Here is a 72,089-nt window from a genome sequence, read left to right as displayed (position 1 = left end):
CCTCACTTCAGGATATTTTAAGAAAGAGGACTGTGTTTTCAGACTGTAAATACGAGTGTGGCAGGTTGAACCAGGATACACCAAATATTTTTCTAACTGAAAGCGACCAATGTAGAATCTAGATGCCAACAAGATGACTAAACAGCCAGCCGTTTGTCTCGTATTTACTCATTTAGGGCTGATGGGAGTGGAAAGAAACAGCTGGTGTGAGCTATTTCTGAGCAACAAGATACAGCGTGCTGCAGTTGATTATTTTAAACCTAAGGTATATTATTGGCACGGGTCTTTTATCGAGTCCTCCTACCCTGGAAGCTTCTTGGTCAGTGTATATGCAGATAGACAAAGATGTTTTAACTGGAACTCATTGGTAAGATTTTTGTTTTGGTGGTCAGCACATTTTGTCTTTCAACCACAAACTATGTGTGATAAGACAGAAGTTTGTATTCAAAGTTAGAAGTTGCCTCTGGACAGGGTGGCTCATTTGATTGAGCATTGTCCCATGCATAGAGATGTCATGGGTTTGATTCCTGGTCAAGATACATGCTGGGTTTTCTGGCTCATTCCCCAGTAGGGGCATGCTGGAGGCAGCCTAATTATGTTTCATTGATTGATGTTTCTCTCTCTCTCTCTCTCTCTCAAAAAAAAAAAAAAAAAAATCAATAAGAACTTTTTTCTTTTTTAAGTTAGAATTTGCTTCAAAAGGAGCAATAAAAAAGAAAAAGAGCCCAGCTGGTGTGGCTCAGTGGTTGAGAGCTGACCTAGGAACCAGGAGGTCACAGTTCAATTCCAGTCAGGGAACATGCCTGAGCAGCCAATCAATGAATCTCTGTCATCATTGATGTTTCACTCTCTCTTTTCCTCTCTTAAATCAATAAAAATATATTATTTAAAGGAAAAGACAACAAAAAAGTCATATTTATCATAACTTTGGAATTACAGTAAAAGGTGATGAGAACTGTTCCTGCTCATAATAAAGCAATGCCTCTATTTTTCATGTGTGATGTAGAACTTAGGAGAGGCCTTGATTTTTTTTCCACAAGCAGTCGGTAACCACCTCACAAAAGCCTCCCAAGGCCTGAATTCCTGAGTACATTTACTTTTCCATTACTAACACTTCCAATACACCCTCCAAGGCCAACTTTGCTGTCTCCCCTCCTCCACCAGGGAAATAGCCCAACTGAGATTTTCTGGAGGAGGCCTTCAGGTAGTGGCCTATTTGTATTTCATTTAACATCTGAGGAAACTCAATCCAGAAGTGCAATTTTAAAGAGAGGTCTTCGTTTTTATAAAATTTTAGAGCCAAAAGCAAATTTTAGAGAGCCTCAAGATCAGTATCCTTTTTTCATAGGTATGTCCTCAACACCTAGCAAATGGCCTGGCACGTAATAAGTGCTCAATTGACGTTAGCTGTCCAATACTTGTGGCTTTCTTACAGATACACATAGCCTTTGTTTCTAATGTTGGTTCTTATTACTCAAGATTCTTGCTATAGACGTGGGAAAATATTGTGTGGGTACTGAGTGGAAGAGGCATTGAATTTTTTTTTTCCTAAATACTACTAGTTGTCTTATGTATTATTATGGTGGCTGTTCTGTTTTGATTGTTTTGTGTTAGCTGTATCTTTCTTAAAAAAAAAAAAAAAAAAAAAAAAAAAAACTAGCCTGGAAAAACACACTGGATGTATTTTCTTAACTGCTTTACATTCTGATACCAATTTCCCCCCATTGCCAATGTACACTCACACACACACACACACACACACACACTCACACACACACACACACACACACACACACACAGATTTGAGATTCCTACTAGGGAGTTCTTTCATGACCTCAATCATTTTCAGATTTTTGTTGTTGTTGTTTTTGTTGTTGTTAATCCTCACCTGAGAATATTTTTTCCATTGATTTTTAGAGAGAGTGGAAAAGAGAGGGAAAGACAGAGAGAAATATCGATGTGAGAAAAACATCGACTGGTTGCCTCCTGCACGTGCCCCAACCAGGGCCCGGACTGGGGAGGAGCCTGCAACCAACGTATATGCCCTTGATTAGAATCAAACCCAGTACCCTTTGGTCCACAGGCCAATGCTCTATCCACTGAGCCAAACCAGCAAGGGCTCAATTTCAGAAATCAATCATCTGCTATTATCATCTATCACATTCCCCACAAAAGGAAATGTTTCTTCCTAAGGCAAGTCTTAAAATCTGAAAAAGTTTCTATCTTTCTGTCCTTCCTCCCAACATGTCTTTAATGATGACATTTCAGTCTGGGGCTTGAAGCTATTATATTATAGTAAGAACTTTCTGACCACTTTTACATTACTACTGCGGAGAAAACTTAAGTGATTTGACCACTGTCTCATATTAGTTGCAGAAATATGATGAGGATAAAGGTTTTCTGACTCCCAGTTCAGTGTACTTTGTACCACATGCAGCTGTAGTGTTTTATCCCAGAGACCTTACATTTTCATAGGAAAAAAAAAAAAAAAAAGGCCAGCGGTGTCAACAACAATAATCACATTGTACAGTGATTTCTTGAATGTTATAAATACCCACTATATTGCTCAATGAAGTAAAATGCTACCAATTTAAATGACATAAACTTTGCCCAGAGCTGATTAGAAGGTACAACTGAGGCAACCTCAGATCAATGGAAAAACAAGCATGAGATTAATCAGAGGACCAAGGAAATACTATAATGATGATGACCTGAAAATTTCTGATGAGAAAGAACTTAATGAGCGTTTAAACAACTATGGTGTCTTAAAAAAGAAGGAGGAGGAGAAGGAGGAGAAAAAGGAGGAAGAGGAGGAGGAGGAGGAGGAGGAAGGGGAGGAGGAAAGGGAGGAGGAGGAGGAGGAGGAAAAGGAGGAGGAGGAGGAGAACAACTCCACTCTAGCCCCAAAGTATGCCTGCTTTCCCCAAAATAGCATCATTGTTTGCATTGTGACTGCTGTCAAAAATGTCCTTCCCTTTCTTCCCTTCTATTGTCTAAGTCCTATATTCATTTTGGGGTTGTATACATCCTGCCCCCGGAATTTCTTTTGAGCGTCTTTACCCCTATTTTTTTTTTCTTACTCTTAACCTTACTCAGTGGTTTGAGTTTGCTAAAAATCTTCTTTTTTTATTTTTATTTTGCATCATATTTCCACAATTTACTGAAAACCCCTGTGCCTTCCACTTAATTTATTTTTTTTTCAAATAATTCAATACAGTCAATACAATTCAATACATTTCAATACATTCTGATAACAAACTGACTCCAAGATCAGGGAGGAAAGGCACATGGGGGTTACAGTACAAGGTGTTGTGTATTCTGGGTATGTTTCGGACAGTGGGGCCTGCATTTATAGTCTGGTTTCCCCTTGGATCCCTCACCCCTTCATGTAGAAAGTCATCTACGACCAGGTGTACTCTGTCTTAAATTCTGGAATAATTCAGAAATTTCTTTTACCACCGGGGCAAAGAGCTATTATTATTCAGCATTATGGATGTCGATCAAAACTAGGAAACAATAAATTATTTAAAATTACAATATTTAATGAGTCTAAAATTGGAATACATGGCCAGGAATTGTATCTTTTCTTCGAATTTGTAAATGTATGTTTTAGAGAGAAAATGCATTATCTTTTTAAAAAAGAGTTTTGTTATTACAATAGAATGAACAAAATCTGGAACACTGACAACACCAAATGTTGGAAAGGATGTGGAGCAACAGGAACCCATTCATTGTTAGTGAAAATGCAAAATGGTACAGCCAATTTGAAAGACAGTCTGGTGGTTTCTTACAAATCTCGAAATACTCCAGCCATATAACCCACTCCTTAGTATTTACCCAAGGAAATTGAAAACATGTTACACAAAAACCTGAAAACCTGCACATGGATATTTATAACAGCTTTATCCATAATTGCCAACAACTTGGAATCAACCAAGATCTCCTTCAATGAGTGAATAGATAAACTGTAATATAGCCACACAATGGAATATTGTTCATGACTTTTTAAAAAAAATGAGCTATCAAGCCAGACAAAAACTCAGAGATCTTGAACATAATTACGAAGTGAAAGAAGCCATCTGACAAGGCTACATACTACATAGTGTGATTCCAACTCTCTATGACATTCTGGAAAAGGCAAAACTACGGAGATAGTAAAATGATTAGTGTTCCCAGGCATTGAAAAAGGGAGGGATGAATGGGCAGAGCACAGAGGATTTTAGGGCAGTGAAAATACTCTGTATGATACTATCATGATGGATACATGTCTTCATACATTTCTCCAAACACATAAAATGTACAACAACAAGAATGAACTATAATGTAAGGTATAGACTTTGGGTATTAGTGATGTGTCAGCATAGGTTCATCAGTTGTAACAGAAGGTACCACCCCCATAGGGGATGTTGGTAATGGGGAAGGCTGTGCATGTGTAAGTGGCAGGAGATATATGGAAAACCTCTACCTTTCCCTCAAACTTATTTTTCAAAAAGTCTCAGTTTTAAAAAAGACACAAAAACCTAAAAATTAGTGACAGTGATATGCCTGCTGAAGTATTTAGGGGGAAGTTTATTGATCTCCGCAACTAACTTTGACATGCATCAAATAAATATGATAGATTATTGGCATGAATATGAGAAAAGGATAAAACTCATTAATATTGACTAGGTTCAAAGAACATATTAAAATACATTAAAATGCATTCATCTCACCTACCTATCTATGCATAGTGCAGGAAGTTCTTGTCTAAATGTATGTGTGGGATGCATTGGAAATAGTGATTCATCAAAGCCTAAATAAAAGTACATCATGTAAAAAAAAAAAAGTCTGCTTTTTTGCTACTATACGTGTAATATATACTATTTATGGAAAAATTACATCATATAGGAAAAGTAGAAAAAAAAAGTTTTATAAATACGTATTTTATTTTCTCTAAGCATAATTTGTTTTCTTATTTGCTTCACAAAATTAAACTGCTTATTTTTTTAAAAATATGTATTTCTTTCTATTTACAAAAGCAATACATTTTCAGTGTAGTACTATTTGAGAGAATAAAAATACACACTAGGGACAAGTCAAAGCTATACCCCCACGACTCACATGAAAACAGTTATAAAATTATTTTTATATAACACCAGACAAAGCTATAAAAGTTATAACATGCACATCAGACTTGATGAAAAATAATTGAGAACTTTCTTGCTTTCAAGTGTCTTTGAACGTGGCCTGGTTAGACTCCTCCCTGAGAAATGCTAGACCTGTCACTGCTTTGTAATGGTAGCACGGGAGCTATGACCACACCACTACCGGGGAAGGCATCATTTCCTACCTACTGCCCAGAGCAATCTCCCTTTCTATAAACATCATTCTCTTTTAAGCAGTAGCTCCTTAGAGAACAATTTCAAGGTTTGATGGGTTTTGCTACTTTGCCATGGGTGGAGTACCTCCATTCTGGGGCACAATCTCCTGATTCATATGAAAAAGCTGTCAAGTTTGGGTAAGTTCCTGATTTCCACTGTCTTACCCCTTCAGTAGAATACTAATAGCATGCACCTAAAAATGTCGAGAAGGTGAAATGAGTCATTACATGTGAAGTCCTCGGAACAGCATTTGGCATACTGTAAACCTTGCATAAGCAGTAACTGCTGGACTGGGTTGCCCTTGACCTTGCAAGTGGATTTCTTATTTTAATCATTGTACCTTACTGATTTTTAGTTATTTGTGAACTTTGTAAGGGCTCACTCTTAGCATTTATCTCCAGACCTTTCCTAGAAAGAGAAAGAAACATCCTGTCTAGGGACCGGTGGGACCCGTGCAGACCTGGCCCCACTTTGTCTCCTTTACCTTATCTCTCAGTTCTGGCAGGCCGCATGAGCAATCCCATCACTGCCTGCTCCGCCTGACCAGGAAATCAAACTTTGCTCAAATCCCAAGCCTTCTTTCAACCCACCCCCACCCCTTTACTGATTTCACAAAGCACTTTCTGGCTACATCACTGATTTTTGGATGTTACTTTATTTTTTCAGAGTAGCACAACTTTAGAGCAAATATTTTATTTCATAATTATACATCAGAAACATTCTATCACTTTTAATTCAAATTTGAATTAAAAGTGATAGAATGTTTCTGATGTGTGTGTGTGTATATATATATATATACATATGTGTGTATATATATATATATAGTCCTACCCATTTAACAAAAGAAGAAAAAGATATGAAATTATAAAAATTGAAAAGATACAAAAGTGCAGTTATCACAGATAATATAATTATCTATTTAGAAAACACAAAGTAATCTACAAAATATAATTCATGAAAGTTTAGAATTATCACTGGCTATGAGGCCATATGTGTGTCTGTGTGTGTGTGTGTGTGTGTGTGTGTGTGTGTGTGTGTGATTCCAGAATAAAAATTACAGAAATAAAAAAATAAACAGTTGTATTTGTGCAATGATTGGTAGACCAAAGAAGCAGCATATTATAAAAAGAGCCCAGAATCTGAGCAGCACATGTTATTTTTTATAGGTATTTCTCCTTCCCTTATACAGCTGTCTTTTTTTCTCAGGTTGACAGTCATCATTGGAATTATGTTTTCTTCTAAAGCATATAACACAGAAAGTCTGTTTTTGCATATTTTGTTATTGTTGGTATTTTTTTAAGTGCCAAGTTTATCTTTGGCTGTATATATGAGGACATATATATATATATATCAGTAAGGTTGGGGAGTTACTGAGGGTGACTCAAAAAATTATAGTGAGGCTCAAATCGGTTTGGCCTAGTGGATAGAGCATTGGCCTACGGACTGAAAGGTTTGATTCGGTCAAGGGCATGTCCCTTCGTTGCAGACACATCCCCAGTGGGGGTGTGCAGGAGGCAGCTGATCAATGATTCTCTCTCATTGATGTTTCTAGTTCTCTATCCCTCTCCCTTTCTCTCTGTAAAAAAAATCAATAAAATATTTTTTAAATTATAGTGAGAATTAAAGTACATAAAATGAAAATAAACACAAAATATAAATACTAGAAACCATCGACCATACAAAGTAAAGCTACCATAGCATTTTGGTTTCTAGTTTGCTTGTTGCTACAATAAATTTACACCCTAAGGAAATAGATACATCTAGTTTTCTTATGCATTTAATGTAGGCTTATAAAGATGCTTTGGAAAAATACAAAATTATGTAATAAGAAAAGGTAAGATTACAATAATCCTACTTGTTTTTATTCTGCTTTGAATAAATATTATAATGTGAATATTTCCAAGATAATTATAGGTTATATAGTCATATAGGTTATTGTGCTACATAGCTTATACTCAAATAGGCTATCATACTTGTACTATTTCCTTGTTATTGAATACTTGGGCTATTTCTGTCAGAATACTGTGAACAGTAAGATTTTGCATTTGAATGTTTATCCAAATCTCAACATTCCCCCAATACACATTCCAATAAGTATGATTACTAGAATTAAGGTCTGAGTATGTATAGTTAGGCACTGATGAATATGACTTTTCCCAGATTCCTTCAGAGAAGGCTACAGAGATTCTGGCACAACAAAGAGCCCATCACACTTACAGATTTTATATATATATATATATATATATATATATATATATATATATATATTTTCAATGTGTGTGTTTGTGTGTGTTAGTTTATTTTTTTAAAATTGATATTTGCAAAAGAGAAAATTATGTTTTTTATTTGCCTTGTTTGATAACAGAGATGACTATTTTCAAAAGTGTGTTAATCACATGTACTTCCGTGAAATATTTCTTCTGGCATTTAACCAATTTTTTATAATAATATATGTAATTTTATAATATATCACAGGTACTTTAAAATATTTTTAAAATAAGATATGTGACCTGCAATAAAAGTATTGGACTGAGTTAGTATGCACAAAAGGGTTTAAGTGGGCCTTTTCTGTATTTCTAATTAGGCCTTTCTCTCAGTCCTCACAGTAGATCTTTCAAATTTTTTTTATACTTTCCTCAGGGATCCTACCCTGCTTCCCAATCTCCTCATTTCCAGTAGAGTTCCTCTGTAGGCTTCCAACAATTGGGTTTATCTGAAATATCTTCCTTTAACCTGGGCTGTATCAACCAATAATATTTTTCTAATATTTTTCTTTATCCTTAAAAGCATAAAATTTTGTTCAGGAGAATGTTTTAATAATTAGTTTCTCTTGGGATATGGTCACCTTTTTCAAACTACTTATTCAAGTCCTTTATCAGTAAAATAAAGTTTACTTTAATTGTATTATCATTTCAACTCATCTACAATCACTCTCTGATCTTCTGTGAAAATACCTATAATTCTGAGTCTGGATCTGTGTTCTTTGACCTCTATTGCCATCATCTTCATTTTATCATTTCCATCTTTTTAAAAATTTATTTTCCTTCCTTTTGTGAGCTTTCCTCACATATATCTTCCTCATCACTGATTTATCTTGGCCATACCCTCTTTGGTCAAACAAGATCCTGAACATTTATTTCACTCTCTACTGTTCATATTTGTTTTAATGTAACTGTTCATATTTTCTTTGCATATTCTACCTTGTTTCCTTTATTATCTAAGTGTGTGATTTTTTTTTCTTCTCATTCTGGCATTTTTTCCTCTCATGTTATTGCCCTAAAAAATTTTGCTCCAATTTCCTTAAAGAGTCTTTCACATCTTATTTTCTGATTTTATTTTAAAATTTCTCTTGATTCCTACATAAGAAAAACATTTTAGAGGTAGATCCTTCCTCTGAGTGCTCAGAATAACATAGTCTTTCCTATATTTTTATTGGTCCCAGGGTTTCTGATGTTAGGACTGTTTTTTGTTTTTTACTGATTTTGAAAGACAAAGAGATCTATCCAGTCATGGTATTTGCTAACAAATCTCTGTGCAAATTGCCCTTGGCTGCTCTCACTGCTCATTTGACTGTTAGTTCAATCTTATGTTCAGATTAATAGCTGGAGTGGGAAGGGAGGGTAGGTAAGGTGGATAATTTAAAAGTTTTTAGAGTGACCCCATTTCCAGGCTTAAATTCATCTGCTCTAACTCATCTGTCGTGAAAAGGGATTTTTCTCTGATCCCTAATACATGATTACCGCTCTGCCCAAAATCTCCAGTATGTAATCTTACCAGAGATCAGGGATCTTTCTCATCTCTGCATTGCCCTGTTACTTTCCTAGTTACCTTCCAAAATTCCTTTGTTATGGAGACGTAACTCCCAGGATTTCATGCTTACTGTTTTATGTAAGGAATATAGGAATGGTATGTGTCAATGGGTGTGTGTCTGTTAGGTAGGGTGTACAGAGAAGTATAAAGAAAAACACTCCCCTCTAAGAACTGGGAATTTGAAGAGTAACTGGCTAATTTTTTGTTGTTGTTGTTTAATTCATAATAATTTAAACAGAACTTGAATTCAGGTCTGTTTGACTACAATTTTCAGGCTCAATGCAGTAGGTCAGTTTCTAGAAGCTGACCCATTTTCCTGAAAAGGTGTCCAGAACCAGACACAAAACAGAAAGAAATGTTCCTGGCCTTCGAAGATGCAGACACCCACATACAAAATAACAGCACAACTCATATGGCTAATTCTAGAATAGAGATAAGATAAAGAATTAAGTTTTTTTGTTAATACAAGCATTAAAAATCCATTTCCGTAATATGGTAAACTCCTCTTTGTACACCATAAAGACATGGAGTATGAGGGGTAAACAAAAGTTGCAGTACGTTAGGTGTGGTCTGATTATGTCGAGACAGCAGGAGGATCCCTCCCTTTGGTCTGGACACTACAGTCCTGTTAATTCAGCCCCGGATCAAATTATTCCCTTGGCAGCCTCCATGCGCTGGTGACTCATATTGGGCTGGCAGTCAACTGAAGTCGCTAATCCCTCTCACACGTGCAGCTGTCTGGTTACATCTCCCCCATTCTGGCCTGGTGCAGAGCTTCTCAGAGCCTGAATGCTCTATTTTCATATTCCTTAAAATCGTCTCATTGACAAGTATAGAAATTTCGCACACTGCATAATCAGGATGACAGAGGGGTGAAACAAACATAAACTGTTATGAATTTGCCCTATAATGCTAACGACCTAAGTCAATTAAAAAGAGATGCAAAAAAAAAAAAAAATTAGAAATAATGTCAGTTTCCCCCCAACCTCTCACATCTAATAAATCAACAGTTTTCTCTGTTCTTCTCCTGAGTAAAAACATTAAACAAATTCTCTGCGCCCACATTTTCTCCAGAAAGGTCCCAAAGGAGGAACTTTGGGGAATTTCTAAACACAAGGCAGAGGGGTACTCTGGGCCCTAAAGACTGGTCACCTACTACTCCACCTCAAATGTAATGCCAGATATCTATATGTTCTCCTGGGAAAGATGCCCACTTCTCAAATGACTGGGCCCTGGTAAAGGGGACTAACATTTTCTTGAGCATCTGCCATATTTAGTTAGATTTAGGCACTGTATTTGCATATGCTATTTATTTCATTGTCATGACAACTTGGTAAGTTATGCAAGACTCTCTCTGCTTTGTAGTAGAACTAGTGGTACAGGGAGAATAAGAATATTGTCCCAAGTTGCACAGAAAGTAAACAGAGGAGCCAGGATTTGACCCTCAATGTGTCCAGATATAAGGCCTAGTTTAGTCAACCAGCATACAGCTACCTTTTTGCCAATGCATAGAAAGCAGCCAACTCTAGGAGAAAAGTCCTAGGATGTTAAAAGTGAAATGACACTCACTCTAAAGGGAAGATAAATGGGGTAGTGTACTTACTTTGATTTTAGTTTCTGAAACAATGCCAGGCTCATAATAGGAACTCAATTAGTCATTAAAGTTAATAAATACCCAGGAAATGGTCAGGTATTTTCCATTTTGCCTATCAAACTAGTTTCTTCCAATTAATCTGCAGAAATTAAGTTCTTACTATATGCCCAATGGAATATGATAGGGCATTGTGGTAATTTAAGATAATCTGAGTTGGGTGAAACCCAATATACATGCCTAATATTCTCCAATTTAACAAAAAAGCAAAATATATAATACTAATTGTCGATGGTATGGATATTTAAAGATAGAGCACTTGAAGGGTCTTGAGGGAATGGTATCATAGAGCACATTGTACTCACATGGTGTGAACCTTGAAGACTAGGTGAGTGCATTTCATAAAAGGAAACATTATGAAAAAGGAAGGCATGGGTTCAGAAAGGAGTGATAGGAAATTATTATGAATAAGAATTTTAGGGGGATATAGGCAGGTTTAGGAATTTTTTTTTTTTTAAATGAAAGAGATCCATGGAAAAAACACAGAGCTATAGACTGGGAGCAGTTACATTTCCATAAGACAAGGGAGAGCCAACAGTTACATTTATATAAGATAAGGAAATTGGGAGTAGCAAAAAGGTCTATATTTACAAAATAAAGAAGGAGGAAGCAAGCCCAGGGGGAATAGGAGGACCTTGAAAGAGGAGGGCCTCAGGAGTTACTATAGTAACCAATTCAAGAATGAATATTGACCAATCAAAGGAGATATCAGGACACAGGAACTACAACCTTTATAAACCATGGAAACAGGAAGTCAGTGTGACTCTTTTCCCCCTTCCCACATGGGAGTCTGTGTTGTGAGGTTCTTTCCCTTTTCCCACGTGAGAATCTGTTCTTGTTCTTCAATAAATTTCCACCTTTGCTATATCACCTTCCATCCGTGGATTCATTCTTTGACTGCAATGAACAAAGAATCCTGTCCAGGGGAACACCGCATGTTCCAGTCCAAAAACCCCATATCAATTATGATTTAAGGTAATGCTAGTTGCTATAACAAAATAAATAAATAAATAAATAAATAAATAAATAAATAAATAAATGTATAGAAGATCTTACTGGAAGCTTTTTAGAACCAGACCCAGAAATAGCACTCAGCATATTTCCACTCATAGTCCATTGACTAGAATGCAAATGTGTGATCCCACTTAACTGCAAGAAAGATGAGCAAATGTCCATCTGTGTACAGAGGAAGAAGTAGTTTTGGTGAATAGCTAGCTAGTCTCTGCAACATCAATGAACTAATTTGTAAAAATAAATAAATAAAAAGAGCTGAATGTTAAGAGGCTGGATCCCTGTGTACATTAGTTTTCTTAATTATAAAATGAAGTTAAAACCCTGAATAGCATATTTATAGGGTTGCTTTTATATAAGGAGCAAATGAGACAATGAATATAAAATTGCTTTGAAAACTCAAATGGTTTCCAGTTGTTTTCCTGATTTGGGGGTTGAATTCTCTTCTCATATGCAAGAAATTGTTACATTGTGGCTACACAAAGAAGATAGAGAATGCTGTAATAAATTCAAGAGTCAAGTGTAGCAAGGAATTTGCACTGGGGAAAAATAGGAAATATTTTTTAAGATGACTTCCCATGGATTCAAGAATCCATATGTTAGGTAATATTTAAATACTTGTTTAATTAATCAATATGGCCTAATTATTTTAGTACCAGGAAATGTATATCCAGGTCATATCCTATATAATAAAAGCCTAATATACAAATTGACCAAACAATAGACGACCAGTGGAACAACTGGCTGTTATGACACACACTGACCACCAGGGGCAGATGCTCAACACAGGAGCTGCCCCCAGGCCAGCCAAGGCAGGTGCCAACTTGCCCCCTAACCCCTGCCTGATTGCCCTGCAGGAAGGTGACCAGTGGTGGCGGCAGAAGGGGCGGGGCCAGCGAGTGGGCAGCACGAAGCAGGCAAAGGCAATGCCAGTGGGGGCCCCCCTTTGCCCCGCCAGTCACCCCACAGATCATCCCTGATTGCCAGTCAGGCCTAGGAACTGTACCTGTGCACAAATTTCATGCACCAGGTCTCTAGTATAAAATAAAATCCTGGGAGTGAAGATATAAGCAAAAAGGAGGAAGGATGAAAGAAAAATAATAAGATGAGGCAATGTGGAAAGATCAAGGAATGCTACTTTGCTACACACCTGTAACTTTTTTATGTAGTATAACATTTCATCATAGTAACAAAATTATGAGGTATTATTATATTGATTTTGTCAAGAAGTAAACAAAAGTCCATAGAAATTATGTCAGTTGAATGAGATTACATTGCTGCCAATAGGCAGAACCAGAATTTGAATTTGAATCTAAATCAAATATTTTTCCCCCTGCTCCTCACTGATACTATTAATTAGCAAGGTAGGAAAAAGATTGAAAAAATAACTTTTTTAAAAAAAGAATCTCTTTGCTAAAATCAGATCCAGAATCCTAGAGCAAAAAGGGTCACGAGATGCCAGCTAGTTAAAGGTCTTAAGTCTACAGATAAAAAAGTCAAGGACTAGGGAAGACAGGTACCATGTCCAGGGCCCTGCAACTATTAATGGCAGAGCCAAAGCTAGAAACTCCAGGTGCCTGATTTATGGTCCACTATAAGAGTTTAAACTAGAAAACTGCCTTCTTTGGTGAATTATGTCCTCTTCTATTTCGTATCTTTTGCCCATTTCTTATTGTGTGTACTTTATATATTTTAAGTACAAGTTCTTTGTCAGATATGAGGTTTGCAAATATTTTCTGCCAGTCTGAAACTTGTATTTTCATCTTCTGAATAACGTCTTTCTAAGGGAAAAATGTTTTGTTTTGTTTTACTTTTGAAATCCAAGTTGTTAACTTTTCTTTTTAAGGGCGATGATTTTGGTGTCAATCTAGGAACTCTTCAACTAAGCTCTAGGTCCTGCAGATTTTTTTCAAAGTAATTTTCTAGAAATTGTACAGCCTTATGTTTTCATTTAAATCTATGATTTATTTTGAATTTGATCATTTTTTAAAGTTTTTAGTAGGAACAGGTTTTTATAGAGATGGAAAAAAAAAGTATTTATAATGACTCTCCAAACCCATTATCTAGATTTAACATCATGTAATGAAAAAGGAAGGTGGGACAAATGGGGTAAATGTCTAAATTATCAGTTACCTAAAAGAGTGATCAATCAAATGCAATAATTGGAACTTGATTGGACCATAGTTTGAAAAGAATAACCATGAAACACAGTTTGAGACAACTAGGAAAAGCTGAATATGAATGAGAACAGGATTAGTGATATTAATAAAATAGTAAGTTTTATCGGTGTGATAATAATCTTGTCATTAGGAAGAAAAAATGTCCTTACTTTTTAGAAATACTAAGTCTTTTAGTAGTAAAATGTCATGATTTCTGCTATTTTTCAAAATTCAGCAAAAAAAAAAAAAAAAAAAAAAAAAAAAGATGAAGTAATATGATGAAATATTACCAGTTGTTCACTGGCTTGCTGATGGCACTGAGGCAGTTGTCTGAACATCTTGGTCTTCAAAGTACTACGTATGAGATAAAGGGCCAGTAACCAGATAAATTATGAAGCAGAGCTTAAGACAGACTTTTCTGAGAAAGTGAAAATGGAGGTAGCAGTGAAAGTTTGACTGGTTCATTTCATCTCATGGATATTTACTCAACAATTGAGCACTTAATGCATAGAAAATACTGTTGATTATTTTGGGAAATTCAAAGATTTGTAGAGCAATTCCTCCTTTCAAGGAAACAGAATGAGGTCCTTGAAAAGTTACTATGTGTGGTAGGAAGGATTTTGAGATGGGAGGTTGGGAAGGGTCAGAGGGCATCTAGGTCATCTAAATTGAATGTGCTCATTTACTCATTCATTCATTCATTCATTGACTGAATATTTGTTAAGCATGGGGATGCAGGATACCTTAATAAGGCCAATTAATAAAATGCATAAGGTGTTGGATCATCCCTAATTCAGGGCAGAGTTTTCTTCTATCTTAAATTGAGCCAGGCTTTATTTTCAGAATGACTTATGCATTTGTTTTCCTAAGGCTCCTATATGTAACAAGAGCAAAAACTAAGTGATGAAACCAACAGAAATTAATTTCCTCACAGTTTTGGAGGCTAGAAGTCTGAAATCAAGGCGCTGGCAGGACGAGGATCTTTCTAGTGGCTCTGCAGGAGGCTGTTCCATGCCTCTTTCAAGCTTCTCATGGTTGCTGGCAAGGCTTGGTGTTCTTTGTTTTGAGGAAAATCTCTGTCTCTGTTGTCACATGTCTATCTTTTCCATGTCCCTCTCCTATTCTTTTTATTTTTAGAGTTTAAAATATTACATGTCTCCTTTTCCTCTCACTTCTTTTTTAAATATATTTTTATTGATTCCAGAGAGGAAGGGAGAGGGAGAGAGATATAGAAACATCAATGATGAAAGAGAATCATGGATTGGCTACTTACCTGAATGCCCCCCCCACCCCACCCCCACTGGGGATAGAGCCTGCAAGCTAGGCATATGCTTTACCTGACAATGAATCGAACTGGTGACCTTTTGGTTTCTGGGTTAATGCTAAACCACTGAGCCACACAGGGTTGAGCCCTCTCCTCTTCTTATAAAGCTGCCAGTTATCTATACTAATAAAAGGGTAATATGCTATTAGACTGGGAGACCCTTTGGACAAAGCCATGGTGGCGGGTGCCCAAGGTAGAGGCCCTTAGGGGGGGATCAGGCTGGTGGGGGAGGGCAGTTGGGGGAGGGGAGTTGGGGTTAATCAGGCCACTGAGGGAGCAGTTGGGGTGAGCAGGCTGGGGGGCAATTGGGAGTGATCAGGCTAGAAGTGGGGACAGTTGTGGTTGATCAGGCTGGCAGGCAGAGTGGTTAGGGGCAATCAGGCAGGCAGGCAGGTGAGTGGTAAGGAGCCAGTGGTCCCTGATTGCAAGAGGGATGACCCTAGATTGGAGGGGTCCTAGATTGGAGAGGATGCAGTCCTGGCTAAGGGACAACCTCCTCTCACCCCCCTTCCCCCAGAAACAAATTTCATGCACTGGGCCACTAGTATTAAGTAAAAGGCCCGCTCTATTCCAGAATGACCCATCTTAACTTATTATATCTTCAATAACTTTATTTCCAAATAAGGTCACATGCTGAGGTGCTGAGGGTTAGGACTTCAACATATTTGGGGTTGGGGGGGACAATTCAACTCTAGGAGCCTGAGATCCTAAAATTAATTTCTTCTATAAACTGTGTGCCTGGGGTTTAGCTCACTTAGAGTTGAAGTTTTAAGGAGTAATCTTTTAGGATTTCATTTAACGACACATTTGTGCCTCTGTTTAGTGAATCAACCCCTCTTAGGTTTCTTGGCAAATGAGCTATTTTTACCTGCACAGAACTAAGAAGGAGCTGAGGGTATTTAAACATCAGACTGTCAACTGGTTGGAATTATGAATTCAGGTCCTTGTTTAACATCTTCCTGAACAGTTGTCCACCACTATCACAGAGCAGGAGTCCTGATTTCAGCTGAGCAGACACGTTCTGAACATTTGCTGTGCAGGGCCCCCCAGTCAGGCAGCTCAGGCCTCTTACCTAGAAGAGGCTCAATAAACATCTGTCAAAAGAGAATGCTGTGAAGAAGCAGGGATGATTCTGACCTTGGGATACTATGAAGTTTATTTCAATTATTCAGCTACATCCTGCACACCCCTGTGAGAAATGCTCACCTGTTGGAATTCAAATAATGGACTCGGAGACAGAAGTATGGCAAAAATGAGACTTTTAATATGCTCTCGCTCTTGAGAGCTGATGTCTGCCTGGTTGTTCAGGCACCTGGGGCAGCAAACACAGCCCATTTATTCAGTCCTTTCTCCAGTTCCTCACCAGCTGAACCATAGGATCACCTGCTTCTTCATACATCGCTTAGGTCTTGTCTCCCATTGGGCCATTTTTTTTTAATTGGGCTGTGGCCTTCTCTAGTTGCCTCCACCTCCCCCTGCCTAATTGAGGCAGGCGCCTTGGGGGTTCCTACCATAATGCTGGCTCATGTGCACAGTTCTCTGTTCCTAAATCCTCTTCCCTCCTCCCTACATTCCCTTTGCCCTGGGGAAATTCAGCAAATTCCATCAAAAGCCAACCATACTGGAGATGGATCATAAAAGTCCATTTTTTTACACTCCCTACTGGGGATTGAGCCCACAACCCAAGCACTTGACTCACTGGAAATCCCCCAGGACCTCTTGGTTTCAAGGGTCAATGCTCAATTACTAAGCCACACCAATCGGGCAAGTTAGGTACTATTCTTTCCTATCAAAGCTGGAGAAGTAATATAGCAGAGTAATTAGACCCTTCATCATAGGAATAAAGTCTAAACTTGCTAGATTTAAATCCTTGTCTACTGGGGCATGTTATTTAATCACTGTGCTCTATTCTAAAAAAAAAAAAAAAAAAAATCAGGTGAGAATAGCAACAAAATCTGTTTCATATAAATAGAAAAATTACAAAATAAAAGATACCTGCTTAGTGGAAATAAAAATACTAGCATATAGTTCTCTCAGCATATTTTATAGATAAGAATGCCACCAGGGCTTGCTATTTTTCTTATCTCTATCTTTCACATAGGGAGATAGACTTGGGCTAGACTGAGCTTGTGCAATTTTTACCAGTGGCACTGAGACTGGGCTGCAGGCAATGCCATTCTACAGCTTGCAGTCAGCACCTCCGCACCCACATCTAAACAGAGGTTAATCAATAAAGCTGTCAGCCATCGAAGAGCTGGCGCTATGCCCTCTAAACCTAAGGGCCAGGGAGGGGCACAGATGATAGCAGCTTGTCCCACGTCCTCACATGCTGGTGTCAACATAAAATACAGCTTTGTTTGGAGATTTCCATGACACTCTCTAAACAGGGTGGAGACACCCTAATTTAAAACCCTTTAAATCCTGGAGATTGAATTGCAAAATGGTCAAGAAAAAGGATATGGGAATTTCTCCTTTGCCTTTTGAGGTCTGAGCTCAGCGGGAGTTTTCAAGGGAGGAGGACAACTTCACTTTCCTTTCCTCTTGAGTTCCACAGACTCCGTCTGAGGACAGCTTGTTTTAAGTGTGGCTTGTCAGTAGAGGTTGGACACCCAGGGTGGCTTAAGTTACTAAACCGAATGTAGAATCCAGTCCTTCTCTTGAAGACATCCAGTGCTCGGGCTGCCCTGCTTGGGTAATTACTCTGGGTTTTGAAATCCACAGCTTTGTCCAAGAGCAATTTGATTCACAGACTCTCAACGTAGGCACTTACCTGTCAGTTCTTTCTCAGATGCATTTAGCAACAGCTGTGACTGGGGTTTGACACTGAAGCTTAATAATAAATTAAAGCACTGACTCCCTATTTTATAAGAACACACACACTTTTTTCCTCTTTGTTATTTTTTATGATGTGCATAGACTTGAGCCAAATGTTTCTGGACTTCAAGAGTGTTTCTTGTTTTTCTTTTTTTTCTCAAATCTGGCACCTCGAGTATTGCATGACAGGGTTGATTCAGAAGCAATCTCCAAGCCTTCAACTTGGGGGGCCCAACCAGGCCTAAATCAAAACCATCATGACCAGCCCTGGGGAAATGTAAAGTTTGAGCACAAGCTTTGTAATGGGGGCACGATGCCAGGGACCCTCCTCTGTGTTGTAAGGAGCTCAGGGTACGCAATTAGGTGTTCTGGAATGCCATGTCCTCTGCTAGGCTTCCAGAGAGTTGTCTGTACATAGAGTATTGCTCCTTGAATTTTTTTAAAAAATTGAGACTTCCCCCCACCCAAAATGAAAACAAAGAGTTAGATATCTTTAAGAAACCCATTTGCCTAAGTAGTGAGCTCTGAACAGCTAAAACTCCTGTCTGACCCTCAGACCACATCTCCATTGCTTTCACTGGCTCCCTTTCCACAACTCAGAGACCAGACCATTTGGATTTTTTTATTCAAAGAACGTTGACTTTTGTTCACTGCTTCTAAGAATTCTGACCTCTGTCACCCAACTCATCTTCAGGATGCACAAGCCATGACTCAGCCGCACAAAGAGCCTAGCCCATGTTGACTTCTCACGTATGAAAGAAGGATTTTCATCGTTTACCTCATTCCTTTGGCCTTTCATTCCCAATTCTCCATATAAATAATAAAGACCTATGATTACAAACTCTCCTTTGCAAGTCCCTGTTCTGTGCTTCAGTTGTGTTCTTTAGTGTGTTTGTTTGTTTGTTTGTTTGTTTTATCTCAAATGTAGGTGCTAGACTCAATTATGCCCAATGTTTATTTTGACTCTGAAATTGTTTCTATGATTGATATTTTAGTGCCTCCTTCCTAAAAAGGAACTTTCTTAACCACATGGAGAGTATTGTAAATAAGGAAATAGAGCAGACAAACTAAAGCCCTTACAGTTTTTCTTAATTCCCCACTAATGACCAATCTCACAGGACTCTTAAAATTCTAAAATGTCTCAGAAATTCGACTGTAAGAAAGCAATAATACCAATGCTTAAGAGGAGGAAAGAAGAATATTGGTGATTTCTATCATGAAATCCTCATTATTAGTGGTAACCAATCTATAGCTCAAAGACCGAAGTTCTTTTTTTTATACTCCTTCCAATTTCCTCCCTTTCAATGCCACTCTTTCCCTTTTCTTCTACTTTCCCCTTCTCTCTTTTCCTATCGTTTAATGTCAGTTTTAACAGTATCGACACTAAATATTGGTGTGCTCAGAATTGCACCTGAATAAGAAACTGCACTGGCTACTGAGTTATTGTCTATTAGCTCCAAATTCACACATTTTCCTGCTCTGTGAATGTAGGCCTGGTACCTTGAAGTACTTTTCCTTTGCTGGTTGGATGAAGTTTAAGATTTGTGGGGTGACTCAGTAGAGCCATTTCAGGAGAAGGATTTGCTTCCTGGTTGTGGTATGATCCTCTTGGAGAGACTTCTCCAGTGTTCCATGGCTTCAGTGAGCCTCCTCTCCAGTGTCCAATCTCAGAAATGAGGGCAACTTCTCCAGCATTTAGCTGCTACTGTGCCTGTGGTATTTCCAGCTTCTCCATTAAGGACTCAAACAGCTTCTCCAGTGCTCAGCTCCTATAGTATGTGACAGTCAGCAGTGCCAGCCATCTAGCAGCTTTCCATCTAGCAGCCATCTAGCAGCCATCTAGTTCACTTCCCTGTGAACAGCTTTCTGGAGCATCCTAGAGGACAGATTTCTGGCACATTCCAGGATGGGGATTTCTAGCAAGTTCTGAAGCGTGACATCACAGAGACACAGCCCTGTCCTCTCCAATAAGATCAGGGTCTCAGCCTGGTATGTATGCAGGGATGTGCACTTTTGGGGGCCTCTTTATCTCAGCTTTAGGAGGAGTGCCTATTCTCTGCCATTTTTATGTCTTTTACAGTTTTATTGAGTTCTTATTGGTCTATCTTTGATTACACCAGTGACAGTTATAATTAGTAATTATTTACATTAACCTCTCCCTGAGCAAGTTACTGTGTGGTTTCTCCCTCCCAATTAGACCCAGACTGCTGCAGGTACCTTGGCAAAAAGGGAGAACAGAATGCTTTTCCTTAAAGTAAATTTTAATCTTCTGCTGGAAGCAAGAAATGAACACATGCAGAAAGCAGAAAGTATGTAAATAAGAAGAGAATCAAGTAGAGAGCTGAGTGTAGAGTAAGTCAGGAAGGGAAAAGAGATCGCAGCCTTCTTCACTGGGCACTCTGTTTTCTCCAATCAGTTAACACCAGAGGGTTCTGGGACCCAGACCTTCAGCCTCTGCTCTCTATCGGCATTCACTGCTTTCACTTCACTGCTGAATCATATCCAGTGCTCAGGCTGTAAATACAGTCCTCATGCTGTCAACTCCCAAGTTTATGTTTTCAGCTTTGACTTATTTCCTAAACCACAGCTGCCCAATAAATATTTCTACCCAAATAGAAATCTCAAAATCAACATGTCTGATCTTTGCAAAGTCATTCTTATTCATAATGAAACCTTGTGTTCACCATTGACTTCTCCCCTTTTCTCACAATGCTCATCGAATATTGAGCCTACTTTCAGAGTGTATTCAACATCTAGTTGTTCCCTTTCCCCCCGCCCCCCACTCTGATACAAACATCCTAGTCTAACCACCATCCCTTGTCAGTTAAATTGCTGCAACAGTCTCCTAACTGGTAGTCCTGCTTCTATACAGGCACACTTTGGATTTATTGACCACCTCCACGAAGTAAATATAGCAAGAAAGTGAACCACACACATTTTTTTGGTTTCCCAGTGCATATAAAAGTTATGTTTACATGAGACTTTAATTTAGTAAGTGTGCAATAGGATCATGTCTTAAAAATCAATGTATGTATCTTAATTTAAAAATACTTTATTGTTAAAACATGCTAAGCAGTCAGAGCCTTCAGCCAATCCCAATTGTTTTGGTGGTGAAGGATCTTATCTTCAATTTGTGGAAAAATGCAAGATCTGCAAAGTGTAATCAAACGAGGTATGCCTTCTGCAGTCTATTCTCTACACGACAACCAGAGTGGTTGCCAGGGTTTAGGGAAGTAGTATATGGAGGAGGTATATAAGTGTGGTTATAAAAAGTCAGCACAAGAGATTCTTGTGGTGATGTAATTGTTCTGTATCTTGACTGAGGTGGTGGACACATGAACTCACATGTGTGGTAAAATTCCATGGAACTAAATACACACAGAAACATTCATGTGCACGTGGGCACATGCATACAAATCACAGCTAAAAGCAAAACTGGGGAGATCTGAACAGGTTGGTGGGTCGTATTAATGTCAATTTCCTGATTGTGATATTGCACTATAGTTTTGCAAGTTTTTACCACTCAGGAAATGAGACAAACAGTGTAAAGGGTACAGGATCCCTCTGTATTATTCTTATAATTGCATGTGAATCTACAATTAGCTTAAAATAAAAAGTTTAATTTAAAAAAATGTTAGCTTCAGCCCAGCCAGGTGGCTCAGTGGTTGAGTGCACCAGAAGGTCACGGTGGTTAGATTCTCAGCCAGGCTCAATCCAGTTGCAGGCTCAATCCCCAGTAGGAGGTATGTGGGAGGCAGACTATAGATGATTCTCATCATTCATATTTCTATCTCTCTCTCCCTTCCTCTCTGAAATCAATTATATATACATATATATATACACATATATATTATATATACATATATATACATATATTTATTTATTTATTTATTTATTTATTTATTTATTTATTTTTTAATACTGGCTCCCCCCAACCCCCCAAAAAAATGGTTGGCGGATGACCGGTGGAGGTTATTCTATTCAGGCTTTTATTGACTCTAATATCAATCCTTTTTAGAAAAAGTAAGAGAGAGGGGAGTTGATTAAGCCTTGGTCTACATAGGATTTTCCTACCCAGGTGTGGTTTGATTTGCGTCTAAGTTATATCTGACTACTTGGTAGAAAGGAAGGGAAGTATAGATAGGTAATACCTATGACATTTTTAGATTTGTTTCTTGCCAGAGAGTATCACTCCCATGAAGATGTTTTCTTAATTGTAGCAGGGAATTCTTTTTTTTTTTTTTAATCAATCTTTATTGTTCATATTATTACAAAGTTTCCTCATTTCTTCCCCCTTCCACCAGGTTCCCACCCCATCCTCCGCCCCCTCCCCACCCCCCATTGTCCTCAACCATAGGTGCACAGTTTATGTTCAGTCTCTTCCTCCCTCCTTTCCCCCCCCCCCCAGAATAGTCAGTCCACTCCCCTCCCATATCACGGACTCTACTACAATGAACCGCTATTATTGTTCATCAGGTTTTTCAATCTTCTTTTGTTGTTGTTGTTGTTGTTGTTGTTTTAATTAATAAACTTTTACACTTCTAAGAATAAATTTTAAAATCTAATAATTTTAAACCTTGTTTTTTTTTTTTCTGCCCTGGGAATTGAGAGCAAACTTGTTTACATGTAAACTTGCCCTTAGGCTATCAAAAGGTGTAGCCATTCAAGTGTAAATGGACACATTGTTTAAAAATAGCTGCTGGTTGGAATTGGATTACCTGTTCTGGGTGGGAAGGGCTTGTCATTCCCTTTCTCCATTAAAATTAAGGTGTTAGTTTTAAAACCTCTTTTTGGCAAGAGACCTTAAACTTTCAGAACTTTAAATTTTTCAGATAGTAAATCAGTTACTTAGCATTTTCTCAAATCAATAATACCTCCACATGCCCATGGATACACTTCACACAAAAGACATTTCCAAATAGATCAACCAACCTCATCCAGGCCCCACACAAGGCACTCACAGATCAACACCCCAGGGCTATACTAACTCAACACATCCAGATCTAAGCCTTCCTCATTTGATTCAGCAGACCCTCAAGTTCCCCCAAAAGTTTCCAGCCTGTCTGAGAGGCAGCCTTGGGGTGGAGGCAGGCGAGGAGCGAGCTGTTCCGGGCCTGGCTGCTCCGGGCTTGGCCTCTGTTGCTCTGGTCCATTCCACAACCAGCTGCTCCTGGTCTGGGCACTGCTGCTCCCGACCTGGCTGCTCCGGGCGTGGCTGCTGCTGCTCCTGGCCTGGCCGCACCCGACCTGACTGCTCTGGGCCCAGCTGCTCCGGCCCGGCCGCTCCAGGCCTGGCTGCTCCCAGCCTGGCAGCTGTAGCAGGGAATTCTTATGCACTCACAAATTAAGAGATTAGGGTGTTGCCAAAACCGGTTTGGCTCAGTGGTAGAGCATCGGTCTGCGGACTGAAGGGTCCCAGGTTCAATTCCGGTGAAGGGCATGTACCTTGGTTGTGGGCACATCCCCAATGGGGGGTGTGCAAGAGGCAGCTGGTAGATGTTTCTCTCTCATCGACATTTCTAGCTCTCTATCCCTCTCCCTCTCTGTAAAAAATCAATAAAATATTTTTTTTTTTTTTAAAGAGAGAGAGAGAAAGAGAGATTAGGGTGTCAACCAGACACAGTGCAGCCAGAATTCAAATCCATCTGATGAAACACCATGTTCTTCCTATTGGCCCATCTACCTCATTTTAGACATTCCAAAGCACTGTTATGAGTTGTGTTCATCTGAAAGTCAGAACATACTAGACAGTTATAACAGTTCTCCTTTATGTCTGAAAAAGAAGAAAAGCACCTACCTATTCCCAGAGAAAAACCTTCAGGTCATATACAAGTCAACAAATGGGTGGATTCCAATGTATTTTTAAGAAGTAAAATACCTTGCACTTGAGTTGTGTCCCAGATCTTGGTCCAGTGATTTACTAGGGGGGGGGGGGGGGGATTTAGGAAGGACAGAACAAAAGGAGAAAGGAACACTAATGAAATCTTTTGTTTAGAAAGGAGAGAGAAAGGAAAGAAAATTTTATTAGACTCCTTTTATGAGGCATGTATTTTTCCATCTTGATTACACAATAACTCTGAGAGGTGACTGCCGTTCTCATTGTTATTCAGATGAGAAAATAAGGCTTAAAGAAGTGTAATTTTCTCAAGTTTACACAGCTAAATAGTGTTTGATTACAAGTCATTCTGCAGCCAAACCAGAATTCATAATGAGTCACAGCTCCAAACTTGTTCTGGCCTCATTAATGCCCAAGGTGGGGTGATATGGCTACAATTTGTTTTAGGGCAAGAACCTTAGAAACACCATTTTTGATATGTTATGGTATTTGTTAATGGTTCTGGCAACTTCAGGTACTTAGGTAAACTGCCCATGGTGGCTTTTTTATTTTAAATCTAAATGTCAAAGACCTATAAGCCTGAGAGCTTATAATTTACAACTTCTTTTGAGGGGAAATTAATTTACACATAGTGTCAATATGTCAGGTTTAATAGTAAAGTAGTTACCCAGAAATTGCAAATCTGAGATTTCTGCATTACAAATAGGATTCAAAATAGTTGAATTTAGGGTTTAGAAATCTGCTAAGTTTGGATTAGTTATCCCCATTTTATTTTTTTCAGATGTGCTTAATTTTATGGTGTAACTAAAGATTTTGTTTGTCTATTGCATGATCAAGACAAAATATTTTTTTCTAGTCTTCCAAAAAACTTTCCTGAGTTTTGATGAGTTTTTAAGGTTTTTGTTTTACAAAGTATGAATCAGAAAAATGTTAAGGTTGTACCACATAGCAAACATACAGCTATTGAAAAATAAAGTATATAATATGCATATAATAAATATTAAATTGTGTACCTATGTTACTGTTGGAAACATTTTTTGTTGTTGTTGACTAATAAAGTGCAATACTTTACTCTCCATTATTAAAGTAGGAGATGGAGATTTAAAAAAAAAAAAAATCAAGCCCAAAACATCTGAATAAAAGAGAACCTAGGATTTGTAACCAGCTGTGAAGCCTTGAGCAAGGTGCTAAATCAACTAAATTGTAGTTTATTCCTTTGAGATAAGGAACCTGGACTTTATCCACTCTCCCTCCCTTTCTTTATAACTTGCCTCATTCCAACAAAGATTCCAGGCATTTGACTTGGTCTAAAGACACTTTGTTTCCCTTCTTACCATGATTCTACTAATAGCTTCATGCAAATGGCTATTCAACTTTTTTTTTTATTATTATCAAATATCCTTCCAAGATTTTATTCCCTTTAAACTTTCATCTATTTTTTTTAATTAAAGAATACTATCATATGTTATCTGGAGAGGCAGGATGTGTAACTTCAATGTCATACTCATGCCTCTGTTCTATCTGATGGTGAACATGTATACTGTGATTCTATCCTGACCTGATTTAAAATGATTACATTTGGTTTTGTAACTCAACAATCAACTCAGTCCAAAATAGAAAATAAAACACAACCTTTCCCTTGGTTTATAGAGCAATTGTGCTTCTTTACAGTAAGTGCTATCATAACATTGCCCAAGTTGTTTCAAAGATTAGGCTCACACACTCATTTTCCATTTCCCCTACGTATCAGAATTAAACTCCTTTTAGCCCTGAACAGCAGAGCTACATACACCAAGTGACTTATGTTTTCCTAAGCTCCCGTGTGGAGACTTTCTGACAGCAAATGGGTGAATTGAACTCTTGAGAAAAACCTGTTTCAGTGACTCAGAGGCTGAGCCAAATGAAGGCTGCTCCCTCTTACCCTGTGGTCTCCACACCTGGCACTGATTACTTCAGCAGTAAGGAGGTTAAGCTTTGAGTGTTGTTTCTAAATCTTGAGTGAAAACAAGTTGAATTTGTGGTGTCAGGAATTACATACCAGCGTTACCTAAACTATGTACTGCAGGATAATCATGTTAATCCAGATGATAACCAACCTCCCTTTGGAAAGGGTACCATAGTCATATAAATGCTTGGGTTTCTGTATGTGATTGGGCCTCTGGCAGATTCATAAAGCCCATCAGGACATTGAAGGTTTCTGAGAATTTCAACAGTGAAGAGCCTGATTCACTCAGTTTCTTATACATGCCTAAGAATAAAAGTATTTTATATCATAGATAATCTTTCAGCATCCCGAGGCAATAACATAGTGAACACTTACTGTACTAACAACAGTTCTTTCTCCCAACCACAAAGCTTGGTATATAGTAAACACCTAATAAATATTTTTGAAAATCAAATAAGTACATGAGTGAATGAATTCACATGTCAGGACATATAGGATTGCCAGCCAGGCCTAAGGACCAAACTGCATCGGGCCTCTAGTCCTCTAATTAGAGAGACAGATATTAACATAGAGAATCATAGAGATTAAAATAAAATATAAATGTTAAAGACGTTTTTTAAGAGAATGTAGTAAAGAAATGAGCCCGGACCTGGGAGTTATGGAAGGCTTCCCTAGGAAGTGATGATTGAACTGGCGGTGAAAGGTAGAATAAGAGTTAACTAAACAGATGATGGTGAGAAGTGGGATTGCGAAGAGCTTTTGGAAATGCTCACATGAAGGTAGGAGCATGGCTTGCTAGAGGAACTCAGAAAATTCCTTGAAGGCTGGCATAATTTATCCTTTTTTTAAATCCCAGTGAGGTCTAGTACATAATCACACTCAAAAACTGTTGAATGAATGGCCGACAGTGCCAAGGTACTACTCTCTTTCTGGTGCCAGAGGCCTGGGCCCGCTGCCCAAAGCACAAAGCAAGGGTAGCCCTCACACCCCAAAGCTTGTCCTATAGCAAAGCTCAAAAAAATGCCATAAACTTTCCTTAAAAAAAAAGATTCATTATTTGAGTGCATTTTCCTTCCTGGTTCTTTTGTATATTCATTTGCTTATTTGCCAAATTTTGAGCACCTGACTGTCCTAGTCAGCACAGAGGACTTTAAAAATTATGAAAGCATAGCCACAGGCTCAAACACCTTTTTTTGTCCACCAGTAGTCATAACACAGGACAAAGGAAAAAGTCTGGGTTGCATGGCTGAGATTAAATGAAATATTAAGAGTGAAGGGGCGTGAGAGATCTCTTTAGGCAGAAGGTATTTGGGAAAAGGAGGTAGTAGTAAAGTTATGCCTTGATTGAAGGACATAAAAGAATTTTGACAAGTAGATGTAGAAGTGGGGGAAAGGGTAATGCCATTTCTGGTTGAAAACAAAATGTGAACAGTGATAAAGGAAAAGGACAAAATGTGGGTGAGAAAGAGCAAAAAAAAAATCTAGTTTAGTAAGACTATGAAAAATAGCAGGATGAAGGTCTGCTAGAGAGGATATAGATAATCAGCTTTGAATGTATTCTTAAAGATTTAATGCTTTTTTCCTGTTGACAAAGACATGAAGTTAAACCTTTGCACTGCCATCCCTCAGTACTTGGGGGGATTTGTTCCAAAACCTGCTCAAACATCCAAATCCATGATGCTCAAATCCCTTACATAAAATGGTGTAGCATTTGCACAAAGCCTACGCACTCTATCCTCCCGTATGCTTTAAATCATCTCTAGATTATTTAACACCTAATATAATGTAAACACTATGTAAATAGTTATACTGTATTACTTAGGAAGTAATGAGAAGGAAAAAAAAAACAGTTTGAATATGTTCAGTACAGATGCAAACATCACAGGCCTAACTACATAGTACATGTCAGCAACAACATAACATTTCCTCCCCCCCCCCCCCCGCCCCCGCCCAAATATATGTATTTTTAATCCTCTCCTGAGGATATTTTTTTTTTTTTTTCTATTGATGGTTTAGGAAGAGTCAAAAGGAAGGAGGGAGTGGGAGAGAAAGACAGACCGAGAAAAAAAACTTTGATGTGAAAGAGAGACACTGATTGGTTGCCTTGAGCAGACACCTCAACTGGGACCCGGGGATTGAATCTGCAACCAAGGTGCTGGCCCTTGATTAGGAATTGAAACCTCCCACGGGAATCAAACCCAAGACCCTTCAGTCTCTGAGCCATTGCTCTAACCACTGAGTGAACTGGCCAGGGCTTAAATATTTTTGATGCCAGCGTTTGTTGAATCTGCAGAAGCAGAAGTCAAAGATAAGACAGCCAACTTTATTCAGAGTTAAGTCTTAGAAGGATCATTTTGACAGAAATGTAGGAAATCCACTGAGTGAGAGAGGAATGGGATAGAGGGGCTGTTAGGTATTTGTAACAATTCAATTAAGAGATACAGAACATCTTAACGAGGGCCAGAGATGAATTTGAGTGACATGGCAAAGAAGGAATCACAACCTTGTAGGGACTAGAGGTTGAAGGGAAGTAAAAGAAGCTGAAGGTAGTGTCGGGTGCCATTCCTTAACTGAGGATGTGAAACAGGAGGTGGGCTTGGAGGGAACGTGATGGAAGTGGTCCTATCAGAAGAACACAGTACCAGTTTATGCTTACACTTAAATCAAATCCTATTTCCAAATATAACTGTTTATGTGATGTGTTCCAATCCAAACCACCAGAAAGTAGTTTGTTTTACAACCATGTTAGCACCCTATTCAAAAATCTCTGTGACCTGTCCAATTTAAACACCTCATTGGAGAGCTTCTCCCAGGAGGGTTATGGTCTACGATCCACCTTCAAGTGTATATTCTACAGCTAAGACTGAACTGTTAGTTAGATACAGCATACACCTTAGTTAAATTTGTTAGTTCTGTTCAAAGGATTAATGTCAAAATCACACTTCTTTGTTATTAACAAGGAATCATAGAGATTCCTTGAAGAATCACCTGGACATGACACTATCTTGAAGCCTTTGACAGAGCTAATTTTGTATGCCATCCTTTCTTTTTATATCCACATGAGACCCTATAGATCCCTATTATTCTGTTTTGCATCAAATGTCTGTTTAATTATCTTATTCATCTAATGCAATTACAATTTCTCTGAGTAGAGAGAAAATCTGTACCCCCTTGATTTCTTGCTCATACAGGTATTCAGTAAACTTTATTAAAACCAGGTATCTGCTAACATTCATATGTGATACTAAAAGAAAAGTTCAAGAGGAAAATACAAATTTCTGAATTGTTCACTAATAACGACCATAGAAATTACACTTGGTTTGAGGGGAGCAATCCAAGATGCTAGATTAGAACAATGTTTCTCAAACTTTAATGGGAGTATTATAAAAATCATCTAGGGATTTTATTAAGCCCTAATTCCTGGTCCCAGCTTGAGATTTTAACTCAGTGGGTCTGGGGCCATAAATTTGTTTCTAAGTAATGCTGATACTGCTGGACAGTGGATGACATACTGAGTAGCTCTAATGCAAAGGGTAAGTCTAATGTCATAATATCTAGACTTAAATTCTAGCACCAGAATTTGCTAGCTTTGTGATACGGAGGTACCAAATCTCTAAGCCTGAGTACCCACCTGTAGAATGGTAATAAATAAGGGACTCCCCACCCCCTCTGCCCCCACCAACTTGGTACTGACATGAGAATTAAATTGCATATACAATGTGCTTCTGGCAGTACCTGACACATGGTATGTACTCAAATATTAGATGTTGGTGTGCAATAATACCAATAAGTCAACAGATTCCTAAAGAACAGGGTCATTCAAATATAGCCTACGGGCCAAATCTGACCTACTGCCCATATTGGTAATGCTAATGAACTAAGTCTTAATTTTTTTAATGATTAAAAAATGTTAAAAGAATATTTTGCAACATGGAAATTATATGAAATTTAAATTTCAGTGTCCGTAAAGTGTTATTGGAATACAGCACACATTTGTTACATATTGCTTATGGAAGCTTTTGTGCTATAATGGCAGAGTTGAATAGTCTTACAATACTATTCAGTGGCTCTAGTTTAATGTAATTGTGTCAAGGTAATGGATTCTAAGAAACTGATAATAAAAATTGGGGGAAAAAGACAAATTTGAGGTATAAGTGGTAAAATGGAATAATTACCATCAAAATGCCTCAAACCAGAAAATGTTATTAGATGCTCCAACCTACTTTTTTTGTTTTTTAAAGAAGCAGTATTTATTGTCCTTTTTCTGATTAGAAAAGCAATACATGATTAGGGTATTTGGAAAATACAATAGTATACAGCATGTAAATCATATTCTCAATAGTAGAGATAACCACATTTAAACATTTATTTTTACAAAATTGGAATGTTATTGTATAAATTGCCTATATATTTTTAATGTATAATTTCTCTAATATCCTCATATTCTTAAGAACATTGTGCTTAATGGGTAATAATGTTCCATTACTTGGTAATACCATAATTCAATTATTGCTCTCAAAAGATTTTATTATTTATAATGCTATAACAAATTTCTGAAAATGTTTTCCTGCTATGATAAAGTACTGTTAAAAAAAACTAAATTTTCTAAATTGGGGCTGATTTGGGCTGCTGTAAAGGAAAATAGAAGAGTAGAGATGAGGTGTAGGCCAATCTTTCTTCATTTTCTAGATTGCTAAACCACACCAATTTTGGGGATTTCTACCTTATGTAAACTCAAATGACTTATTATCTTTACTCACTGTATTTGTCCCCCGCTCCCAATATAATCCATACCATTACAATCAGGTAATGTTTTATTTCAAATTCCCCCTTCCCTTAAAAAAAAAAAAAAACACATAAAAAAGTCTTATCAAAAATATTTTATTTACAAAAAGAATTATACTATACATCCTATACTGGAAATACATTGAATAATTGCTAAAATAAATACAGGCAATTAATTCAATCTTCTATAAGAATGAGAGAATTTGACATTTGAATGTTATCAAAGCTTAACTTAGAACATAAATAGTTAAAAAGGCAAAATCAAGTTTTAGTCTCATTTATTGGCACGGTGTTTGTTTCCCACAAGCTCTCCCATCAGGGAGAGATGGAGTGGAAGAATGTTATGTACCTTGTTGTATTCCAAAGGTAGAATGTGCATCTTTTTCTTAGGACAGATGGAACATGGATGTCTGCTTGAAAAAAGCAGAAAGGCAGAAAGTATATGGCCCAACACTTCTCCGCATGACTCTTGTTTCATCACAATTCTTTCTATATAACTATTCATAGGTTCAATTGTGTTTTTAACACAGGTCTACACAACACCAACTACAAAGCGAGATGGGTCGTGTCAAAAGTCAAACTAGATAGCCGAGGCTCCGGAGAAGTGAATTAGCTAGACTACAGGCATCTGGTTTGTTAATTTTTCATGTGCCAATTTTTGATACATTTATTAAACCTTGATATCATTTCTAGTATGTAAACATATTTATATTGGTCAACAGAAAAGATGAAATTCTCTGTAGAGTAATTCAGAATAAAAGCCCCAATAGGAAGTAAAAGAGGCTGATAACTGGAACTTAAACCTGCCATTTTGAATCTGTACACTTTACATTTTAATTTACCCAACTAAATCCTGGAAACCTCTGGCTAACACACAAAGTGAACTGGCAAGCTGGAAAAAAAATCAGGTAAAATATGTAATATATAGATAGGATCTGGTGAATTCAAGCCACAGAACAAAATTAACTGCATTGTATTTGTCCAAATTATACAGATAATTTCCCTCACTTTCCCTATTACTCAGCCTGGGAAACCATTGCCAGAATCTTCGATTATTCATCTGTGATATGCATGTTATGTCCAGTGCTGGTTTCCCAGTGTTTTCTTTTGAGTATTCCCCCCCCTTTTTTTTTAATCGTATGAAAAAAAAATTGCACTTTTCTACCCATTTGGCCTTAATTTTCATTTATTTACTTTTTCTTTCACACATAAGTACATATTTTTACTCCCAAAGTCTGACATGTATTATTGGCCTTTTCCAAATGAAGTTTAAAAATTTTAAAATATTAGAAGTTTAAATTTTTTTTTCACAGAAATAAACTATTCGATTTGAAAAGGTAGAGAGAGAAACATTTTATTCTTTCTATCATGAACAGCATCCATCAACCAAGCTTCACATTTTGGGTAGATTTTATAAGTTTAAATTTTTTTCAGAACCTATTTTTTTTTTTTTTATAAAGGAAGAACAGGTGTATTTTGGCAGAGAAGTAAAATATAGAATATGCAAAATTTGTTTTTAAAATCAGCATACAAAATTTTAAAACACAGTACAATTATATAAAAATACAGCACAGCCAACGGCCTCAAAAATTTCCTTTGGCATTTCATTTGGTAGAGTTAAACAGAAAATGCTTTCTAAAAAGAACAATTAGCTATCAACACAGTCCATAAGTTAGGTTGTATATGTTGTAAGAACTTTTCCTTGAGTTTCCAAAATCCTTTCTTCCATGATAACCCACATAAAGCATGGCTAGTGAGGTATATAGGGCAAAACACTTTAGGCAGATGTACAGTAAGGGAAAAGTGCATAAACAAAGAATTCTTCCCATTTTCATAGAAATAACAGGTTACATCTGAGTTTCTTCTTGTTGATTTATATCATTTTACTTTGGCAGAATCAAAATAAACCCATAAAATGTCTTTGTTCAAGTCCCAGCAGCAGTGATATGTTTCCTGTGGTGGCATTCTCTGATGCCACAATACTGTACGGTCTTTACAGGAACTAAGGTTTTGTTTGTCCTCGTGGGTGACTGCAAATGTCAATCAATGTTAAGATCATACATCAAGCACCATGTCATACTGTTGTCCTTTCTTCCGCCTGCCACACTTATTGATGAGAACCACATACAGAGTCAAAAGCATAACCCAATAGCATACATAGAGCAACGTTCCAACAATTAGAACTGTCTGCTTGGAGTCTGAGAATGGCTTTTTAGATTCCTTATAAATGGTGAAGATCACACCACCCAGGAGGATTGTAAACCAAACCGAGACTGGAATGAGTCCTATGAAATTCACAACAATGGTTTTCCTTCCAGATGTGCCCCACCCAGCTTTGTTTATCGTTGCAATTGCAAACATCTTGGCGGGAAGTAAACTTGACATGTACAACACTGAGTAGAGGGACATGAAGACCATGACGATATTTCCTCTAAGGCAGCTGGCAAAGGATGATTTGATGAGACCGACTAACTGGACAGTCAACAAGAAGAGGAGGATGTTCCAAATTTTGCCCCGGTAGAAGAGCTGGATTACTGTGGCAATGAGAAAGAAAGGGAAGAATCCAGTGATAACCGCTTCGTAGGTCATCCACAAGTGATGTTTATGAAACCACATGGCATTGTACAGCCACTCTCGGAAGTATGACTTGCTCCAACGGGTCTGCTGGTTTAACCATCGGAGGTACTCGACAGGTGTCTCCGTAAGGCACTTGGACCGAGCTGTGTATTTTGTTGCATAGCCCAGACTCAGCACTCTGTTCGTTAGATGCCGGTCATCACCAAAACTGCATTGGCTGCCCATAAATTCCTGATTGTACCAGTCTTCCACAAATTCATGCAGCAGCGAGTTTCTGTACATCCCCAGGGGTCCACTAATGCACTGGACACACCCAAAATAAGACTGACAGGCCCTTTCTATGTTAAAAGCCATCCAGTATCTCACACTGCTGAGGAAGGATATCCAGGAATCATACTTGTTTAAAATCTGCAAAAATGAGAAAATAGTAAAAGGTAAGCCTTAGTTAAAAATACCAACATACTTTCAACAATAATGAATTTAAATAAATAAATGTATAATTGCTCTTAAAATTTAAAAACAAAATCTGTACCATCCTGCCCTGGTCAATGGTTTGAGTGTTGACCTGCACACAAAAGGGTTGAGGTTTAAGGGCATGTACCTGGGTTACAGGTTTGATCTCTCACCCTGGTTGGGGGAGGTGACAAACCAATGTGTCTCTCTCACATCCATGTTTCTCTCCCCCGACTTCTCTGTTTCCCTCCTTCCCTTCCACTCTCTCTAAAAACTTCTCTGTTTCCCTCCTTCCCTTCCACTCTCTCTAAAAATCAATGGAAAAATAACATTCGGTGAGGTTAACACAAAACAAAAAATCCATACCATCCTGAGGTTACTTAATAGAATCAGGTTTATTTTGGCTTCTTTCCTCTATTTAAAAAAAAAAAAATGTATGATTTTTAAAATTCAGAAAGAAAGGGAGAGGGAGAGAGAGATAAAAAAAGCATCAATGATGAGAGAGAATCATTGATCAGCTACCTCCTGCATGCCCCCTCCTGGGGAGGGAACCTGCAAACCAGGCATGTGTCCTGACCAGGAATTGAACTAACCTTGACCTCCTTGGTTCATGGGGCAACACTCAACCACTGAGCTACAGTGGCCGGGTTCCTTCCTCTTTTTGACATAATTATATTTTAATGACTCTGATTCTATATTACTAGGTTAATTTAATAAGTTGTGTGCATGCATGATAAATATTTTCTACTTCACTCTCTGTCCTCATTTTGTTATGCCTTTTGTTCTTGTTCTATTATAATAATGACTTTTTTCTTCTCTTTTCTTTTCTTTTTTTTTTTTTTGTTGGCTTTAGTTCTCAGTTCCTAAATTCTTCTTCCATACACTTTCCTGCCATCTAGGATGTGAAAGTTTCTAAGTTCTATTGCCTCCTGTTCTGGTTAATTTCCAACTCATCTAATCCGTGGCTATAAATTTTCCTTCTCTTCCTTACTATTTTGCAATGCCAGTGATAAAAGGGTTTGCTTTGGCCTCCCTCCAAAACTTGAGTCCTGAAATAATGCTCTATGTAAAGGCTATTCAAAATTATCAGCTTTTCTTGGCAATATTTCTAAATTCTCCCCTGTCTCAATTTTGTTCTGTATTCATCTCAATTTCACATGCTTCCTTTTTACCACCAGGCTACTTTTTGTCCATTGTAGTGCATTTTCTTTACCTCCACTATCACCACGAATATATGACATGGATTATACAGCAACATAATACCTAAACTTTAAAATAAAATTTCAATGTGCTTTTCACATTTTGCTAAAATCTAATCTCACATTTGCAAAGAACTCATTTTATTCTTCACATACTTTTGCATATTCATTTTCCCATTCCAGTATCTGTTTCACTGATTATTTCTGCATTTATAGCAAATAATGTCAGATACAGAATAATTAGTAAAAAATAAATAGTTGAAAAACCCATTTATTAATCAATTGCTCCTTTATCTTTCTCCCTAGTATAAATTTTGAGTTGCTCTTTCTCTTTTCTTTCTTTGTTTTCCAACTTAGTTTTTTTGATCAATCACAAGTTGGTCAGCTTTTAAAGACATAGGTATATGATAGAGAATCCATCTCCTGCCACATTTTAGTTTATTGTCAACTAAATGAACTCTAACAACAGGTTTTTATCAAAACATTAAGTTATGGCTCAAGACCATAATTTATCAGCTACTAAAGACATGGATTATATGCTAGGACTAATCAAAGAAATCCTAAATTTTTTCATTTAGCCAAAGAGGCAGTAAACTGGGTTCAAGACACTTCCAATGTGTAATATCTGACACAGAGTTTGGTGTGGTAAGTGCATATTCAATGAATCAATGAATCAGAGTTCTACCAAAGTGACTGACTCAGGTAAAAGCAAACCCATACCACACACCTGTACATCTCCCCCAACTCCTCCAACCATGGGGTCTTCTTCTAAAACTTTTACCATCTCCACAGATGAGGCTGGGTCTAGCATGGTGTCTGAATCACAAACCTGCAAAGAAGAAGAAAAATGAGTTAAAGAAAATAAAGAATTATAAAAGTGATTCACAAGGCCAAAATTTTGCATATACTATATTCTATGTCTTCAGCCTTCTGGTCACAAATATCACAAGTAGCATGGCCAATACAAAGAGCTTATTTTCCATCAAGTTCAGTATTTAAGTTATTAACATATCTGGATAGAACAGCTAAAGCAATGTGCTAGGTATCTTATAGGGCCGTGGTCAGCAAACTGCGGCTCGCGAGCCACATGTGGCTCTTTGGCCCCTTGAGTGTAGCTCTTCCACAAAATACCACAGCCTGGGTGAGTCTATTTTGAAGAAGTGGTGTTAGAGAAAGTTTAAATTTAAAAAATTTGGCTTTCAAAAGAAATTTTGTTATACTGCTGATATTTGGCTCTTTTGACTAATGAGTTTGTCGACCATTGCTAGGGTAACCAGCTTGTCCCAATTTGCCATGGATGTTCCCAGTTTTGGTCAAGAAAAGTCCTTATCCCAAGGACTTGCAAAATATATTGAATGTCCTTTAAATGTCCTTTTTCTTTTTCAAATGCCTTAAGTAGGGCTTTTAGGCAACTTGTCCCTCAGGTTTGAATGATAGGATTACTCCCATGACAGTATTAAAAGAGGCACACTTAACAATTATTCCCCCATAAATATGATGAATAAAAGACAGAAAAGTCTCCTACAGCTGGGTGTATATTTCTGAAGCAAGATGTCTATGACTTGGGCTTCACAGATGACATTGCATAAGAAAGGGAACTAGCAAGATATTCAGACCACCTTTTATATTCTAAAGTACTCAAGTATTCATCTAGCCCTTTATGTATAAAAGCAGATGTGAATAATCTTAAACCATTCTAGAAATGTTCTTACAATTTTATATGGATTTTTTTTTAAAAAGGAATTCTGAAACCAAACCACTATGACTTCACTTCAAGAAGATTATTTGGATTAATCTATGCCTGTAGACCCCTGACAGAAATTTCCACGGGAGGCTGCTTGTGAGCATAAGCAGACCAAGTGGACAGAGTCATAAACAGTACTTTTTCTTTTCTTTTTTTTAAATATATCTTATTGATTTTTTACAGAGAGGAAGGGAGAGGGATAGAGAGTTAGAAACATCGATGAGAAAGAAACATTGATCAGCTGCCTCCTGCACACCTCCCACTGGGGATGTGCCTGCAACCAATGTGCATGCCCTTGACTGGAATCAAACCTGGGACCTCCCAGTCCCCAGGCACTCTATCCACTCAGCCAAACCGATTTTGGCAATAGCACTTTTTCTGCACTCTGATTTCTGAACCAATTGGGGGGGGCGGGGAGGGGGGGGGAGAGAATGATGAAGATGAGAAACCAAAACAGCACCTGTATACCCATAAATCTGACATAGAGAATAGGCCTTATGTCTGTGCAAGAGCAGTCTTCATAATGATGTTCCCCAGTATAGGACAGTATTACCTATATAGCCAATAGCATTGAAGTGGGCCAGCCTCCTCCTGCAGATACAGTGCATGCTCCTTTTAAAGGTATGACAGATGCCTGCTCTTTGGCAATAGCCCAGTTCCAGGAAAAGGGAAGGAGAAGTTGGGCTAACCCTTCCTCCTTCCATACTCTCTTAGATTAAGTCACTTCTCTCTTAGAGAGGAAGGAGTGAGACAGCTGGGAAAGGCTATTACCTTTTCTCACAGATGAATCCTATCTGTGGATGGAGCTTCTTCCATAGGATCAAAGAAAATCCAAAGTAGGAAAAATGCTGCCTGAATGATGCTAATGAATGCTGTATTCTCTTCTGGGAATGCAGTAAGGTCTTAGTAGATAGCAAGTGATCAGAATGGATATGTAATGAAATAAACCAGTTTCATACTCCCCATCAATAAATGACACGATTGGCAGAAATGGGGGTGTTATCTGTAATTCCCATTATTTTGCCATCAAGTCTGACTATACTGAATGGATTTAATCAAGGTTAATTTATTCATATCACCAACATCTATCTTTACAGTTCTCCAAACTACTTCATAAAAAAAAAAAGTAGGGATTTGGTTGTTCAAACAACAAAGTGTAGAAATCTCAACATTTAAAACAATGTGTCCACTTTATTAATAGCTTTTTTTTTCCTGAAAATAAGTATTAAGGAAGAATGTTGGTGAATACACCAATTTAAAAGCATTATTGGAAGTTATTTTTAAAGGGAGTACATGAGGTTATCCAGTTCTAAAAAGTGAACTGATCACCTCACTGGACTTGGCTAAGTATAGCAATTTAGGGTTAACGTCTGAATTTTTAAATTTTACTTAATATTTAAAAGAACCCATTTTCTAATTTAAAAAATCCATTCGTTATTACATTCTACTTTGGTCCAGGATGGTGTGGGGGAGATTTAGGAAACAGTTAAGCATTAATTTTTCATTGCAGAAATAGAATTTTACTAATACTTGGATTTGCATTCATTCAGCCCAAGCCTCAGAAACCCAAACAAACCCTCCAAGGCAATGCTTTGCCTCTGCCATGTCTTGTCTATCATTGGTTTGTATTGGCCAGGAGGCGAGCAGGCCTGTAGGGGGGGTAGAGAAAGTGAAGGCAGAAGTCCAGTCCAGAATCCAGCATCCTGAGAGTTTAGGGCCACACCCACCTCTATTGACTCAAGCTGGGAAAGGTAAAACCAGAAAGCTAAAATAAGAATAAAAACAACAGGAAGGGGGCAATCTAGAATTAATGTTCAAGTAACTCCGCCTGCTTGTGAGCATAAGCAGACCAAGGCAACTGCCTCTTTGAAATGACTAAACATGAACCTAACTTCTGAGGTTCTCCGTGTTTCAATTGGCCCTGCCCCTCCCAGTTTCCAAGAGCAAAGTGCCAGGAGCTCTCAGAGAGAGACTGTTTGCTTGGTGAGTTTAACTGCATTGGAAAGGAAAGCTCTCAGAAATCTCTTGGAAGGGAGTTTGTTATAGTAGGTTAAAGAGCCTTAAGAAGTTCAATTTCTGGATGTTATTTGGTGATTGAATGCCAATAGAAAGCCACCAGCTATGAAGTCGGTAAAAGCATGTATGTTCATGGACCTACTGTTATTATTTTTAGTGTGTAAAGAGTATGATTAGTAATAGCAGAAATAGGATTTCCAGTTGTCCTCTAACTAATTAATAAAAAGTATGTAATATCATGAATGTTGGTTGCCTATTTAACTCTAGGCCAGAAGCTGTGGGGGACAATATCCGCCGGTTCATAGAGTTTAACCTCACCTGGGGAAACACTACTGGACATGATATGTAGACCGAAAACTGTGAGAGCACAAATCACAACATATTTCTGTCCACACTGAATGTGTCACTGTGATTTGTTCCCACCACAGGATCACTAGTCATAAGATTTCCCACTAGGAGATATGAAAGCGAAACAAAGTCACCAAATTTTGACTAAAATGAGTGGAAAATGTCAAGACAAAAAAGACATTATTGAGAGATTCTAGCCACCTCATTTTTAACCACAAAACATCAACTAAATTGCATAAGACACATTTTTCTTTTTCCTTCACTATCCTAGCCAAGAGGTAAACCTTCCTCTTTCTATCCAGAACAGTTGAAAAAAATTTTTAAAAAGGAATATCTTATAACACAGAGAAACTCAAATTTCTATGTCCATAAATAAAATGTTGGAAGCCAGGCACACTCATTTACTTTTATATTATCTATGGCTGCTCTCACACTAAAACAGCAGAGCTGAATAGCTGCAACAAAGACCACATGCCTACAAAGCTTAATATTTACTATCAGGCCTTTACAAGCAAAATTTGCCTTGGGACGAAAATAATTGGTTGCAGCAGAAGGGTTCTCTTTCCCAAAATAAAAAATAATAATAATGAAAAGTTGAGATTAAATATGTTCTAAGTCCTAATTTTAATTCTAGTAGATTTTTTAAAGGTTGCTTCCAACTCCATGTTATAAAGAACAGTAACTGTGTAAAAAATGTAAAACATAATTAGATTTTTTTTCATTCACCAAGATATGCTTATTTTAAGAACAAATGCCCTCAGAATCAAGAAGCCTCTATCACCTTGAACAAGCCATTTACCATCATTGAGACACCAGGTGAGACAGCCTATAAAAGCACTTTGTAAATTACAAAGGACTGTAGAGAAGTATGCCATTAGCATTTAAGTAATAATCTTTACTGCTTATACCTCCTAAGTAAATGCATACCTAAAGAATTATGATGCTCCTTACCACAAATAGAGGGACATATAGAGAAAATCTCTAACAGGAACATGGGAATTAATTATATATCAAGAATCTTTTGTGTCTAGAACTCTCTATAATAATCATCTATAAGTTATTAAACTCTAAGTCCATTGCAACTTGTCTTAGTGATGTGAAACTTAAAATCTACCTCACTGTAATTTAAATTAAAATTTCCTCTAGAAATATCACTTAGTCTACCAAATGCTTTTTAAATTCTAAGACCTAAAATGCCTAGTCTCTATGTATCACTTTTTTAAAAATATATTTTTAGAGAGAGGGAGGAAGAAAGAATGAGAGAAACATCAAAGTGAGAGCAAGACATTGACCAGCTGCCTCCTACACTCTCCCTAGCAGAAATGGAGCCTGCAACTGGGGCATGTGCCCTGACCATGGGAAATCAAACCAGTAACCTTTTGGTGCACGGAATGAAGCCCAATCAACTTAGCCACACCTGTAGGGAAGTTGCACTCTTTTAAAAACTGAGGTCCATAGCAAGTAAGCAGCAGAGAAGTGTCTAGAATTTACATTTCCCCATTCCTAGTTCAGTGTCCTATCAATCTTATCCTCTAAAATGAAGGATACAAGGAGACATATGACTCTCTCAGCATCAGCCCTCAGGATATTTTGGTTGCTTAGACTTCCTAATCAGAATAGGAACCAATCATGTTGCATACAATGGTTGCTCATTACTCATGGTAGTTACTGTTCTACAGTTTCTGTGAACAATGAATTAGCAAATACCGAAAAATTGCTTCTGGCAGGAATATAGGGTTAGCTTCCTCCAAGCCTCTGGTCACATTTTTGTCTCCCGATCATTATCTAACCTTGTTTTATTTATGTTTAAATATACTATATGAGTCATTAACATTGACTTCAAGGCCAACAGCCCTATTAATTAAGTCTAAACAAAGCTCTCCTAACAAACATATTTTCTCCATAAAGCAATAGCAACCTCTTGCTCTTATGCACACTAAAGAGCCCTTCAGGGCTACACTTGGGGCCATTTAAAACAGCTACATCACCAAAGGGAAAAAGGCACAAGAATGTGAAAACTAAAATATTACCCTAGACTGTAAGGAAGTTACTTGTTTACCGTATAAAAGCTAGAACAAGGAGGCAAAGCACTGTATTGTTAGAGTGAAATTTTTGCCACTCCACATGTCTCTGCAAACGATCACAAAAGTGCTTTGCAAACATTGATGTGAGGCTACAAATATGTTTTAGTGAGTGGCATAATTTATAAATGAAGAACCCATGAATAACAAGGGTCAACTCTTATGAATGATTTAGTCTTTCTTCTGCTCAAAGGATCTTGGATACCTAAGGTGCTGCCAAATTAAATAAAGGCCAACAGTCCAAATAAAATTGCCTCTTATACTCTTCCCTTTAGAGAATGTCCATGCTTATTGTAAATTCTCTACCTGCTAAATCCCTAATGAACACATTGGGGGATATTGTTTTTTCCTTTGTTGCACAGATTGGTGGCCACTTATGTTGGCACTTTTCCATGTCTGGTGATAAGAGATAGGTATGAATAGAACAATTATATAATCTAACTATTAAAGTCTTCTGATATTAAATATTAAAAAGAACAAAAAAGTAAATATAATGTAATCCCAAAAATTGTTTTTTAAATAAGGGAAAACAGAAAGTTATACACCAAAAAATACTAACATTTATAATCTATGGGTCATGTATTTGTTACTAATGATTTTAATTTTGCTCATTGTGCTTTTCTATAGTTTTTATACATGTGTTTCTCTGGTAATTAAAAAGCTACTATAAATAGTATTTTGCTGAATTTTAAACCATATCTAGATAGGTCAGAATCTGTCCTATTTGAAAAAGTTTCCCTAGAAAAAATCCTGGATTCAAAAATGAAGACCTTCCTTTCTCATTTCCTTCATCTTCTCTTCTTACTTTATTATTTGTCTTCTGTTTTTCTCCATCTCTGAAAGCAGCCACTAGTATCTTAGATGCATTTGCTACCACACTGGCTTTCTTTCTAGACTAAAGCTTTCCTCCATATTCCATGTCAGCATTAATTATTTGAGTGGCTTTAAGGCTGAGTCAGTAGTCAGAAAGAGAAGTAGAGATAAACACTAAGAGGAATGGAGAGGTGGTAATCCTATATAATAAAGAGTAATATGCAAATTGACCATCACACCCTCACAAGATGGCTGCTTATGACCAGGCCAGCAGAGTGTTAGTGAGAGATGACCAAACAACTGAACAAACAGGCTGTGTGGGCTGAGGGGGGTGACTAGGCTGGCAGAGAAGGCAGTTGGAGGTGACAAGGCCAGCAGGGGTGGGGAGCACTTAGGGGTGACTAGGCTGGTGGGGAGCACTTAGGGGTGACTAGTTGGGAGTGACCAGGCTGGCAGGGGGGGGGGCAGTTGAGGGCAATTATGCTGGCAAGGGGGGGATGGGGGGCTGTGAGGAGTGATTAGGCTGGCAGGGGGGCAGTTGGTTACAACCAGGCCAGCAAGGCAGGTGAGCAATTAGGAGCCAGCAGTCCAGGATTGTGAGAGGGATCCTGGATTAGAGAGGATGCAGGCTGGGCTGAGGGGATGCCCCCCTTCCCCAGTGCACGAATTTCATGCACTGGGCCTCTAGTTGATATAAATAAATCCTTTTCTGGAGGAGACCAGAAGGAGCTGACCCAGAAAGCCCAGGACTAGAAGATTAACCTGGAAATAGGAGGTGAGGTTAGATATCCTTGAACCTGTAAGTAGGAGGCAAGGTCATCTGTTAGTAGTTAAGCAGGAAGGAGTTTGGGTGGGGAGCTGAGAGAGTGATGAAGGTATGCAATAATAGGTCATGAGAGCAATAAGAAAGACATCTATCTATTCAAGATGAAGTGAAGAGTGCTGACCAGTACCAAAGACCCAGCTGCAACTGGAAATTAACCTTTTTGGTCATGTCTGCACAGTGAAGCAGTGTTTTCCAGCCAAGTTAGTAAGGATACTGAACAGAAGGTCAATTTCATCCCCAGCCCTCATTTTCTCTTATGTATAAGCACCTGAAACTTGCTTGCTTCCTTCCCTAATAAACCTGAACTCTAAGTTTGGGGGTTAGTCACTTGTAATGCTTAGTAGCCAATATCCTCCCCCCTTTCTCCTTTGCTTTCTGTGGCTTCTCTGCAACTCTCAGACCCTGGGTCAGTCAGAATGTTAGATTGACAGTATGCTAGTTTGAACCTTATGACATTCCCATTATTATAGGGCATACCTGGTTAAATATGGAGGAATTTGATTGATGAGGGATGGCAGGATGGAACTACTTGGTTTCAGAATGCCACAAGGTGGTGTGAGTGCGCGCGCGCGCGCGTGTGCGTGTGCGTGTGTGTGTGTGTGTGTGTGTGTGTGTGTGTGTGTGTGTGTGTGTTTACACTTCTTTGAGCACTTGAAATGGACCAAGAATCCCAGGAGGATTCAGCTCCCAGTTACCAGCTATTGCTGGGTCAATCTCTCCTGAGGCTTCAGCCTGAAGGAAGGAAAGGTCTCCATGCTGATTAGAGGTCTAGCAGCAAGCCTTCTCCAACATTTCATATTGTGTATTATTTTTCCTGGACAAGCATGATATCAGGTTGTCAAGGATACAAACAAAATTCAAAACAAAAATGATGGGAAAAGGGCTTTGGGAGGAGCAGGTTTGTTAAGAAGGAAAAAAAAAAAATCCATACAATCATGTCTTGATTAGAAATGACAAGTGATTGTTTTAACTACAATTAAAAGCAAAATATCAACAATATGTTTTATTATTTTATGCCGAGGAAATAATTTTTCAGTCCTATGCAAGTTCTCCAGTCATTCCTTCCTTTAAATGGGTCACTTCATCCCTCATTTAGGCCTGAAGTTGCAGAAGTAGGTATAAAATGTCCTGAGTTAGCTAAAACTACTTTAATTGTTAAAGTTCTAGAAATTAAGAGAATCTTGGGGATGAAACTCTATAAACTCCTTAAAAGAGAGATCAATATGCAGATTGGTATCAACTGAAGAAATGCCCCAAACTCTTCAGATATTAACCAAAATTAATAGTTGTAGCAATTAAAAGCCTAAGTGACCAGATGACCAGTTGATAGGTTGCTATGGCACAGACTGACCTCCAGGGGCCATATGCTCAATGCAGGAGCTGCCCCCTGGTGGTTAGTGTACTCGCACAGCCAACCTCTCAGGGCTGGCCAACCTCCCACAGTCCCTCCCAGCCTGGGTCACTGGCCAGGCTGAGGGACCCCACTTGTGCACGAATTTGTGCAGTGGGCCTCTAGTATAATAATAATAATGGGAAACTTATAATAATATTAACACCATTGTTAACAACTTTTGCTACTTTGTCATATTTTTAGAAATCATTACCTCAAAACCATTGTAAGATTTGGTTTCTTCTATCCAGAAAACTGAGGCTCAGGGAAATGGCCCTGCTCAAGTCATCCTGGTAGAAATATGTGGATTCAAACCTCCGTCAACTGACTCTAAAGCCAGTGCTCTAATCCCAGGCAGGGTAGCTCAGTTGGTTAGAGCATTGTTCCTATATGCCAAGATTGAGGATTCTATCCCTGGTCAGGGCACATACAAGAATCAACCAATAAGTGGAACAACAAACCTTTCTCTCAAAATCAATTTAAAAAAACGATTTTTTTTTTGGGGGGGGGGAGGGGTGAAAAACAGCAAAAACAAGAGGCTGCAATCAGAGAAATGTACTCAACATGCTCAGGCAGAACAGGAAAAGGAAGAAGGAACAGACCACTCTCTGTAAAAATAAATAAAAATTAAAAACAAAACAAAAAACACACTAATTTAAAGCCAGTGTCCTTTCCAATGCTATTTTACAGAGAGACCCACGAGGCATGACTTAGTGGCATTAAGGCCACACGGTATAAGGGGTCTTCTAAAACCTAGGATTGTACTCTTAAGAGAAAAGGCAGATTTCTTCAACCTGAGACATCTTCCTTCTCATCTCATCATGGCCAAAATCTAGGAGCATCCTAAAGAAAAAAGCTTTGGGTAAGAACTAGGAGAGGAGAAACCCTACAAGTGAGCAATCAGGAAATTAGCGAGACACAGCCCATCTAATTTTCATGTGAGCAAACACCATCACAAATGCTTTCAAAGGTCAAGTTGCAGTGAGTGAGGTAATGCTGTTTGGGGAATGAAATAAACATTACTTTGGTTTTGCTCTGGGAAGGTTTTTCCTTTTTCTCCCTGTTTCATATTTCTTTCCTTACTCTCTCTTTTGAATTTGTTACCCTTTTCAATCAATATTGTTTTCATCACCCTCATTTCGCCAGGTCTCGGTGAACACCATTTTATAGCCTGCCTTTGGGTCTGCAGATTTTTTTTTTTCCTCAAGACCCTCTGCTCGGCAGACACTGTTTTCTTACAAGGCTGGGAATTTTAAGAGTGTGGAAAATGACGTTGGATTTGACTTGGCAGAACCCAGGGGGGCAGAGAAGGGAAGGGGAGAGAAAGTAGGAAGGGTCTCCTGTTCAAAATAACCTTGACTTCCAACCCACAGCACTGCACAAGCTAAGCGTTTTCATAGATAGTCTTTAACAGTTTTACAAGGCTTTCCCCCGCCTCTTTCAAAATGTGCTTTCAACAGTCTTGCTGTTTTCAAATGCACTGAAAGGGGCACTGTGTTCAGAAGTGACAAGGATGGGCTATAAGCATATGACTGGAGAGATACAAAAGCTGCTTTATTTGGATGTATGTTTGCCCTGGCAGGAATTCGGAAACCTACCTGCACATAATCCACGCTCCGTCCCAGTGCTCTGAAGGCCGTGTACATGACTTCTCTTTTTCCACCCCATTTTTGCATGATGCAAATACTTTTGTTGGACAAGACCAACTGGGTGACATGTTGGGAGCTTTCTTTATGGGACTCCTCCGTCTCCCCAGGCCCCTTCTCGTGAAAGTTGTTCTTCCAAATATAAGTGGCTGACCTGTCCCTGCCCATGACTTCACTGAAGATGTCCATCATGTAGAGGTCATCATCTGAGTTCCCATCGATGACCATGACCACTTTAATCCCAGGGTAGGTGAGCCTTTTCACAGATTGCAAACATTTCCGTAAGTAGTCTGGGTCTTCTTGATATGCAGCGATGCAAAGAGCGACAGTTTTGTTCAATTTGATGGGGGTTTCTAAGGATTTTTTCATTTTTCGGTGCTCCAAAAAGGCGAACAGGCTTTGGATGATGAGGTGTGATGCTAAAAAGGCACCATACAGTCCAAAAGAGAAGTAGTAATTATCTGTTTGGATAAACTGGTAGCCAACAATATAAGCAGCTGTGATTCCAAGGAGGAGAGAAACTCCAAAAAGTGTGGTTCCAATTATTCTCAGGATACATAGAAACCTCTCACAATGCATCTGGAATATAATCAAAGATACTCGTGGTTAATAACTCTTGTTCCACACCTGTTGTATATATACATGGTTATCATTACAGGAGGAGCATTCAGGAGTTCTGACCTCGAGTTTCTCACTAACTAGCTGTGTGGCTTTCTGCATCTCAGTTTGCTCATCTGCAGAATGGGAATTATAAGGATGTCCTTCTAGGAATTACACCTCAGAGGGCTATTTCAAGAATCAGATGACATGATGGTGCATGGCATTATTGAAAACTACAATGTGTTAAACAAATACATGGAAGCATTATTTTTAGTGTGTTAGATCATTTATCTAAGGTAACACTCTATGTATGTGGTCATAGCTAGGTGTGAAACCTAAATTTTCTAGTAAGCCAGTCATCTTTCTTCCTATACCATGTTTTGTCCTCATCCCCAGTACTGACCAGCAACAAACACAGAAGAGATTTTACTAAATTGCTCATGGCATTTCATCCTATCTCCAGTGCAAATCCCTCAGCTCTCACCCTTTCCATGCACCCAGTTGAGGTTAGTACTGGACTCAAGTACTGGTTCTTTCATCAACTAGCTGTGTAGCCTTTAGAGGGTCACTTTACCTCTCTGGGCCTCAGTTTTTTAATTTAGACTCAATTATTTCCAAAGTCTCTATTGACATTAAAATGCATCATGCCTAGGTGTCTTGTACAGACAATTATCAAAGCTCCTGTAATTCTGCATTGCATTTTTTTCAGATGGCTGTCTCCTCCTCCCATCATCACTAACACCAGATGGGGATCAGAAACCTTACTGGACCACAGTAAGTAAACAGTAAATGTTTATAGAAATAAATCGTCAATTAAAAAAATAGTATCATGCTTAATTTCAACAGGTAACTTTCAGATCCTCTTAAAAGTTATAACATATTAGACCTGAAACACATTTCAGCTCTTAATAGTCAATTTTGTACTCCTCCCTACAGTTTGTATATTTCCTGGTTAAGGCTGGAACAACTAGAATATAGGAGGACTGTATTTCTGTGTTTTCCAAAGCATCTTCAAGCTTGAGCATAGAAGAGGTGCCTGGTAGATCTTTTTATTTATTTTCTCTTATTGGGTTTCTGGATCCAATTTCAGTGTTGTGTGTGGGAGGAGGTTGCCCACATATCCAATAAACAATACTCTGGTCACCTGCTGGGTGTCCTACAATTTAACTTAATTGCGACATTCTCTGCCCTCCACCCAACAACCTTCTGATCCTAGTCCCAAGCTCAGGTTGTTACCTGTACTTCTGATTATTTATCAGAGGTTCTTAAGACCCTCTCTCCTTGGATTTGATGAACTTGTTAGAGCAGCTCACAGAACTCAGGGGACCCAATTACTCACCACATCACCAGTTTATGATAAAAGGATATAACTCAAGAATTCTTCCAAGAATGAACTGCAATGAGGAATTGATATTAAGGCAGTGTCCCCATCTTCAGTCATTTATACCAACTTCAGGGTTTTCATTATACTAGTATTTACATATAATTACCATTTAATCTTTTTCTTTAATTCAACCAGACTTTGAAAGCTGAGTTAATTTATTTTCAATGGAAACTTAGGCTCAGCAATTATCTCTGCAAAAGTTAATGTTGGATATGCCATTTATAGTTCCCTATTCCACATTAAGGATTAAAATTGCATGTCATAGCATTCAATTATCTTGTATTAGTATCTTGGTTGTTACTAGTTGTGTGGCCACCACGTTGCTCTCAGCTCCAGAAGGCACCATTCCCATTCTAGTTCCCGTGGACATACACTGAGGTGGATCTGCATTACACTGAGTGTGGCTGCTCACCAGTGTGCTTGATGTGGCCCTGGTGTCCCAGCCTTTGGAAACGGGACATGGGTCGTTTCCACTCGGGACTTTTAAAAGAGAGAGTGGGTGCCCTGCAGTCTCTTTTTCTCCCACCAGCTCATGCTCATACCAACATGGTCCTAGGGCATTGCACAGTCCAAAGACAGAGCGAGCTTGATCTGCCCAATGGAAAGAGCCAGCCACCAATCAGGAATAACTGCCGTGGAATCTTACGCTATCAAGAAATAATCTGAGTGTTTGTTTACCCGCTCCAAATTGTGGGTATCGTTCACCCTAAGAATATAACTAAGGTTATGCAATGCAGCCTAGGGACCAAGATGTGAGACTGTGAACATTACTTTCCTTTGCTACGTACAGATGTCAATAATGACCCTACCCCAGGCTGCTTCGAGGAGCAAAATCAAAGTGTACCACTGATTTTTTTAAAATGCAATGCATTTTAGCCAAAACTGGTTTAGCTCAGTGGATAGAGCGTCAGCCTGCGGACTGAAAGGTCCCGGGTTCGATTCCAGTCAAGGGCTTGTTGTACCTTGGTTGTGGGCACATCCCCAGTGGCGGGAGTGGGTGCAGGAGGCAACTGATCAGATGTTTCTCTCTCATTAATGTTTCTGGCGCTCTCTCTCTCCCTTCCTCTCTGTAAAAAAAATATTAAAAATAAATAAATAAATAAATAAAATATATATATTTTTAAATCAAATAAAAATGCAATGCATCTTAAAGCATTTGGCTAGCAAGGAAGCTAAAACAAACGAACGAATGTGTGTTCTACTTCTAGCACTTATGTAGAACACCAAAATATGTACAGTGCTGCCTAGTAAATGTAATCACAGCACAACTGGAAGGTTCAGGCTGCTGGAGAGTGGTGAAATCTTTTCAGTGAAAGGCAAGAGCACAGCATCCCTTGCTAATTCAAGCAGCTGTTGGGATGCTGACAATTCCCACAGGGTGCATGAGCCAATGCCGAAAGGTGCTGGGAGCTCCAGACTTGGAACCTGTCCGTTTCCAAGACGTGAGTCATTCTCACAAGAGTGAAACATTGAAGGGGACGAAAGCCCTCTGCCAGGGCGAAGCTGAAGTGTGTGTGTGTTTCACTTGTGTTTAAAATCACCACAGCCAGCAAAAGAACTGCCTGCTATTCTTTTTCCATTATTCACATTTTCCTTGCTTTTATCAACACACGTGGACAGAGAGTGTTGGCAAAGCATCTGGGGGCCACAGCTGAAGTGGGAACACCATCTGACATCATAGGCGTCTACAGAATGTCCTTTTGAAGCCTGGGCGAAGTTGCTGGTAACTTGAAGCCATGTGGCTAGACCTGAACCTTTCTATTTCTTAGAGGTACTGTGGTGTTGCCCCGATGGACACACACAGCATCTCAGACCAGGCCACAGGGCAAAAGGCACATGTCAGAGCCAGATTAACTGAGGGGAAATACGTTGATTTCAGGGAGTGACATACAGGATGTGTTTCTGTATAATTTCCCCTGGGTGATTTCATAGATATGGGCACCATATGTGTGAGACTCTTTGAGACAATCCCCAATTCAACTACTCTGTTTCATAAGCAAACTTTCATTGGCAGACATATGGCTTTTCTGTTAAATAGGAAAATCTGGTTAGTTTCACCCTAGATCATAAGTGCTTATTGCTAGATAAAAAGATGTTTTAGAAATCTACCTTCCATAAATATTTAAAACATTAAAGTTGGATTTTTTTTTTATTTTGCTCAGTATCAGACTTTAGCCTATTCATTAATTATTTTTAAATGCTTTTAAAAATTATTTTAGAGGAAGAGGAGAGAACAGAGAGAAAGAGGGAGAGATAGAGAGAAAGAGACATGGATGTGAGAGAGAAACATTGATCTGTATCCATCCCATCCAGGGATTGACTCTTGCGACCTGGATATATACCCTGACCAGGAATCGGACCAGTGACTTTTGGGTGCATGGGATGATGCTCAATCAACTGAGCCACATTGGTCAAAAGCCTATTCATTAATTTTTAAGTTGCTACTGGACTTAGTAACAATTATTTACTAAATATTATTCTTTTAAAATTCTAAGCCAAACTAGGTATTCAAGAATGGTGTGATGCACCATAATTGGTGTGATCCACAAAGCCAAGATTTTTTTATACTTGTTTTCACTAATGTACCCCAAGAACATAAATCTGGCTTGTATTTTTTATAAATATTTGCTGAATAACCAGCCTGACTTATGATTGCTGTTCAGTAAATACATGCTAGATTAATAGGTGTAAATTCAATCTCATATTACCATCACTGTTGTGTCAGCTGACATTCATTCATCATTTATTAGATTCTAGGCAGTGAGGCAAGTTTTGTTTGGTTTGTTGAAAAGCATGATCCTATTTAATCTTAATAACTTTAAGTGGTCAATGTATAGTTAATCTCATGTTACAAATAACATATACATGTGATGAGGAAACTAAGATTCTGAATATTGAAGTAACCTGCTCAAACTTACAAAGCCAGCAGTAGGATCCAGCCAGTGACATAATTCCAGGTGACTAGAATATTCTCAGAAAATATTTGCAGAATAGATGTGAACCAACCTGGCAGCATCCTTTCTCTCTGGCTATTAAAACATGTTATATAAGGTTAGAAAAGAACATTGAAAATGATTTTCCTGATGTTATGGAAAATGAGAAATTGACATACACTCAGTTAGAGATACAAAACTAGCCAGTCCTCAGAAGATATCTAGACTAGTATACTTTCCTCTGTGGGTACAGCCAAAAGGGACATGGAATGAGGCTGGCATAAAGGAAGCTGGTGGTTCCATCCATGCCATAGTAGTTGCTGCCAAATCCTATTTTACTATAAAAAAAACAAAACCTTGTTTCTATTTGTCCCACCTGCAGAGCAGATATAAGCCTTGCTGTTAGCTATAACCCAAGTGGAACTCGATAAGCACTGGGCATCAGAACCTTTTCCTACCCCGTGACCTCCTTATATTAACCGGAGGGCTAATGTTGCATGAGAATAACAGCTGCTCTCCCTGCCCTAGTGACGTGGTGAGAACTCAATTCCCATAGCTTTCATAAATTGGTCCTTTTGTTTGGGATCTGGGAGAAATTGAAGTGAATTCAAATTAATTGAATCAGCATCTGGGAAAGGCTGCGGACTTTAGTATTCAAAAAAGATTCCTCTTCTGAGAAGTCCTAGCTTACCACTCCCTTTTGAACTAACATCTCCTACCTGCCCTCTCTCCACTCCCTGTCATTGTCTCTCCCCTAACCATGTAACACTCTATGGCTATAAAGATGTGTGTGTCTCAATCAACTGTGCATTCCTGTACCAAAAAAAAAAAAAAAAGGTTCTGGCACATAGTAGGTATTTAATACTACATTCTGAATAAATGAATAAGTCCATTTGGACTCAGGCAGCCAATGCAGACTAACAAAGCAAAGGTCACTTCCTGATCTTTGGGTCAGTGAACATATGTTGAGCCACTACATATACCCCTCATGCAGCCATTTTTTCTTGCTATAAAGATAGTTCCATAATTTCTTGCTCAGCTATCTAAAGATAATGGTTATGCATATGAAGAGGGAAGGGAGGTTGGGGGAAGGGTACCAAACCAGTTCTAGAATACCTTTGGAAAGCAAAGTCACAAAAGAAAACAAAAAACTCGAAAAGACATATGTACCCTCCCATTATTTACCACAGCCAAGATATAGAAACAACCTAACTGTCCATCCATGGATAAAATGGAATATTATTTGGCCATTAAAAATAATAAAATCTTGCCATTTGTGACAGCATGGATGGACATTGGGGGTACTGTAGTGAGTGAAATGTGTCAGACAGAGAAGGACAAAAACTGTGTGATCTCTATTATATGTGGAATCAAATAAATAAGTAAGTAGATAAATAACCAAGCTCTAAGATACAGAGAACAGACTGGTGGTTGACAGATGTGGGAAGGTCAGGGGTAGAAGAAATGGGTGAACTGTTTATTCCATTTTGGTTATTGCTTAAATGAATTGGATTTTTTTAAAAATCATAATATTCTATTATGATGATAAATTGTCTTTGCATCTATATTCTGAAATAATAATTAATATTTATTAAACACCCTGTATGTACCAGGCACCTTGCTAAGCACTTTAACACATTTCATTTAATCTTCACAACAAACTTGGGAGGAACTGTCTACCCCAGGTTACAGATTAAGAAACTAAGGCTCAGCCCTAGCTAGTTTGGCTCAGTGGATAGAGTGTCAGCCTGTGGACTGAATGGTCCCAGGTTCAATTCCAGTCAAGGGCACAAGCCTGAGTTGCCTGCTTGATCCCCAATAGGGGACATGCAGGAGGTAGCCAATCATTGCTTCTCTCTCATCATTGATGTTTATCTCTATTTCCTTCTTCCTTCCTCTCTGAAATCAATAAAGATATGTTTTAAAAAAGAAAAAAGAAACTAAGGCTCAGAGAAAAATATACAATTGCTTAATGGTAGAGCTGATATTCACACCAAGGATGATTTGACCCCATTACACCTTATTACATCCTTTAATAAAATATGCTTATAAATATGAAAGATGATACCAGCATATTCTTACAGAAATAATATGCCCTGGCTGGTGTGGCTCAGTTGGTTGGGTGTCCTCCCCACTACACTGAAAGGTTGTTATTCCATTTCTGGTCAGGGTTTCAGGCTCAATCCCAGTTAGGGATGTGCAGGAGGCAGCAGATCAATGTTTCACTCTCACATGGATGTTTCTCTCCCTCTTCCTTTTTCTCTCCCTAAAAACCAACAAAAATATTTAAAAAGATAATATATGCCGAAACCGGTTTGGCTCAATGGATAGAGCGTCGGCTTGGAGACTGAAGGGTCCCGGGTTCGATTCCAGTCAAGGGCATGTACCTTGGTTGCGGGCATATCCCCAGTAGGGGGTGTGCAAGAGGCAGCTGATCGATGACTCTCTCATTGATGTTTCTAACTCTCTATCTCTCTCCCTTACTCTCTGTAAAAAATCAATAAAATATATCTTAAAAAAAAGATAATATATAACCTCAGACATAAATTCCCAAATAGTTTTTCAAAACAGACATTTCTCATCCCTCTTTCACTAGCTTATCAGAACATTAGGACATTTGTCTTTTGCCTTTTATCATCTTTGTTAAGTTTTTATGTGTGTGTTTTGTTTTGTGTTTTTTTTCCAGAGAGGAAGGGAAAAGGAAGAAAGAGATAGAAACATCAGTGATGAAAGAGAATCATCGATCAGCTGCCTCCTGCACACCCCCTACTGGGGATTGAGCCACAACCCCGATATGTGCCCTTGACTGGAATTGAACCCCAGGACCCTTCAGTCCACAGGCCACTCTACCCAATGAGCAAAACTGGCTAGGGCTGGTAAGTTGTGTGTGTGTGTGTGTGTGTTTTTTTTTTAATATTTCAGGATGATCCTTCAAGGTAACCTATTAAGCAATTGTCTTGCACATGTGCACTGTAGATATCTGCACTAAACTACTTTAAATAACTTGTCACAATTTTTTTTTTTTCTAACCGAAAAATAGTGTTAAGTAAAACCAGACATTTTTTATTCATTCATGCCCCCATTTTAAGTTCTAGGTAAAACTCAGAACAAAAGTCTTACCTTACTTAGAAATCTGTATCTTTCTGTTGGATGTTAAGTTACTCATATCTATAAAGGTTGAATTTCGGTGTAAGAGGGAGGGATGATGAATGTAGCAGAAGTCAGAGACTATAGTCTAAGGTATATTTGATTACTTACTTGGATCAAGAAAACCAAGGATGCTGTGCAGGCCTCCTTCCAAGTGTATTCCACCCAGATGAGAGTCCAGGTTTTAAAGTCCAGAAATCAGAATGCCCAGTTCATTGAAAATGAAGCAGCTAAGCTTGACCTATGAGTGCACTCTGGTTCCCCTGCTATGGGCTTTGAAGCCTGCCTCTTCCTCTCCAGCCCCACTGCGGTTATCCCAGCAGAGGGCCTGGAGCTGAGCTTGCAGGGTTAGGCAACAGCCATTCATAGGCCTTATCCCCACAGCTGTGTCTGGATCCAGAGCTTTAAGTTTCAGGTTTCTTGTCATATGCACCATCAATACTGACCAATCACTCCTAGGATGCCAATACTCCCAACTACCCTATGGCAAAGGGGAAAATTATAAAGACTTAACATGGAATCTTAGTTCTATGCTTCTTCATTGGTTCCTGGCCACTGAGTCCATAGAGCAAAACTCTATGTGGCCACATGTAGCACAAATGCCAAGACTCTTCATGAAATCTTTCCTGATCTCTCTCAATCATGTGATTTGTCCTCAACTTGAGCCCCTATAAAACTTGACTAACCCAGCTGTAGCATGTCCACTTCAAGGACATGATATTTACTATTTCTTAGATTAAATTTCCTCGTGACTTTGAGTACGTTGCTTAATCTTTCGGGACAAGGCTCCTTTATTTATAAAATTTTCTTTGGGGGTGAGGGGTGCATGGTTGGGGGTAGATATGATGTATGTCAAGTGCCTAGCTCAGTGCCTGATATGTATTAGACATGCAATCAACAATAGCTATTATTTTACATTTCTTATGAGTCAGCTCATATTTTGCCTTACGCTATAAAGGCTTTGTACACTGAATTCCACTAAAATGTGGACTGCATCTTATTCATTTCAATGTGCAGTAGAGATGTAGGCATTTGTTCATAAATATTCCTTGAATTTAAAGAAAATATACTTATTTTGACTCATTATACTTATTTTGACTCATATCAGTAACATTCTTCTAGTTGTCGGGCAAGGCAGTATATATGATATCCACATAGGTGACATAATAAGCATCATCCCCTTGCACATACCTTAAGTTATTAGATTTTGAATGTCACCTAAGGTATGTGCAAGGGGATGATGCTTATTCTATGCAGATTGCTGTGAGACAGTCCAGGGTTAAAAATCACGTTGGGGTAATAGAAGGGATTTTTCTGCAGGGAGCTGTCCCCCCATTCAGCTGTCAAACCAGCTGCCACTGGCTCTGTCCTGGCAGCCTCTTGGGGAAGCACAGCCTGAGTGTGCTTGAGTAAAAAAAGAGAACCCAGAAAGGGACAGGAGCTTATGCTCTCTTCTCCAATTTCATTAACTCCTTCCACCCTCCCCCTTACATTATGCAAAAGCCAGGAAGCTAATAAGGTAACAGACTACTTATTTTTAGATTTAAAATGTAACTGTAACATCACTCTGCCAAATGGGGTCTAGACACTGGCCCACAGATAAGGGCTTTCCCCACAGTGCCAATAACAAAAAAATAAATGAAACAGTGAAAGGTGTGTGTTTAAAATTTCAAGAAAAAAAAATTGTTTTGAAAGAAATCTTAGCTGGGAAAGAAACCGAATGTGAAAAAGTATTCATAAAACTCAACATTGTGGGGCTATTCTATAGACCGACTTAACAAAAATAACTATAGTCTGCTTTTCTTTCTAGTAAGTTTCTTATTCATTCAATGCACAATTTCTGTTTTCCAGGAAGGTAACTGAATATTTTTGCCTCCTTCCTGAAGAGTGACATTCAAATTTGATAGTAGTCATTGATTTAAGACCTTGAATTTCTATAACTTATAGAACTCTCTGATAAAGTAAGGATTTATCGATATTTCAGCCCCAGTTGGTGTGCTTCAGTTGGTTGAGTATGGTTCCCAACACTGAGGGCACCTGCCAGGGTTGGGGGGGGAAGGGGGGAGGGAGATGGGGCGGCATAGCCTATCAATGATGTTTCTCTCCCTTCCTCTCTCTCTAAAATCAATAAACATATTTAAAAAGAGGAAAAGGTAAAAAGAAGTAAAGTAAGGATTTAGTTCTAAATATAACAAAAGCAACTCAGGTAATAACTTATTATCAATAAATCTACAATACATCAATACATTTTTCTATTCACCCAAATCAGGTTACATATATATTTTTCAATGAGTGATGATATCCTAATTATAACCCTATAATCCAGAAATGTCTACTTAGTATTCTAAAATTGTTCCAAAATTGCAAATGCTTACACAACATGATATACTTACTAAAATAGGTACTTTAAAGAGTTAAACTTTTACTGAAAATGTAAAAGAATAGCCAAAATACTAAGAAAACTAATGGATTTTGCCTTTTTAAAAACTACAGTGAAAACTAATATAACGAACACATCAAATCGCACCCATTGGGATGGAAAAGTTTATAATTTAGAGTTCTTTTCAATCCTATCTTATAAAATGTTTAAATGGTATCTACAAATAGTTTGATGGGCATATTATTTGTTCTAGCCAAACACTTATTCTTTGGCATGTTTGAATGTGTTGACCTTTTACATTTTTGTTAAAGTGACTTTAAAAATTCATAATCCCCTTTAACATCTCTAAATGTACATCATCATGTGCCTTCACTGCAATGAGACATCTACAGGAGAAACAAAAAAAAATCCTGAAATCTACAATGAGCAGGGAAGTTCTTCTTCCCCTTATCCTCAGCAAAACATAACTACCAACACTGAGCTGTGAGTCTATACTTAGGCCTGGAGTTGGGGGGGGGGGAGCCCTTGGTGACCAATCAGGGCTTCCCTATGCATTGCGTCACACCTCCCCCCGGGGCGTGACGTCAAAGGCAATCCCAGGCCAGCCACGTGGGTCGGAGAAGTGAGGCGTTTCTGGGCAGCTACTTGGCAGACACCAGCAGCCGCGATCCCCAAGAGTGAGGGCAGGGCAGGGCAGGGGAGGGACGCCAGGGCTCCAACACGCACCTCCAGGGAGCGGAGCTCGAACTGCTCACTCGCCTGGGAGGCGCGCGGGGCCCGGGAGTCCAAGTGCGGCGCGCGGGCGGGCATTTGGGGGGATGGAGGCAGAGGCTCGGGGAAAGCTGGCACCTAAAGCTGTGTAATAGGAGACGGCTCTTGTAAAGCCTTCTCCCCAGGAACCGCCTCTCCTCCGCTCCCAGCTCCTCTTTCCAGCCTTCATTATCCTTTCAGCGCCGTTTCCCCTCGGCTGCGTTTCCTTGGCCGGAGGTTTAAAAAGCCTCCCTCGCCTCCCCATTCTCACTCTCACACAGACCCTCCTTTCAGATCCGCCCTCCTGTTCGCAGGGACCCATTGCGGAGCCCAGGATCGCGCTGGGCGGGAACCTGCATGACTAATTCCGCCCAAGGTGTTGATGATCCAGCCTGGCCCAGCCTCTGGCTCGCCTCCCGCCTTCGCCATGGGCTCTCCCAGACCCCCGCCCGCACTCCCCCACCCCCGTGTTGGGCGCTCAGGACTGCGCCCCCAAACCTCCCACCCAGGCGGGGTCCCCGCGCTGCAGCTGCGGAAAGAGGCTCCCCAGCGAGCCGGGTGCCACGTCGGAATTGGCTCCGGGAACGCCGCGCGCGGTCCCCGAGCGCGCCCAGCCCCGGGCGGGCAGGCGGGCCGCCCGGAGAGGAAAGGAGATGCTCGCCTTCCTCCCTCTGGGATCCGGAACAGCCACCGCTTACGGCAGGGACCCCGCGCCTGATGGAGGCTTCCAGAGCCGGGCTCAGTCCCCACAGACCCGGCCTGACACTTCCATGGGGTGCAGGGAGTGCATAGGAGAGGAGGCTGGAGAAAGAGGGGGGAGTGGCCGAATGAGGTCGGTAGCAGCGGCGGGCGAGGAGGTGGGGACGTACCCTCCTTCTTGGGGTCCCAGCTAGGAACCCCGATCGCTTTAACCCTTCACGTCACAAGTAAGAAGCGGGCTTCCCCCTTGGAAGTATAAGGCGCCGGGCAGTTCCAGGGTTTCCCTCCCCAGATGGAGCGTGTGGGGGGGGAAAGAGGAAAGAGGGATGGGGAGGAGAAGGAGGCGGCCCTCTGAAATGCATGTTCCTTACAAAGGTGGGGATTCTTGTTTCCTCAATGGGGAGCCCCTCTGCGGCTCCGGGAGATGCGGAATGGAAAAGTACATCCCGGGACGCGCAGTCTGTACGGGGCAGGGAAGTTACCTGCGCTCCGGGCCAGAAAGCGGATTTCTGGAGCGCGCCGCGGGGATGGGGAAGGAGAAGGCTGCTGCGCCTGACCCTGATCTGCAATACCCACTGCTTCTCAGTCTGCTGGAAATTTTCAGACCTCAAACTTTTCTGTCCAAAACGGACTATAAGGATTTTTAAATACAAACCAAATACCTATGTGGATCATTTCTTCCATCTCCCTGGCCTGTTGGAGCACCCTCGTTCTGCACCCAACGGCGCCAGGATATAACATACCTTGTTCAGCTCTTGGTCATAAAGTTGTCCTCAGCCTGTCTGTGTGGTCCCGGAGGGCCGGTGGCGGGCAGTTTCCAAAATTGAGGTAAATAAGCGATCAGATGAATTTGAGACGACCGGCCAAGAAAAATAAAAAGTTTAAAAACAACATTTAAAAGAAAGATGCGGGAGCCCTAAAGATTTGGTTCCTTTCCCCCACTTTCAAAGGAAAATTCACCAATATTCTCGGATATTTCCGCTGCACTGAACTCTCCTGATTCTTTTTTTTTTTAAGTACTTTAAAAATAAATTAATTATTTTAAAATTTTATTCTTTTTGCTCCAGTCCTTCTCCTCTGATATCGGGAAATCTCTTATCTTTTTCGTATAGAAAAGAAAAAAGAAAAAAGTCCGGTGAAGACTCAGCAGAGCCCAGGAAGCGCAGAATCAGGAGAAAGTCTTTGGCTGGGACCGGTTCAAGTCCCTGGTTCAATGGGCTGCTGGAAGCCAGGATTGGGTAATTCTTTCCAGACGTCTTGACTTCTCCTTCCTCGCTGCTGTTGCCTTTCTGCCTCCCTCCAACTTACGGGGGTCTTAACTAGGGAGCTGGTGGGTGTTTTAATAGGGCGGAGGAGGGAGTGGGGGGTAAGGGGGGTGGAGAAGGGAGGTGCGGACTGGGGAACCCGAGGGGCGGGCGGGCCGGCGGGAGGCGGGGAGAGCGAGAGGAAAATTGGCCATTCAAAGCCCTTCCTGAGCGGGAGGCCGGTTTCAAACGCCAATGAATTCAATTAACTTGATTGTTAACGTGTGCAGGGAGATGCGGGGCACTCCTGCTGGCCACCACCTGAGTCCCTCCTTTCTCCAGGGGCGGAGCGGGGAGGCCGCGCTTTGTAGACATCCCTGATTCCGGTCCTCTTTGCCCTCTTTGCGATCAACTCTCAGCTCTCCTTAGTGTTGAAGCAATTTGCTGTAAGGCCAAGTGGTACCCTTAGGCTCAGTAACCGCTCTGGGGAGAGCGAGCTGGAGGTGTGTGTGTGTGTGTGTGTGTGTGTGTGTACTTGCCCGGGAGTCTCTAAAAAGTAGGCGACTGGTCCATTCACTGCTTGTTAACCCTTTCTTCCATCCAACTCAGAAGTTTCTGAGCTGATGTATCCAAATCCCCCTTCCACAGTCGTTTCCGCCTTGGGTGGGCGAGAAAAGCGGAAACATCATTGTGATGTGTGTGTGTGTGTGTGTGTGTGTGTGTGTGTGTGTGTGTGTGTTTCTTAACCGGCTCTCCTAAACATAAAAAAAATATGCTAACAGAATGCATTATAAGTAAAATTTAATCAAAATGAAACAACCCTCCGGAGGACTTGAAAATAGCGCCCTTAAAAAAAAAAGCATTTCTCAGGTCATGGCTTAAATGGCTTCTGCTTCTTGCGGGCCTTTGAAGGAGACGAGTCAAAATAATATCTATTTGCTTCGAGGTGGTCTTTTCTCATCTCTCTCCCATTGTCCCGAGGCTGAAAAGTGTTCGTTTTCTCGGTTCCTTTTTCACCCCCTTTATTTCTTTTTTGGTCCTCGCCAACAACCCTCCTGCTGGCTTACAATGGACAGTAGGTGGCACTGTTTGGGAAAAAATGAATGAGTTTACAACTAATGAATGTGGCCTCTGGAGATTCTGTGGCCTCTGCAGATTTTTTTTTTTTTTTTCCTTTTCTTTCCAAGGTTCCTCGGAGGTATGGACTTCTTTCGAAATCGATCAAGCCTTGAAAACTAGATTATTGCTCCTTATCACATATCTTGGACTATAATGACTAAATCAAAACAGAAAGTTGAGTTAAAACAGAAAGTCGAGTTGACTGGAAGGGATGCTTTATAACAGGTCACACAGGGTGTGGTGTTGGGGGGATGTGATTAGAGGGCAGATATTTTATTGCAATATCAGGTAGTCAGCCAACTCAGTACCCAAGGGCTGACGGCAAAGTATACCCATTTGTAACCCCCTTCTCCTTCCCCCAACCCCCCCCCCCCCCACCCCAAGCCACCCCCTGCAGGGCTGTTACACCTCTGGCAAGCATTTCCTGGACCTGGTGACTTCACACCGCTCTGGGGAGACCCACTTACCAATTTCCTCCTACAAACCTTCAGGGCTTCTTTCACCCTTTGAACCCTGCCTTGGTGGTTCAACTCTCAAGGAACTAGCTTAAATTTCAGAACACAATTTCATCCCACTTAATCAGATTCTCACTTTCATGTTTTCATAGTAGTTTTAAGTGCTAAATTATGATTTGAAATGTATTACGTAACTTACATACTCTTACATGTCATGTGAATCACACTGATTTAGGGGTAGGGTGGAAGTTGTGGCTGTCAAGAGTCTAGTTTTTGGGACCCCACAAGAACTTAATTAACCTCAGCTCTACCTTCCATGAATATTACATGTAATGCAGGATTGCAGGGCTTGGTTGCATTTAACTTCCTGTGGAAATAGTTAAGCAATGAGAATGTTTAGTAAAACAGTGTTTCTTTATTAAGCAAAATCACATTTGTTGTTTACCTCCTTGTGCTCGCAATTCATGGCCCATAAAGTCAAAGTAAAATGTTTGTGGGTGAATTTAAAAGCTCATTACACATCCATGCATTTCCATCAGTTTCAGCCCCAGCCCCCAACCCCCATCTCACCTCAGCCCCCCTCCCCCCCCCAAAAAAAAGAGAGAATAGGGAAAAGACTAGCACAATTTAAAGCTGGAGGTGAAATATTACATCTAACACATTTTCTTAGGGAGGCCTGAAATTCAAATCCCACCTTTGATGTGGGATTGTGTGATGTGGGTTGTTTGTGTGATCCTGGGAGTGTATTTCACCTCTCTAGACCTTTATTTCCTCATTGATAAATGAAAAAAAATACCTGCTTCACAGAGCTGTTATGTTAGTAGATTAGCATAGTGCCTAAACTCTACACTTAGGAAATCTTCCTAATATAACTATTGTGGCTATTCAAAAAAAAAAAATAGCAACTTTCTCCTGGCTACCTATTTCTTAAAAATTATTTTTGATAATGCATTAACTGAGGTTTCGTCCTACAAGCTCTAATATGACCTACTTAAACTTTCCACAATCTCCTCACTGATTCTCACAGATTTAGATAGATGTAATTATCCTATGTACTCATGGGTACCCCCCAAACCTTCACATTTAACCAAGATTCCTTTCTGAGTCCTAGGCCTGAATTATGGCTTGTAGCCATCTAGCAGCAAATTAGGAGACGTGAGGTTCAGTTTCACAAACAAGGGCACCAACAAACTGAATAGCATTTGATAAGCAATTGAAAGTGTAGTTTCTGTTTTAAACATTAGCTGTTTGGATCGGAAGGTGATAGATGTTTTTGGTTTTGACATCTTAAGACAAACCTACTCCAACCAATACCTATTGTTTCAACTATTCTAGATGCCATAGCAAAGAACTTCAGAGGTAGGAGTGCTGCTTGAGTCAGTGTGAGGTCACAGTATGTTGTTGCTAATCTCCTCCTGACACAACACAAAACAAGTGTTCTTATGTCTAATAAACAAAGGATTTAGTACCTTCATGCTTCTCTGTATAAGTGGTTCTCAAGTTTTTTTTGATGTCAAGGACCTTTATACACTCTTAAAAAATATTGAGAACTTCAAAAAACTTGCTTAGAGGGGATATATTGATACTTACCATATTAAAATATAAAAGCTGGCTGAAAAAAAGTTAAGCATTTCTTAATTCCATTGGAAACAATAATAAATGCAATGACTTGTCGTCTCAATAGCAATTTTTCGTGAAATGTGACATTTTTGCCGAGACCGGTTTGGCTCAATGGATAGAGCGTCGGCTTGGGGACTGAAAGGTCCCGGGTTCGATTCCAGTCAAGGGCATGTGCCTTGGTTGCGGGCATATCCCCAGTAGGGGGTGTGCAAGAGGCAGCTGGTCGATGACTCTCTCTCATCGATGTTTCTAGCTCTCTATCTCTCTCCCTTCCTCTCTGTACAAAATCAATAAAATATATTTTTTTAAAAAATAAGAAATGTGACATTTTTCATTTTCCCAAATCTCTATTATCTGACTTAATAGATGTCAGCTTACTTTCATGTCTGCTACCTTTTTTTTGTTGTTTTAAAGTTTTGTCTTAAAGTTTTCAAAATTTATAATTTTCTCTTGAAAGCTTTGATAGGAGGTCAGGTGGTTCAGTTGATTAGAGCATCCTCCCTATATACCAAGATTGTGGGTTCAATCCCCAGTCAGGGCACATAAAAGAATCAACCAGCCGAAACCGGTTTGGCTCAGCAGTAGAGCGTCGGTCTGCGGACTGAAAGGTCCCAGGTTCAATTCCGGCCAGAGGCATGTACATTGGTTGCGGGCACATCCCCGATAGGGGGTGTGCAAGAGGCAGCTGGTCGATGTTTCTCTCTCATCGATGTTTCTAGCTCTCTATCTCTCTCCCTTCCTCTCTGTAAGAAAATCAATAAAATATATTTTAAAAAAAAAAAAGAATCAACCAATGAATGCATAAATAAGTGGAACAACAAATCTCTCTCTCACACAAATCAGTCAATAATAAAAATTTTAAATACAATTAAGAAAGCTCAGATAGTATCATTAGCAACAAATACTGCATGTTGTTTCTCTTATAGTGACAAGTTCATACATTTTTCAAGAAAATCAAATGTCTTCCAAATATCTAAATCCAAATAACAATAGTTTGTCCATTAGTTGTTCTTTCAAGTCAAAATGATATTTCATGATAAAAGTGGCCAACTCAGTCACATCAAGGACTGCTATGATAGTCCACTTTGGTGCCACTGTCCTATTTCAAGCTAACGTACTTGCAACTTATTTGCTATTATTTTTGCACGATTGTAAACAACTCAGTTATTCATTAACTGGAAAGAAATGAAGGTAAGGCCGAATATTTTAGGCATGCCCAGTAAAGTCTAAATGACCTAAAGAGGGTGTTTGCCTGTCAGTCATACTTGGGAACAAGGCATGGGCCAGAGTAGGTATGTAGGCATGGCCACTGGGAGCAAGGGAAGATTTAATATTTAAGCTCCTAAACAAAGGGGTTCTCTCTTGCTTGCTCTCCTGCTGCTGAGGCCTGACTCCTGACTCTTGTCTTGTAGGCTTTCATGCTCTCTTCACTCACATGGCCCATAGCTAGGAGGGCCCCACACACAATGGACTAATGGATTCTAATGCGATGTTATACCTGACTCAGTTCCACCATGGGATGGACATTTTGGACACAGGCTTTGCTTTCAGCTCTGTTGAGTCCCCACTGCAGTTTTTCCAAGTTTTTCCCTTATGGTTTAAGGAAAATGGGACTTTTAACTCCACATAAATAAAAATCACTCTTTCTCCTGTGCAAGTCTTAGGAAATTCTTTTTTTCAAGAACCCCCAGCACCCAGGGGGGAAAGGGATCCCCCACCTCTACTGATAGACACCCCATTTCTACTGATAACTCTATAACTGTAAATGTCAACAAAGTATAAGATGAAAATAATTTTTATATTATTGTACAAATAGTGTTGATCTGTGGATACCCTGAAAGGGTTTTGGAGTCCCCAAGGGTCTGCAGACCACAATTTGAATAATATTAAACATAGAGGCCCGGTACACAGATTCATGTATGGGGTGTGGGGGCGGGGTTCCTTGGCCTGGCCTGCAGGGATCAGGCCGAAACTGGCTTCCCAACAACCCCCAAGGGATGCTGGATTGCAAGAAGGCACAGGCCAAGCTGAGGGACCCCACCAGAGCACGATTGGGGCCAGGAAGGGACACGGGAGGTTGGTCAGCTGGAGAGGGACTGCAGGAAGGCTCTAGGCTGTGTCTGACCCATCTTGCCCAGTCCCATTGCCCTCTCCCCCACTCCTCCTCCTCCTCTGTCCCAATTGGCCAGACCCCAGCAGCAAACTAACCTACCAATTGGAGCATCTACCCCTTGGTGATCAGTGCACTTCATAGTAACTGGTCGAATGGTTGGACACTTAGCATATTAGGCTTTTATTATATAGGATATCAAATGTAGCAGTGCACAAACCTGGGTGTTTTCCTTTAAGAAAAACATAGGCAAAGTGTTTCATATTGAGATCTAACAGTGATAAGAGGGATATTAGTAGTAAACCTGTCATATGAAGCATGACTATATAGAATGACACATAAGATGGAAAGCCTGACAGACATTAGAAAACTTTTATAGGGCTTGTTTTTCACATATTTTCTATGACCCTAAGACTATACACTAGGGGGGGATTAAAATACAACATATTCCAGCTTCAAGAAAGGTAGAATTTTGTAAAAGGCTGAGTTGTGCAAAAAATGGAAAGAAATTGACCTTGAATTTATTTCTCTAGCTCCTGGTTTGGGTGATGCAAAGGGCTTCCCAGTGCCACACAGAAATTGGATTACTTGACTTGGATTACTCAAGGCTGAACTCTTGAGGCTCTGGGATTAATTCAGACAAAATTTTGAAGAGGGCATGGCTATGTTTATTACTAGATTTGAAGATGTGGATAGAGTATATATTAAAACATCAGATACCCAGAAATTAGAATGAACAAATTGGAAGAGATCAAATTACTTATTGTTTCACTGACTTATGTGGAGAGCATAATTTTATTTCTCATCAGAGGTTCTGAAGATCTTACTATATCATAGGTAGCATAGTAATTTATCCAATTTCAAAAAAAGACTCTGAATATTATTAAAGCTATGTTTAAGGATTACCCAAAATGAAAGGAAAGGGAGAAAAATACAAACATTATCAGATATTCTCTCTTTGTCTCTCAATATATCTTTCCATAGATGAGAAAACTAACTTTAAAATATTACAACTTAGTCTAAACTCTAAAAGATGGCTACTCAAAAGTGCCTGAGATTAATAATTGTGATTTAACAACAAAATCCCAAAATACAGCAGCCCGAATAATTTATTAAAAAAAGAAAGAAAGAAAGAAAGAAAATCTTATATTTAGGAAATTAACCTTAAATTATTGAATACACATGTGAGAGCTTTATATTCATATTATTATACTATTTAAATTTTAGGAATCATCTTCAAATCTATCTGTGTTTTTTAATGGAGGGGGAAGGGGAATTTATTTTACATAGCCTAAATGGTAGGTTTATCTTTTGCATTTTTCTGACCCATGTTACAGAAAAACACAAAACTATTATCCTTTATTTCAATGCTTTATTTTGTCAACCAGGGTTTATACTTTACATGGCAAATCAATAAAAGCAGAAAATGCTACTCAGGGTGCAAGTCTGTAATCCAACTTCCCTTGATATTTTAAGTCTCCATTGCAATAACTAAGGAGATTTTTAAATGTATTTTGTTGTCCATAAGCAATGCTGATAGTCTTGACTGTGGAAATAGATCAAGTAATTACATAGTTTATAATAAATAAACTTTTTTGGAGGTTATGTGGCATTTTATGTGCTTCCTGAAAAGCTTAACTAACTTTCCAGCTTCTCAAAATCTTAAAAAATATATTCTTAATTTCTGAAAATAAACTATTATTTCTTATTAGAGGGGGTGGTTATTAAAGTTTTATAAGTAGAAGAATTATATATATATGACCTTGTTACCAGAAAAGTTAATATACACTAAAATATTTCCATTCTATTTTAGAGGGCTCACAGATTGTTTTCCCCAAAACCTGTTCCTGGACAGATTAAAAATTTCCTTCCCAAGAGAAGCATTGTGCATCTTGGAAAATACTATGAAACCCTAAATCTTCCTAATTAATTAGAAGTCACATCATATACTACAGGTTTAAAAAGAAGGCAAAGGAAGAAGAAAACTAAGCAAATCTATATTTTTCTGGATTCACATTGAATTTTTTAAATACATTAATTAGGGAGGAATCTCAGATGAAGGGAAATTTAGGCATTTTGGAGAAAGCTATCCATGAGAAATAGGAATCTGGGATATAAGATTATTTCCCCCTCTTTCCTTGGGCATAAATTTTATACTTTTAGGAGGACAAGAAAATCCATACTATTCCAAGATTCTAGGTTAAGAAGCCGGCCCTTGAATACATACCAGTGGATGAAATCCAAAGGAGGAAAACTCTGAAGCAATTTAGAAAAGTGAGACTTCCTACCTTTATCCAAGAGAGCCTTTAGTTCCAAGACCGAATTAGCAGTATTACCATTTCAATGGCACCTGAGGGCCGGTACTGCCACTCTCAGTCCTAAAAATGCCACTCAAAAGTGTGACTCCTTTCTTGCATTTAGTCACATCCTGCCTACCATGGATCCCATAACTTGAGGATCAAAGCAAGCAATTGTGATACTATTAGAATGAATTACATTTTTCTGAATTATAGGAATGCTCACTCCCTTAGTACTTTAAAATTGAGTACTTTTAAATTTCAGAGTTCAACACAGAGTGCAGTGAATCTGAGAACATTGTGTATAATGGTTCCATTTCTATATCATGCTTAAACCAGGAACCAGGACATACTTTGATTTTGTTCCTGACTCACCTCTTGCAGATAGCACCTGTTATTTGTTCACACCAAGTTTGCTGGACTTCTAATTAAGCAATTTGGGTAGTAGTCTCATTGTTTGTTTTGAAAAGTCAGGTGATTCCAAATATCAGAGGTGAAAAGAAATGTAGAGTTGTATTTCTCAAGGTGTGGATTAAGGGCAGCCTACGGCTCAATCATCTGGCTGCTTTTAAAAATATATTCCCTGTCCAAACCCCATATCTGTTTTATCAGAATTTGTAATGGTAAGTTGTGGGGCAATACCTATTTTGAAAGCTTCCTCGGGTAATTCTTAGGCACTATGAAGCTTTACTTTTGCTTTAGAAATGCCCTAGATGAAGAAATTACTTTCCTGGGCTTTTTACCCACAGTTCTTTAAAATTAGACTTTTGTACAACTTTGATAATGAAAGGGTAACAATGCCTTTTGTGGTTGCTTTTGTCAAATACAATTGTGAATTTTAAAGAATTTCTCTACTTAATGATGTCATATTGTAAATATAAAGTTTATGCAATCAGTTATCTGCTGGCCTATTAATCCTGCGAATATTTATATATATATGTATGTATTTGAGGCCTGGTGCATGAATTCATGCATGGGTGGGGGTCTGGCCAGCCTGGCCAGGGGGAGGGGACATGAGTATTTGGCGGGCCTGCCTGCTGGTCAAACTCCTGGTCTAGGGGACAATTTGCATATTAATCTTTTATTATGTAGGATATACATGTTCAGAGATCATAATAATCTGGCCACTCAGTGTATATATACTAGTAGATGGTGCCACCCAGGAGAATGGGAAGCTAAAGCTCAAAAGCCCAAACTCTCAGATCCAGGATTTGAGGTGGATTTTTTTAAGAGTAAAAGGGAGACAGGTATGCGAAAGCACTAGAAAGGCAAATTTTAATTGGAGGACCTTGGAGCTTAGCCATCAATGGTAAAGGGGTATCAACACAGGATCTTCCTGGACAACGAACCCTTTGCTTCAGAAAAGGTTGTGGTATTCAAGGCGGTTGTGTCTCTGTCCTCTGGTTGTGGGGAAGGAGCAAGACTTTGGTTCTGGGTACAACTGGAAGTCAAAGTTCTCTGCTCTGCGCATGCTTCGGTTGTGTGACTTGCAGTTTTTGTCTGTTGTCTCTGAAAAGCAGCTCTGTAAAACAGGACAGGACCATTTTTTAAAAAATATATTTTTATTGATTTCAGAGAGGAAGGGAGAGGGAGAGAGAGAAACATCAGTGATGAGAAAGAATCATTGAACAGCTGTCTCCTACATGCCCTACATTGGGATAAAGCCTGCAACCTGGGCATGTGCCCTGACCAGGAATTTAACCATGACCTCCTGGTTCATAGGTCGAAGCTCTACCACTGAGCCATGCTAGCAGGGCTAGGACAGGACCATTTTGAGCTGGTTCTATGGTTATTGCAATGGTGGTAAAATCTTCACTTAGAAGATCATGGTGAGGTAAATAAAATTATTCATCTACAACTCTGATAAATGAACAATACATGTCAATCATCATTATTGGTGGTGTTGAAAGACCTAGGTTGAAAAACAAGTACCCAAGAACTCACTTCTTGGTTGCAATGGAGCTGTTCAGTTTCCCCTGTTGTGGTAGGCTTCTTAGACTTCTAGATTATGTTCATGAGGAAGAGAGTAAAGAAATAAGATGGAGTCATTATAGTCAAACTGCTCAATGACTAAAATCGAGTAATTTGAGATGTAAGGAAACAATGTTATTCTTGTTTTAACTAGCCTGAGAAATCAAACTTCTTAACTTTCCAGTCCTGTATCAATTCCTAAATATATATTAAACCTTGAGATAATCCTCTAATTACCCACTGATGGTCTGAGGAAGGAATGTTCATGTGTCCAGACCATCTGACATAGATTATCCAGACCACCTGTCTTCCAGAGGATTACCATATTGGACCAATCCAGAGGCTGAGAAAGCAGGACTGAATCTTCTCAATAATGCACTTTTTGCCCTAAGGACTCTTAGCTTTTTTTTCTTTTTCAGAACACTGTGGGTATTGTCTAGTTGTATTTCCACTTTTCAAACTCTAAGACTCTTGAATAATTTTTAAAAATGTTTTCATTAATTTTAGAAAGATAGGGAGAGAGAGGAAGAGAGAGAAACATCGATGAGAGAGAACCATCCATCGGCTACTTTTTGCATGCCTCCCATTGGGGATTGAGCCCCCAAACCTGGCATGTGCCCTGGCTGAGAATCAAACCACTGACCTTCTGGTGCATGGGTCAATGGTCAACCACTGAGCGACACTGGCCAGATGAAATCTGTATCTTCATTTCTAGCAAAGTCTCCAGACTCCTTTTGAGTTGACACATAAAAATTAAAAAACAAACAAACAAACAAACAAAAACTTTCAAGTCTTCTTCAAGTTAAAATTTTTTTTTTAATTCCTAAAGAAAATCCTTTTAATGTACTGACTAAGCACTAGCAGTAAATATGTACTTCAGAAGGAATTTTCTAATGTATGAGTATTAACCAAATCTGTCTAAATTATATTAAGTCCTATGTTTAAGAAAAATTAAAAATCAATTTAAAAATACTTCTTTCAAACAGTTGAGTGTTCTTTTTCTACCATAATGTATTTACCCTGGAAAACTAACTTAGGTGGGGCATCTGGTTTTCAGCACACTCCTGCTTTACACCCTTGTTTCTTGCTAAGTGTTTTGAGGTGCTGAGAGGACAAGTGACTGGCCTCCGGTCACACACAGTGAGTCAGTGATTCAGGCCAGATTGAATAAAAAAATCCTATGCCAGGACTTCTGGTAAGTTCCTTTAGTAGGAATGTCCAAAAATAAATGGTTAACTAAATATAAATCTTCACACCTCTGTTTTTAAAACAAAGAGAAGTATACATTTGCTATTTTTCATATCTTTATTTAAATTTCTAAATAAACTAACGTGCACATGGCTTCCCAACTCTCTTCCGAATAACTGAATTTATGCTGTTAGACTTGCTATATTGCATTGGGGATATAGCAGGAAAAGTTTTCTCTGGGAAATTCTGGCCAATTTGATTTCCTCTCTGACATTTGTTCTCATATTGAGTCATTGTGTTCATTGTTGCCAAGTATTTATTCGCCAAAATCTTCTTGGGCACCTACTATGGGTCATAGTCTTGTCATTAAAATTGACAGTACTCAGTGCAAGAGTACTAATAAAGGCTCACAGGTCATACATCTTGTTCAAAAAAAAAAAAACCACAGACCCAAAATGGCATCACTTGGGTTGAAAGCCCATGATACCACACCTAGCTTTAATACATGACCTAATTGCAATTTCAGCCTCTCCCAGAAATGTAACTTTAACCAACCAGTCTGAAACTTTCTGGCCAAACACCAGTAAGGTAATAATCCATCCTGAGAACCCTCTCCATTTCCCATAGAACGAAGAGGCAATCTGCATGACAAAAGTCCTTGTTCTTTTCCCCTAAAGAAACCTGTTCTGGCCTCCAAATAAGCCTTTGTTTTCATTTTTAACAGCTCCCTTACCTTGCATTTTGTAAAACATTTCAGAGTGCCCTTCTGATTGCTTAATTGGAATGCTGCTCCATTCATGAATCAACTAATGAAATCCGTTAGATGTTCATATCTACTTGGTTGTCTTTCATTTAATTAGCAGTCTAAAGGCCTAATATTCATAAATCAAGTTGCCAAAGTAATGAATATATATTTTTTTCTACTCGGACAAATATACCTTCATAAAAATGTATAAATCAGGTTTCAAATTGAGAATTCTCTAACACCTCCATGTGTCTAGTGCAAGAACATACTACCAGCCACCAGTACCCCATTTTACCCACTTGTGTAAAAGGCTTTGGGCCCCCAGTGAGGGTTCAAGCCTGAGGACCTTGCCCCTTATATCAAGATTTAATTAACTGGCACAAATGCTGCCTTAAGATATTGCTGGTAAGGTTTCTCAATAAAATTTCTGCCTTCTAACTTTAAAAATTTTTCTGAATTGGGGTAAACAGGGCAAACCTGTTTGGGAAACGAACAGTTACTTGGGCCCACTCAGCTTTTGGTAGTTAAAACTTTTGTTTTAATACCATCAATGTCGGTTTTATTCATCCTATTTAAAAAATAATATTAAATAATAATAATTCCTGACCTATTGGACAAATCCTGTGACCCTTCTTTCTGCTTTCTCTTGCTTCACCCCTATCAATATGTTAAAATATGTATTTCATTATGCTTCCTGATGTTCCAAGATTTCTTCTTTTATTGTTTATTTCTGGGTAGAGAACATTGTTTGGCCATTTTGCGGGGGGGGGGGGGGGGGGGGGGGTGCGGGGTAAGTCTGCCAGGGACAAATTAGTTTTCCTTTATTTGAGAACATCTTGATTTCTCCTTCATTTTTTTTTTTTTTTAAATATGTGTGTGTGTGTTTTATTATGGATATGAGAGAGAGAGAGAGAGAGAGAGAGGGGAAGGGAGAGGGAGAGAGAGAATTAATGATGAGAGAGAATCATTGATTGGCTGCCTCCTGCACACCCCACACTGGGGATGGAGACAGCAATCCAGGCATGTACCCTGACCGGGAATTGAGCCATAACCTCCTGTTCATAGGTCAATGTTCAACTACTGAGCCACACCGGCCTAGCTGAAATGGAACAATTTTTTAAATCCAAAATTATCCATCTTACTTGGCTGCCCTTTACTAGTTCTTTGGCTAAAGAGAGGAGACTTCAGTGGAGGTGTTTGTTTGTTTGTTTGTTTGTGTTTGTGGACTTTTAGGTGGCCAACTTTTTCACTGCTGTGTCTGAGATATGTGACATTTAAAGAGACCACCGGAAACTTATCAAGTCCTCTAGCCAGTCTGCCTTCTTCCTTCACCTTTCAAGGTTTTCATTTGTTTCTTTTATGTATCATTTCCAAGGTTTTTAGTTGTGTTTAGTAGGAGGAATAAGGAAAGTTGTATCTACTCTATAGTCTTAGAAATAGAAACTTACTCCATTTTTGATAACTATTATTGTGATTACTTACTTTATTAAATTATACATAAATTAACAAATCATAATGTGTGTGTGGGGAAATAAATGGAGACATAAAAGCTAACATTGGTTGAAATAATTGCTATCAAGTTAGGTGTGAATGTATAAGTGAGAAACTATTAAAAATATTGAAGGTTTCTGCATTGAGATTACGATCCAAGCATTCTAA

General features: G+C 39.0%; 1 protein-coding gene across 1 annotated transcript; it reads right to left on the bottom strand.

Annotated features, from left to right (window-relative positions):
• Positions 1–31,442: 31,442 nt before the first annotated feature.
• HAS2 (hyaluronan synthase 2) lies at positions 31,443–59,075 on the bottom strand. Its single transcript, XM_084864908.1, has 4 exons — positions 58,425–59,075; positions 45,741–46,367; positions 35,652–35,753; positions 31,443–33,680 (listed from the first exon to the last, which is right to left on the bottom strand). Exons 2-4 carry the CDS (start codon positions 46,365–46,367, stop codon positions 32,751–32,753), a joined length of 1,659 nt encoding a protein of 552 aa, XP_084721034.1. The 5' UTR covers positions 58,425–59,075; the 3' UTR covers positions 31,443–32,750.
• Between the last annotated feature and the right edge of the window lie 13,014 nt (positions 59,076–72,089).

Source organism: Pipistrellus hanaki, assembly GCF_964339955.1.
Source record: "Pipistrellus hanaki genome assembly, chromosome: 17".
Taxonomy (NCBI): Eukaryota; Metazoa; Chordata; class Mammalia; order Chiroptera; family Vespertilionidae; genus Pipistrellus; species Pipistrellus hanaki.
Note: the sequence above shows the minus strand (reverse complement) of the source record. Positions and strands in the feature narration are given on the sequence as shown.

What these genes read in the sequence shown, in the direction of transcription:
- HAS2 (XM_084864908.1), bottom strand. Translation starts at nt 46,367, where the DNA reads ATGCATTGTGAGAGGTTTCTATGTATCCTGAGAATAATTGGAACCACA. An exon ending in GGAGCGTGGATTATGTGCAG is followed by an intron (nt 35,754 to 45,740) that starts GTAGGTTTCCGA and finishes TCTTCTTTGCAG; the next exon opens with GTTTGTGATTCAGACACCAT. An exon ending in GAGTTGGGGGAGATGTACAG is followed by an intron (nt 33,681 to 35,651) that starts GTGTGTGGTATG and finishes TCATTTTTGCAG; the next exon opens with ATTTTAAACAAGTATGATTC.